Below are 69,533 nucleotides of genomic sequence, written 5' to 3' on the forward strand. Positions count from 1 at the left end.
CATAGTTCCAATACACTTATTTGTTAAACATTTTTAAGCTTCAAAAATTGATAAACTTATTAGAATTCTTATTATTTCCGTTCGTTAGACAAAATTGCTGATTTGTTAATTGAAATCAAAATCAAAACAACTGGTTTTCAGAGGTGGCGGATTTTTAAGTATTGACTTGGAACACCTGTATTGAATGCCTTTATCGTAGAGTAAATTTTAGTTAGTTTAAGTTATTTATAGAACCCCTAAAGAAACTAGTTTTTGATTTCCAAAGAAAACAAAGAGTTTATTTTAATATTTTCCAATCGACGCTTCACAAGTCCAAAAAAGAGGCCCGTCAGGTGACGTGCCCACTTTTCATTGTGGCTTCCTCACGTTGTCCAGTGTCCAGTTCTCTCCTCAGGATATATTTTAATGGTGGCGTCCACCGCTCTGGGCCGAAGCAGAGGCGGAGGCATTGGCAGTGGCAGAGGATGGTCCTCCTCCTTGGCTGCTGGCAACGGCACTGGCATTGGCGTTGGCCTCGGCTTTTCCACCACCGCCTCCGGGGTTGCCACCAAAGCCTCCTCTACCGCCTTGGCCGAAATTGCGAGGAGCTGCCTGGACGGCCACCAGGGCGAAGATCAGGAAAATGCACAGTGCCAGGAACTTCATCGTGGGAGCTTGTGATGTTCTCTGAGTGACTGCCTGCCTCTTTTATAGCAGCTTCCAGCGGCAACAGGTGGCCTAGACTCGTTTTTTGTATTTTTTTTTTTTTAATTTAGTTTATTGCTAATATACACAATCATATATATGGGGGGGTTCCGTTTAGCACACTAATTAGACATATATTAGAAACGCGTGACGTTTTGTATTATTTTGTGCCAGTATACTATAGAATTATCAATTGAAAACTGGTTAGTTTCAGAGAAAGTTGCACAACTTGATATATCTAAAGCATATTTCTGGGCTTAATGTTACCTTAAAGCCAGGTTTGTAGCTAGAAAAAAAAGCTCTGAAAATTGGCTTAAAGTAGTTTTAAGCTTTTAGTTTGCGTGATTTAGTGAATTATCTTAAACTGATAACAGATAATATCAGACTCTGTAACCAAGCAATTAGTTAGATTATTATAAAAAAAAATGTAATTAGTTTTGTGAAAAACTTATTTTTCGTTGTATCATTTACGTTTTTGTTGTTTTTTATTTCAAAAAACTAAGAGAACAAACAAATACAATTTTTTTATAATTTAGTAAAAGGTTGAACCAGAGAATAATGTTAATAAAACAAATAAATTAAAATGTATTTATTGGATATAACATATAAGTGTACCTTTCATATAGTGTCCAAAACATCAAAGTTTGCGTTTCTTAAATTGTTATTTTTTACGATGGATGGAAATTCGTAATAAACATAGATATTTTAATGGTATGATACTTGCACATATTTGAAATAAATCTACATAACGTATCCAACTAATATTATAATAATAATAAAGAGATAAATACAACATTTTCCCTATATATATTGATAACAATATTAAATACAATATTTTATTAATATTAGTAAATGAAAATCCTTTGCTATTTTCAATACATTTTTGAGCACGATATTCTTTTCGAATTTCGAATAAAACCCTTCTTCCAACCCATCTATTAAATTAATATAATATTAAAGACAATTGTTTTTATGAAAAAAGAGTTTTTATTAGAAGGCAGTTTGTTTTTTTTATTTTTAATACGCCGCAGGCTTGGACTTCAAACTGGATATCCTCGGATTTCGATTCAGGTACAGGATTACCTATGTTATTTACCGATGGCTGAAGCAACAGCATTGGCCTGAGCGTTGGCGGCTGCGTTGCCACCGTAGAGATTAGGTCCGTAGGCACCGCCACCACCATGAGGTCCATAGGCACCGCCACCACCATGAGGTCCATAGGCACCGCCACCACCATGAGGTCCATAGGCACCGCCACCACCATGAGGTCCGTAGGCACCGCCACCACCATGAGGTCCGTAGGCACCGCCACCGCCTTGACCGTAGGCATTGGCATTAGCAACGGCAGAAGCACTTGCACTACTTCCAGCTCCACCACCTCTGAAGCCTCTACCACCTCCAAAGCCGCCAGGATTCGCCTGGACAACCACCAGGGCGATGATCATGATTGAGCACTGTGCTAAGATCTTCATGATGAGTGTTTGTTGTGCCATCTGAGAGAAGGCAGGTGGCTTTTATATCCAGAATTTGCGACTTGTTTTCGCCTTTGTTTATGGGAGTTTCGATAATTTGGTTAATTGCCGTCTGGCAAAATGCAAATTGTATCATTAATTGCTCCCAATACAGGTAATTCTCAATTTCTCTCATGCTCAAAATGTCTTATTAAATAACATTATGAAATATAGAACTTGTTTTCACCAATCAGGTGGCTTAGCTTTTGAATAATTTTATTTTCTATGCTAATTTGCAAAACAAATATAATCATTACGTGAAACAAATCCTGCTTAACATATTTTCGTTTCTCTTTTTGTTATCTTATTGTGTGTTTTTTGGGATGTCCCTGGCTGACTTGTCATCGAATTATATAATTTATAAAGACGTTTGGCCAGCTAAAGAGTAGAAATGCATTTAATTAAAAAAAAGGAAGATAAACAAGACTACGTATTGGGAGAAATAGGAAATATTAGCATAGTTTTGGGAGATTTGTTATTATCTTACGGAGTGAAAAAAGCTTGTCTTTTGGATTTTTTTCTAACTTGGCTGAGTTTTTTGTTAATTTTGTTTGGGAAAGTATTTCAAAAGTTATATTTCATGTAAAAATTAACTAAATCCTAGGACTAAGACACTTTTAAATAAATTAATTTCTTTTTTTTTCGAATAATTAAGTTTTTAATTTTCAAATTGAGCTATGTCCCTGAAGGTTGTTTTATTTTTAATTTATAATTAAAAGCATTTTCCTATGTGCAACTTATTTTTTTATAAAACATTATTAATGATAATAATGGGTTTGTAAAGATATTTTTCTATATGAAATGCTCTATATGTATGGTTAATCATCATTAGCTCTAGTCAAAGTTCCGATATTTTTCCTGGCATTTCCCGCAAACTCTTTCGAAGATGACTAACCCTCTTAGCCATGTACAACCAGCTTTGGATCCATGGCCCAAAGCGAGTCAGCTGGCTAAATGGGTAAGGCAATAACCAGCCGAAAAATACAAAAATACAGAAAAAAACCCGATTTGCCAAAACCTTCAATCCACATTCATTCGATTCACATTCAACATGCAGTTTAGCGCCTGTGCCGCTCAAGTTCAAATGGAAATTAGTGGCTAGTGTTTGTTTTATGATCCGCCGAATGCTTTCAAATTCCAGCGAGAGTAAGGCGGAGCTCAACGTGATACTCATTGCTAAAGCCAACAGCCAGAGCCCAGTCCCTGCAAAATCGATCGATGAATGAATAATCTGCCAATGGACCAGCGAAACCAAACCGATCCGGTCCACGTGTCCATCCATCGTCTGGTTGTCTGCGTTCATGCCGGAACATAAAAGCCCAAAAATGTATGACGACAACTCTTGAGACGATTGCCGGTTTTTTAGTTTTCAGTTTTTCAGTTTTCAGTTTTTAGTGTATTTGTTTTGTATGATTTTTTTGAACGCAGGTGGGCAGTGATCGGGTCTTGTGGGTTGCTTTCTTGATTTCTTGGGTGCGCTGCTTTAATGATCTACAAAATGAATCATAATCAAGCAAAGATTGGGAAAAGAGTGGTGACTGCAGTGCAGGGCAGAATGCTCTTCAGGGAAGTGAGTTTCCAATAAAAAAAATATTAGAGAAAAAGGTAATTAAACTCCCAATAAGTGCCTTAAAATATTTTTGTATTTAGTTCCACTTCCGCTTATTAATTTCAGGGTATTTATACTTTGACGGTTAGGTTCCATTATTGTGTCATAATTTTGGATCAACAAATGCTCAAAAGACCTACTAAACGCTTTTGTGTAATCCAAAACCACAAAGCAAACATCATGGGTGGTTCATGTTTTATTTATAATTTATAAAATCGTTCGTCTCCAGCATTTCTTCTCTTCCCTTCATTTTGTGTACACAATTTTTTGCACAATAATATTACATATTTGTTTTTTGTTTCACTTCTCTCTCTTTCTCTCTTTTGCGGATTTTTCATGTATTTTTTGGTTTATCACAACAACACTGTGCTTGGTCCCGCCGATTGAAATTTAAATATATATAATTTTTTTCTTCGCTTAAAACTCGTTTAGAATTGAAAATTGCCTAAAATGAACGCGCGCGCTTCCATCGCTCAATGTCTCTTTTGTCACCGTCTCCGCATTATGGCAAGTTGTCCGACCTTGGCAAGGTCGTGTTCTCGATGGCCTTACCGGGCCTCAGCTCCAGATCAAGAGCGGTTCGTCCGCACCACCGAGGAGTAGCCGTAGAGCACCTCCACACCGTCCGAGTTGAAGATCCGCTCCACGCGGGGAGCACGCGTCAGAATGGGGCGAGGCGTTGTGGTTGTGGTTGTGGTTTCAGGAGCTCTGGTTGATGGAATTGTGGTCAATGGAGTGGTAGTAGTCGATGTCGTGGAAACCTCCGGAGCACTGGTCGTCGATGTTGTCGTCTCCGGAGCGCTGGTTGTCGAAGTTGTGGTCTCGGGAGTCCTTGAAGTCTCCGGAGCACTGGTCGTCGATGTTGTCGTCTCCGGAGCACTGGTTGTCGAAGTTGTGGTCTCGAGAGTCCTTGAAGTCTCCGGAGCACTGGTCGTCGAAGTCGTGGTCTCCGGAGCTCTGGTAGTCTCAGGAGCATTCGTAGTCGAGGTCGTGGTCTCCGGAGCACTGGACGTCGATGTTGTGGTCTCTGGAGCACTCGTAGTAGAAGTCGTGGTCTCCAGAGCACTTGTAGTTGATGTCGTGGTCTCTGGAGCACTGGACGTCGATGTCGTGGTCTCCGGAGCACTCTGAGTAGTTGTCGTGGTTTCCGGAGCACTCGTAGTAGATGTCGTGGTCTCTGGAATACCTATACTTAAGGTTGTGGTCTCTGGAACTGTTGTGGCTTCAGGAGCACTCGTTGTTGAGGTCGTGGTTGTCGATGTGCTCTCCAAGGCGGCATTCAGATATAGTTCCATTCTGGCAGTCAGTGGTTCCGGCTCTGTGGCTGTGGTGGCTGTGGTGGTTTCCCCTCTCTCAGTGATGGTTTCTGGATTTTTTTTATAAAATAGAAGAAATGTTATTGATTAAAGAGAGTTATTACCAAAGATTCTTACCTGTGCTCTCCATTAAGACAGGCATTGTGGTGGCTTCTTCCTTGGTTTCTGGCCACATTGTTGTTGTCTCTGGCTGTGTCTCCGTAACCAGGGGTTTTGCAGTGGTAGTAGTGAAGAACCGGAAGAGCGGTGACTGGGTGGTGACAGTCTCAGCTTTGGTGGGGTATGTAACCCGCTCACCCAATAAATTGCCCTCCGTTGTCATGATCATCACTGGAGTGGTCACATAGTCCTGCTTCTCGTCCTGAAATGTCAGTGCATCCATTGTGGTTGTTTCCATTCGATTCTCGGCCATTTCCATATCACCACCCTTATCCACATTGGCTGGCCAGCGTTTAAAGTAATTCTTTGGGGTTGCCATCTCCTGATACTGAGTGGTGCCCTGGGTGTTTTCGGTGGTAATATATTCCGGCTTCATGGTGGGGAACGAACTGAAACCTAATGGCATTGAGGTGCCAGCTCCAAACCTATGACTCTTTTTGGTGGTTCTTCTTCTTTCGGTAGTTGTTTCCTCAGTTTCCGCTTCTGTTTCCGATTCCGTGTCAATGGGATTACGTGCCCGCTCCTCCTGGGCCCGTTCCCTCTCCAGTTGCTGGATCACAGAATCGGGCAGCGGTTCCTCGGTCAGCTCTAAAGGACTCGCCTCGCTAAAGGTCTCACCCTCAGGACTGGTGGTCAGTATTAAGTCGGAATCGATGTCAACTGTGATGGTACCATCCGGCAGGCGCATGTAAGTAGTGTCCTCCACAGGCTCCTCAGTTGTGGAGATCTTTATTTTAACACTCCTCGCATCTATAGTCAAAGACATCATCATCATCATCACCAGCAGCAGCGGTGGTAAGGTTAGGGATCGTAGCATTTTCGGTGGATTTGCTGGTTTTTTCGGGTATTCGCGGAATGCGAGGCGGTTCAGTGGCTTGGTGGCAATGAATCAACTGAGTGTGTGTATGATTTCCACACGCCGAGAGCTACGTTCACTTTGGCTCACTATAAAACTTGCTCCTGTCTCGAAAAGCTTTTTTTTCAGACCAGCTTTGCTCTCTTTCTCTCTGAATATCTCTTTTTCTGCAGATAAAAAAAAAAATAAATGTTTTAATGTTATTTAATAGGAATTATTTAACTAGGAGTGTTTAAAGCGTACTTGAGTTTGAAGCGTATTATAGGTAGAACTTGCATATGTTTAATGCACTTTTATGGCCAAGTTTACACAATTCACAGTAAGCTATATATTTTTTTAGTATTTTAAATTTAAAGTCTGTAAATTGGTTAACACTTTATAATAAAAACTCTTAAGTAGCATAAGAAAGTCATTTAAAGAAAGATCACCAGAGTCTTTTCATATTTTATGTTTACTTCTTTTCAATTGTACACTTGAATATATATTTTAAGAATTTACTTTTCAGTTATTTAAAGCACTCTTAATAAGCCTTGTATTTTTTTGCAGTGATCTCTACCTTTACGGATATGTCACTGGGGATCACAACTGGTTCACACACACTCGAGGCTGCTGGCTTCCGCTCCACGTTTGTTGTGACTAGTTTTGTTTGCGGCGAGGAACTAAACCGTTTGCAGCTCCGGCTCAAGCTTTTAAGGCGTTTGAAATGGAAACTGTTCCCGGTCTGGTCTTCGACTTCCATGGCTCAGCTGCGCCGGCAGCTGCTCCTCGGTCTCGGTTTCGGGTTCGGATGAAGTACAGGTGCAGGCAGACGACGCGCACTTGGCCCAGAAACATCTTTTTAAATGGCACTTCCCCCTCTCCAGTTCAATTTCAATTTCACTTTCAACGCACTCACCTGTGCTCACCTCTGATATTGGTTTTTGCTTTTGGTTTCAGTTTGGCCCGGAGCACCAAACCGGCTTTCTGGTATGGCAATTAGTCGATTACAACTCGATGGCCTCTCATAATTCGCGGTTATTCAACGCTCTCGTGTCGAAGTCTGTTAAACATTAACTTAATTCGATCAGAATCACTTGGTCCATTGTCTTGGCCAGAGAGGGTGTCTGTTAACCGGCTGAGTGATTGCAGTAATTGAGTGGAAATGTTGCAGCTTTAAAATAAACTCCAGGTTTCTTGTGAATATAAACATGTAAACATGGTAGTTTTCCAGAAATTGATTCCGTAAGTGGAGAACCGTCACAGCAATGAGTTTGTTTTCGTCTAAAGAAATTCAAGCAAGGGAACTAGAAAGCTTTTGATATATTTCCAAGGAAAGTAATTGATTTTAAACAAAGTTTTTAGAGTAAAACCTGAAAATATATATGTATATTAATAAATATTATTAGTAAGATTCATGTTCGCCGTAAAGTTTAAACTAAGTTTAGTTCCAGTTCTAAGTCCAGTTTAATAATTTATTGCCCAGAGCAGCACTAATCCCCGGTTCTATTTCCGGTAGACTTTAAGGAATTTATGAAATATACTATAGTAAAGCTTTGATTGTTCTCATAAATAAATATAGCTTCGAGTTGATGACCTTAAACCATTTCTTTGTGACTGATGAAACTTGCTTATTTTTGTGAGTATTTGACATTTTCCAAAGAAACAAAGTTATGCCATAAGTTGAGTTGAGTCAGCTCTAGAGCTAACATTGGCAAACCAATTTCATTTGAAATTTTAATATATTTTCTCGAATTCCTCGAATCTTTCCGGTGGCAATGTCGCATAAATTCCCTAAAAACTGCTACAATTGTGTAAGAACTTTCATAATTAGTTCTTATCGAGCCAGAAAAGCGAGCACAAAACTCTCGTTTAGCGACAAAAACTTGAACAACAACATAAATATGGTTGACCATAAGGACAAGTTTTCTGTCAACTCAACAGAAAATGTCTTTGGGACGTTGTCGGGCATCTTGACATCACACCACCAATGAGAAGGCCATAACGACCATAACTACTACCACAACTGACAACTATGATGGGCCATAACAATGAACTGGCCTTTATTGAACCACAGTGGAACATGGTTAATACAGCTTCCCTTATTTATTTATTTATTTTCCCTAAAATGAAATGTAATAGAACTACAACCACGGTATGTCCATGTCCCAACTTTCTGCCTAGTTCAGCGTAAATATTTAGCTGTAAAATCATTAAACGAAACCATCTTGGCTCTGGCTATATGATTTATCTAATGATTGGTTTTTGTTGCTACTCCGTGTCCTGCTGGTCTCGCACACCTTCAGTCAACTTCAATAACATCATTAGAGGCTGCTACTCCTGGCACTCACTTAAATGGAGCTCCTGCCATCAAAATGCCGGACACAAAGCCTGCTGCCACTTGGCAGGCGGCCAACTTAAATATGACTTATAAAACGCTCTCGACAAAAAGTCTTTTTGGCAAGCAAATTAGTTTGTTAAACTGATGATGGAGGAGTGCTGGCTGGCTCTCGGCACTTGGCTGAAATATTTATGCAAAATTCGGAAGGCTGATGAATTGAGAATTCAATTTTGCTCGACGTTGGGGCTACTTCAAGTGTAAACAAAGTATTAATCATACGCCCTGTGGCCAGCGAAGGAGAAGTCATTAGCCGAGGCCGAGCAGGGAAATGACTTGAAATCATTATTATTAAAGTGCCTTCCCATGCTGTGCAGAATTTGATTCAAAGTTGGGCCTCAGAGAAATGTAATTTAAATGCCGAGTGAAATAAGCTCTCATCCACATTTGGGCTCCGTTGCTTTTAATGCTTTCGAAAATCATTAGGGCAAGATTTCGCATGCAAATTCGCTTCCTTATCAAATGTAATTTTGCCCATCGAAGGACTTGCCCTCGAGGACTTTGAAGTGTCGCCCTTGTGGCAGCAATTTGTCCAAAGGGCGTGGCACTTTATTGCTTAACGATTACGATTCGAAATGCTAATGTTTATTTCTAAATTACTTCAATTGAAAGTGGAGAGGGTGAGTTACTTCAAAATCAATCAATATGGGTTGGAACTTCCATTTGCCATTGTTTTAAGCTCATTACTTTGTAATCAATGGAGCGGTCCTTGAAGGCTTTATATTTCTGCAAAAGAGTCGGTAGAGTTTCAAATGGCTCTTCAGTTTGAAGGAACTCGAAACTCTGCAACTCTGTTTATTCTTCAATTCCAATTGCAGAACAAAACAATGGAAACGAGCTTCATAAAGGGGACTTTGTAAAGGCATTACAAAAATATATGTATCATTGTATAAATGGTAAAATAAAATACAATACAAATGAAAAGTTGTTCATTGTCTTTTTGTAAATTCAATTATACAATCAGAGAACGAATCGGAATACAAGAGATTGCAGAAATACGTATGAATTCATTTATTTATCTTTAATTAAAAGGCTTCACTTAATTGTTGGTCATTGTTGTGATAGTGGTTAATCCAATTAAGCACCGCAGTATCACATTTTTATATTGTGATGTTTAATAATTTTAAGCTTTAAATATCATCAGTCGAAGATGGCATTAAATTCACTTACTAGTTTGACAGGTTGTAGGAAACTTAAGTAATGGACTTAATGTCTTAGGACTAAATAATAGTTACTACTTTAAACAGAACCACAAACTATATCCCTGCATTTTCTAAGAATTGTCTTTAATTAAAGCCAAGTTTACTGGGGCATTAATAGACGAAAGAAGAGGCCAGTAACTAGAACAAGTTTATTAAATAAATTATGATGTGGCGATGCTCTCTGAGCTTGTGTGTCTGCATCTGTGACGCTAATGACAGCCACTGAATGAGCCCGACAATGCCATTATAAGCCAAAACTAAATCAACAACAACTGAGAGCCAAAAGCCAACTTGGCTAAGAGCTTAAAGGAGGAGGATGACCTACACCAGAAGGAGAGATAGAAAATGCAAGAGCCACTAATTGACTTTAATTATTTTGTTGTACTTAATGTCTTGTTTACACGAGGAAAAGAAAAACGGGCGGTGGGCAAAGGGGAAAGCCCAAAGAAGGCGGATAATGTGGGCGGGGCTTTAACAAATCACTTGTTCCAACTACACATAAAGGCAAATGAAGAAGAACAGAAAGCAGACGGGAAACTACATAGGAGCGAACATAGCAAAAAATGACAGCTAAGCGGAAGTCCTGGGAGTCGGGGGGTCCTGGGAGTCTGTCAAAGTTAGTTAAAAGCAATGTGTAAACATGTGGGCTTCCATCTAGCTTAGTTTAGTGGGGAAAATGTGCAAGAGTAGAGGTGTTTTCTACAGCTTTTCCTCGTCCAACTCCTCTCCTGGCAACGCATCCTCTGGCGAAACTTTAATTAAAGTTGAATTTGTGTCAGTTGCGCTACTGCATCTGTGGCTGCATGTTTTGTTATTTTGCTGTTTGTGCTTTTGTTATTTAATTTCTTTCTTTCTTTTTATTTTTATCACTCCCCCCTATCGACAGCTAGAATAAACAAAATGAAACAAGGACCACCTGGCGTATGCGTGATGTCACACTGTAGGAACATTGCCTAAAACTTCTTTAAAAAATATATGTAATATCTTAGCTATAATGTATATTTTCGCATTAAATTAGATCTACAAATACTGCCTCTTTAAGTCTCATTTATTCCTTTTGATTTTGTTTATTCGCAACGGAAGCAATTCGACATTAGTCCGTTGACAACAACTCAGCCACCGACAGGAACTGCATTTTTCATTTCCCTTCGGACTGCCGGCAACAGTCGTCTCATTCAGCCCAGAGGTAATATCACCTGAAAAGTGCGACTTTTATGCTGGCTTGCCTTAATCCCATTCTGCGGCTGTCACCCACTGTGTTTGTGTTTGCCTGTTTATTCAGCAACAGTGAGCGCGGTAAGTTTGCCTACAGTCACAGACGCTGCAATTTCTTCTGCTGCTCCTGGACGGTGGATGGTCGCGGGTCTTGGGTCCTGGATCTCGGGTCTCGGGACTTGGGACTCCCGGCTGCCAGACGCCAAACGACGACAAATGAAGGCAATTCATTGGGAAGGCGGCTTAAAGTTGTCGCTGCAAGTGCACAACTGCGGTCCGCAGGCGACATTTTCAGTCCCGGGTCCGGGTCTGGAAACAGAGAAAATAATCTCTTCAATAAAGAAAAAGAAATGTTATTTACAGTTTTAGTAAATGAATAAATGAATTTGTATAAGAATATGTATTTACAAGTACTTTAAAACCCCTTTATATAATTTGAATTTAAAGTGCTTATCAATATTTATATTATTTTTATTTCTTCTACATTTTTTTCAGTGTAACCTTGGTCTTGGCCCTGCGGCTGCGACTTCTGCTGTGGCCAGGATAAAGTTTCGCGCGCTGGCTGTTGCGTTTTAAGTCGCAATTAAGCGTTGGTGCTGTTTGCTGCCTGCAGCCGGCTTTTCTCCCAATATACATTCTCCCAGGACCCATTGCTTTTTGGTCATTTCTGAGGTTGAGTTCGCTGTGCTTTTTCTACTGGAAAATTTGTATTTGTTCTTTAATTAAATTCATATAAAACCGATGTAATCGATAAAAGTCATAGCATGAAAATGGGTGCCGAAAAATAAATAAGAAAAAATATGTTGCATACTTTCCACCGCTGGCGGTTCGACACAGAGTGTAGTATACATGTATGTGTAATATATGAAGAATACGCGAAGTTATCTTTTAATTTGAATAAAATAAATAAAATAACTTATTTAGAATTAAAAAAATATATCTTATTAAATAAAAAGAGGAACTCATTTCGGGAAGTCCAAGTCGATTTGAAAATTATTCATAACTCAGCCAAAAATGCATTAATTTCAATTCGGAAAGCTTGTTGTGTAAGTATTTCTTAGAATAACAAATCTACATTTTAAATTAACAATTTAAAATTTTGTCAGTTTTTGTCAACATTTTTTTTTAATACAATTTTTAAAATTTTGAAAAAAATCAATTTTACCCGAACATAGCTAGATCGATTCAGCTTTTGATGCTGATCAAGAATATATATGATTTATAGGGTCGGAAATGACTCCTTCACTTAGTTTAAAGCTTCTGACTGACAATTCTTTGAGTCGATATTTATCTATATTTTATATGACAATTTTGCCTACAAATAAAATTTTTAAAATCTCATAACTTGACCAAAAAGGTCCTAATTTCAATTCCGAAAGCTGTCCTATGCTAGTTTTTATTATAATATTAATTCTGCATACTCAAATTTAATTTAAAAGAAATCCAAATTTTTGTCAATTTTTGGCAGTTGTGATAATGTAACTTTTTTGGGAAAAAAAGTGAAAAAAAAAATTCAAAAAATTATTTTTAATCAGACATAGCTAGATCGACTCGTCTTTTCATACTGATCAAGAATATATATGATTTATAAGGCCGGAAACGATTCCTTCACCGAGTTTCAAGCTATTGAATGGCACTATCCCTTAACTCTCTCCTTGTTCCATCCATTCTTTAATTTTAGTAACAAAAAAACTCGTATTTTTTCCTTAAAATATCTCTTTTATTAAACATAAACGTACTTTTAAAATTACTCGTAAATTTGTACACATAAATTAAAGTGTTTTAGGGTAGCACAGAAAACGAATCAAATAATTCTGGTGGAAAACAAGAGCGGCTCTGTGTGTATTTGTGTGTGTGGAAGGATGGTACTTGGATGCATGGATATGGATTTGCGCCTGAGAGATTGCACCTGACCTGGAGGTCTCCCTGCCTCCTGGCGATGCTGCGATCGGTAAATTGTTTAAAAATGTCATCACAGTCATATGAAATTGGAACGAAAAGGGCTTGGTCAAAGTCACGTCTCCGTTGGAATCTCCGTGGTTGGGCTGCTGTAGCTGCTGCTGGTGGTGGTCAGGACCTCCTCGTCGTCGTCGTCATCCCTCGGTTCTCCTGTTGTTGTCGTTGGCGGTGGTGTGGCGGGTGGCAAGGTGCTCATGGAGACCAGTTCCATGCCCAATCCGTGTGGCAAGTGCACATTAGGCGGTAGTCGGCCCTCCCTCATCTGCTGCTGCATCATTTGCTGGCGAAGATGCTGATGCTGCAGCTGCATGGCCAAATAGCTGGCCAAGTTGGCTGTTAACTTGGTCCGATGATTCTCCATGCGTCGCACATTGCGCACCAAGCGATTGTACACCAGCGGCTTCACATCGATGGCCCAGAGGAAGTCCAAGTGATTGAAACGCTCCATGGGCACCAAGTACTTATCGATCACATTCGGCAGCTCCCGGGCCAACCGATCCACGCCAGTGGTGGATACAAGCAAATCATTCACGGAATAGTACAGAGCCACAGGAACCTTGACCCGGGACAGGTCATAGTCTGGCGGCGTCATCCTGTTGTACTCCAGCTGGTTCCGTAGGTATCCCCGGTCGAACTTCCGGAAGTGTCCCGATTTCATCAATTGGCCAAAGTGTTCCAGTTGCTTTATGGAGGCACCCGAGGGTGTGTGGCTAAGCATCACAGGCAGCATGGTCTGTAAGTAATTATATTTATAACTATCAAAAAGCTGAAAATCTTCTTATTTATTAAATAATTTCCTCTGTTATTAGTCTCCTGATTTTCCCCAGTGCATGGTCTGAAATTCTGCCTGTTACACCTGTTCCGGACACAATGTAACAACACAGAACCGTGTTCCCTGTGCCCCATACATGGCTATATCGAGCTAAATTACTGATAAAGGGCAAGGTAACGGTGTGGGTTCGAGGTCCAGGTCCATGTTGGGTCACAGAATCGCGCCTAATTTGCATGCATTGTCGCTTGTTGTCGGCCATCTCTGGCAGCCAGGCTCTGTCGGCCTCCCAGCATCCCAGCATCCCTGCCATCCAAGCATTTGTGCCGGTTAATTATGCCAATTTCAAACATCGCCGGCGAGGACAACACGAAGACAATCCCACGCCCACTCTTGGCCGGCCGTTGACATAATGGATAATGACACCCTTTTCAATGTCGGGGTTCAAAGGGGTCTCGGTGCCGCCTGCATGCGGTTCGAGTAATTTAAGCCGCCGCATTTTGTGGGCCATAATTTTGAATCTGCGGGTGTTTAGCTTGCGGCCGATTATCGGCCTAAAGTTTTGCCAGGGCATTGAGCTTATTTAATGCAAACATCGTGGCATTAAGATGTCGTGTGTGTGTGTGTCCAATAGAGGGAATTACCTGCAGGCTATCGATAATTGCCGTAACCACATTACTGCCACTACAATTGTGTGTAAATTTGCATTTTGGGCCACGAGTTAGTGCAAAACTAATGTGTTTCGAGTTTAGTTAAATTTTAAAACATTGCCCACACTTGATTGGATGTGACATGTCGAAGTGTAAACCCAATTGGCAACGAGTTGAGGTGGCTTAATTAAGTGCCAACTTAATGAAAACCATGGGAAGAACAGCCCGAGGACAGGGATTCCCCCAAAAAACCCAAATCGATGCCTCTCAGCGTGCCTGCAAGTCACGCGAAATCGTGGCCAAAACACAATGAAAATGCAATTCCAGGCCTTGTTTTCCCTTTTCCTATGCACACATACTATACAGAGGGAAAAATCTTTACAAAACACAATTGATTTGGATTAAATAAGGGAAATACCTACTAGGAAAGCCTACTAAAATTGAAGAGTGCTTTAATACTTACTATATACTCCATTTTGGGGAACATAAATTTAATTAACTCTTAATCCCCCAATAACTTTTCCCAGTGCACTTCTCTCTTACTTTGTTCAACTGTTCAGAATTGTAGCCGGCGACCAAAAACAGGATATTGGAGCAGACATCCTGCGTCATGGCGTTGTCGTGGCACACAACCTGACTGTGGTCCACTAGGAATTTGGTGTTGGGCATGAATTCCGTGATGCGCAGCATTCGTGTGGCCGCCTGCCATGAGAATGAGAACGGGGTTGAACACGAATTTGGAAATGGAAAATTCAAAATGTGAAATGTGAAATGGAAACTCACCGTGAGGAAATCGAGGAACAGCACAAGTGTTCGAAACAGGGGGCTCTTCATGTCGTGGATATAGGCAATGGGGGCCAAGGCGTGCATCGAGGTGATCTTTTGGGTGTAAGCCGGCTGCTCGGAGCACAGAACCCAGAAGATGGCCGTGCCCTGCGAGTGGCCAATATAATGCACCTGCTCGTAGCCGGTCTTGCTCAGGATATAGTCGATGTTTGCCGGCAGATCGTACTTGCCCATCTCGTGGAAGGTGAAGTCCCAAAACTCCTGGTAGTCACTGTTCAGGCTGGTGTGGTTCTTGGAGTAGCGATTGCCCCGTGAGTTGCCCATCCAAACGTCATAGCCGAGATCGGAGAGCATGTAGCCTGAAAGGGATGGTAGGATTTACAGAATTAAAGCCTCTTTTACATGTTATATAAATCTCTATTTGTTGTAAACTCTCCTGAGACTTACCCAATCCAGACTTGGGACCCATCAGCACCCACGTGGCCGAGGTATCCAGGATCCCATGCATCAGGAGCACCGGTTGGGCTCCCTTCTTGGGAATGCGATGCATTTCCAGGATATAGCCATCCTTCGTCACCACCGTGTGCGTCTCCGATGGATAGCCGTATTTGCGTATTAATTTGGGCTGAACGAGAGGGCAGGAAAAACCGGAAAGAAATCCAGGAGAGAAAGGTGTTAGAAGTGCAAATCATGGCAGTGTGAAATTGAGTTGCCTTGGTCGAGGTTTATTTCATCTTTCTTTTTTTTCCACCTGCTCTCACAGCTCTTCAATTTGCATAGTTTAGTTGGGTGTCAGAGCAGGTGGAAAAAAACACCCTGGGAATCCACTGGGGACGTCATCGTCAAGGAGTCACTCCATCTGGCCTTAACCACAGTCATTTGGAACTAATGAATTTTAATTTGTGGCATCAACAAGTTAATAAAGTTGCCAGTCGCCAAGCTGTTGCGGTCTACGAGCAAATTGCTCTGTGCCTGGCTGGGCTTTGAATAATGAAATTATTCTGGCGGTCGTAAGATATATATATTTATATATACATACATATATAAAGAATGTTATTATTGACACTGCTTAAAACTATTCTCAAGAATGATGATCATGGAGAGACGCTTTATTGGAACTACCTTTATAAGTACATCCCCATAGTTTAACCCAGTCACGTATCACGCATACGCACTGTATGACAGCATACTTTTCTTCCTGCTTATAGGTTTTAACCAAAATCCGTGATACTTTTGATAAGTTTTGTTATGTAATGGGGTAGTGGGTGCCCAAAAAAAATATACAAAAATACAAAAAAGAGAAAAACTCATAATACAATTGCAGAAGTTAAGTTATAAACACGCGATTACTTAAACTCACAAACAAAATAAAAACATAAGCCGCCAGAGACTCGACTCTCTATGAGCTGCTGGCTGGCATTTTAATTAACCTTGGCAGCGAATGGCCCAAAAAATACAAAAGAAACAAAAGTAAAAATAATATAAACACTGCAATTGGCCAACTGACTTTGCCGGCTGGTTGGACAACACGAGGAAGTGGTACGCAAAGTAAGGCAGTCAAGTCTCTTTTTCCTGCTCTCTTTTCGGCCGATTTTTGCCAAATGTTTGAGCATAAATTTGGTTTGTTTTTATTTACCCGAATGTATATATTTTTTTTTGGCAATTTCCTTGCCTGTTTAACTGTTGCATAATGTCTTTGTTCGAAGCTGAAAAAGAATAAATGAGCCAGCGAGCGAACGAGGTGCGAAGAAGCCGGCGCAGAAAGTGACTTGGCCAAGCCCCGAAAGGTTGCAACAGCTGCTGGAGGAGATGCCGATGCCGCTGGCGATGGCGATGCTACTCGGTGAAGTTTTTTGTTTTCCTTGGCTTGACACACATTTTTGCGAAACAACAGGCCGGGCCAATATTAGCACAGAGCTTGGCAGGAAGGCGTTGCAAAGACGTGCAAAATGCAACAAAGTGCGGGCCGGCAGATGGATTTTCCCGCCCGCCTCAACCATGTTGGCCAATCTTAAAAAAAGGTTTGGAAATTCACGTAAATGGGCAGCAATAAAAAAATTCAGCAATATTTATCTTCAGACAAGAAAAATATCTTTACCTAAAACAGCAAGAAAACAATCCACACAAATTGCACCAAAAATTTATCAAACTTCCTTCTTATAAATAAAATAATAAACTCTGGTTTATAATGCCTCTTTATTTAATTGAATATTTTAAGGTTTTATCCGATTCCAGCGGCAATCATGTGGAAAACCTAAATAAACTCATTTATTGTGTAAACTAATAATAAGACAAAAAGCACACGCTGGACCAACGAATATTGCACAAATATTTGAATTGTTTGTTTTAACGCCAATTTAAATACAAAGACCAGGCACAGGCGCAGTGAATAAATCAAATAAATTGCCGGCTGCAAACAATGCGCGCAAATGTTGGAAAATCTATAATTAAATAAATGAGGGGAGTGTGGGGAGGGGAGGAGAGGCGGCGGCAAGCCAGCAGCGACCGGTAGAAAAAGTAAATGTACAACTGTTGTGAGTTTTCGACCTGGGCCAATGCGAAAAATGGATTGTCTGTCTTATTTTTATTATTATTCATTTTTGCTGTTTCTATATTCATATATTTTTACGGTTTCGCTAAGTGAACTTATGCGTTCGCTTATGGCCGAAAAAAAGAAGCCGCCAAAACTTTATTAGCACCTATAAAGTAGTCTTGGGGCGCGATTATCATATCGCTCATCATGACCCACTAATTTTTCGTGTTTGCCTGCCTCCGGTTTGTGTCCACGCTAATTAGCAATGTTGCGTGTACAGTGGGTACTTACTGCAAGGAACATTTTTTAATCAATATTTTATGAGCATTTTTTATGACTTTTTTTTTTAACAAATCAAAGATTTAAATAACTTATAACTTAACCAAAAAGGCACAAATTTTAAATCGGAAAGCTGTCTTAGGTGAGTTTTTATGGGGTTAATAAATCTGCATACTCAATTAAAAATTAAAAAAGAAAAATTAAATGTTTTTGTAAATTTTTTTGACAATTTAAACGATGTAATCCCTTATAAAAATTGAAAAAAATTTTAAAAATTTATTTTTCCACCAAACATATGTAGATCGATTCTGCTTTTTATCCTGATCAAGAATATATATGATTTATAGGGTCGTAAATGCCTCCTTCACTTTGTTTTAAGCTCCTGACTGAAACTATTATACCCTGCAAGTGTCGTAATTTGGACCTTGTTAATTTCTAAGGAGTTTCTTCAATATCCAATGTGTTATACCTATTAATTTTATTCTCCTCTATATCATTCTTTTTAAAATTATCGAAATTTATGAAGTTTTACAATATGAATTAGCGTAAGAAATAGCCACTGTACATCCAGTGTTGCATGGTACATGGACTTCCATGTTTTCGTTTGCTTTTGTGAATTCAATGCAAATTTTTGGTGTCAACGCTTGGAGGGTCTGCTGTTGCTTTCGGCGCGCCTTTATTTGAAACATTTGCATAAAACACTTTTGATGCTCGAACTTGAGGTGAGCTTGTCAGCGGATTTACCTTTTTGGAGGAGCCCAAGTCCAAGTCCGAGTCGGATGGATGGGGCTCGGTGTCGATATATATTCAAGTGGGAGACCATCGCTCATTTTGTAACTGACCTTGATATTGACTTGGCTTTTATCACTCTTCTCTCTCATTATAATGATTGCCGTTCGAAGCGTCTCGATGTCAGCGCATCATCGACCCCAACTGGTTTTTCTTCATCTATTCATCCATCCTCCCCTCTCATTTGATGTCAGGTCTTCTTCGGATGCATTTTCTGGGCCGCCGACTGACATCGTTTTAATGGCATTAAAATCTTAGAGGTTAATCACATTTGAACTCTTTGGAATCAAGAGGAGCAGAGACTAGAGATAATTATGCATCGATTAGGGTTTCTAGAATTTGATTACCGTTCGATTAAAAATAATATTTAAAACGATAATTAACTTGGTGATTGATTTACATATTCTACATATTCTTTAAGAATTGCTTACAGGAACTTGTGAAAATTTATAATCCATTGAGAGGTTCCTGAACTTGGACACATTTTCCTCAAGTTTAGTTACAACACCTCGACATAATCACTCCCAACGACATCCATTTGCCAGTCTTTGGCAGCTCCGGCAATGCGGAAATCTTTAAATTCAAATTAAGGCAAAAACCCGAAACCTTTTCTTTTTGTATGCAAAAAACAATAGGGGGAAAATGGAGCGTTGAGCCAAGAGTTGCAACTATGTTATTTCCTGATTATCGGGGATAACTGCGGGCCTTCCTCGTTGACATTTTGGGTGGGAGGGAGGTCGATGGAGGATGGGGATGGCCCAGAGCCAACTCCGACTGCTAACCCATATTTCAAAGTCAGTCAAGCACTGGACGTGGACTGGAGGGACCCAGGCTAATTGCACGTTGATTATTGTGTTGCGTTGACAATTTCAATTTGTTATTGTGCTCGCCACCGTTAAAGGTGTCTCCCCCCAGAGAGAAATAGTGTATATATCTGTGTATCTATCAGGCCTTACCATTATGCAATTTGGCAACGTGCAGAAATTACGGAGAGGCGTTTTGGTGTTTTATTCCGAGCAGACACGCGCTGTAGTAAGCCCAGCCGTGACTTTGCATAAGATCCACTTTGAGCAGTTGACAAAAGACAGGGTGTACCTGTGTGTGCACCCTTTATTAGTTTCTGGGGTCTGCGCAATATAGCGAATCACGTAAATCGCATAAATACGTTACGTTACATCGCCAATGTGTACTCGTACACATGTTAATAACTCTTTTGCCACCGGCTCTTAACCTGGCTCTATTGGCTCTTCTCATTTTCACCGCAAACTGTTTGTTGACTTCTCCCGAAATATTGGGTAATCTTTAGCTTTATTTGGTTACTGATCTTACTAGATGGGCTTTGTGAAACTACTTTTCAACCTTTAAGGTAACATGCAAATTTTCTGGCCTTCAGGGAAACCCAGGGAAAACCCCTGGAACGTGCTTAAGCCTAATGAAAATGTTGATCTAATTGATGGAAACGTAACAACTAAGCTTTGTAAATGGGCGCAAGGTCATTGTCCAACGAAATGTGGCTATGAATTCTAAAAAAGCACTCGCTTTCGACCATAAAATGCTTATTTCGTATCCGATACATATTCCATCGAAGGCTAACCCTTTTGTTTTGCTGTAAAAGCACTAAACAAATAAATAAATTCAAAAACCTGTATGGATTTCTCGGAGGCGTTAATGATTGCACTCTTGACCGTTCTTTAACTGAGATAAGGCTAAGAGACTCCAACACCTCAAGTGTTATTTAACACCAGCGGCAATGCAATGCAATGCTCATAAATCTTTTAATTAGCCTCAGCTTAAGAAATTAATCCAGCCGTTACGTACGCGCGAGTTAACTCATTCGACGAAGTTAGACATGATTAACGCCATAAAAAGGCAACGAAATTTTCACGAGTTACGACCACACTTACACTCTCCACTCTCCACTCTCCACTCTCTCCACTTGCTTACCAAAACACACTTCCAATTGCAATTCCAACTGCAGTTGAACACGACAGGTGACCATTACCCCTCCGCAGGTAACTCAAATCAAAGCTCTAAATGGTTCTTGGTCAATGAACTCTCAGAACGAAAATTTACACTTTTCACTAGACGATGGGACTTTCTTTTCGAGTCTTCTATTGAATAGTGTAAATTCATTTGACACACAAGCAAAAGAATCCGACAAAAATAAATAGCAGAACTACAAATGATTGTTCGTTAAGAAAACCGTAACTATAACAAAGCGAAAAACCCAAACAGAAATCAAGTAAAAACTGTTAGATAAACCTCTGTGAATGCCCAAAAGGGGGGGAAGTCAAGCGGAAATATTTGACCGACTTGGGGGACACGATGATACATGAAAATTAATGGGGAAAACGTTATGAACTCAATCAAAATCCCCCCTGAGCTATCCTTGATCTCATTTCTCTTTCCATCCCAAACTCACCGTTATAAGTGAGGCATCTTCAAGGACATCCGACTTGAGGTTACGTCCTCCGCCTGCCAGGTTGGCATTGCTCGACAACAGCACCGAGTTGAGAAGATTCTTGAACGTCAGCGAGGTGTAGCTGAAGGGCGAGAGCAGGGTGAAGGCACCTGCCCGGCCGAACACCTGCATGGCCAGCAGACAGTGCAGCAGCAAGGTCATCAGCAGACGACCCCGGTCCTCCACGGTGGGCCGCATGGGAACGAGTCAGATCGAAGCACTCACTGGGACACACACACACTCACTTGGCACACTCGCCACACTCACTCACTCACTCCCCCCGCTCACTCACTGACTCACGCTCAGTCGGACACACAAAATGGGGCAAATTGGCAAATGCACTGGCGGCTGTTGGCCTGCACTTGGGCGTAACGGTTACGTCGTCACTATCTCGGCGCTCTTTCTCTATCTCTCTCTTAGCTTTCGTCACACTCGTGGCACGTTACGTATCGGATCGGATCCAATTCGAAGGCAAAACGGGGGTATCCTTTCGGCTATTTCCCACGGCAAGTGACACACTCCAATCCGTAGAGGTAAGACGCGGCGATCAAACTGAGTTGGCAACCGTCTGGCTTGAGCTTCGTTACTCGACTGACCGAGTCTCGGTTGCAAGAAAGCTCAACAAGGCCCGATCGGTGGCTTAAAGCCAACTTGTTGGACTGCGGATCGCATGCTTGTTGGATGGGAAATAGCTGAAGCTCCCAAAGTGCTGATTTAAGGCAGATAATATAGCTGGCTTCTCTCTAAATATAAAACAATCGCTTAGCTTCTTGTGTTTATAGTTTGGTAATTAAATTACACGGGGGAAAAATTAAATTAAATATTAAAAAAGTAAATGTAAATAAGTTAATATTATATAAAGAAAATATTTGATCGTCAATAAATTTTACAACTAAAACTTTTGTAACTTTATTTTTAATTACTATTCAAAGATAATAAGAAAAAATACTACGAATTATTTTTTAAAGTGATATAAAGGTTGTAGTATTTTTGATAAATGGGTTATATTTGAACCAAATTTATTACCTTAACTTTAGTTTTTATTATTTTAACTTAACTTAATTTATAAAATATATCTTTGTTATAATATAAACCTCTAATCTTTTCTCCCCTTGTAAATATTTACCGACCTTGCTCAACTTGCCCAGATTAGTCAGCTGATTGAGCCAACATGTTCGACGCCCCCAAATGCAACCACAGACCCGCTCCCCCTTTTGGCGCGTGCCGAGCAAGTTTTTTGCCTAAGTCTTTCGTTTCGTTTCGTTTCGCTTTCCTTCGACAAGATGGGGCTTGTCTGTGGGTTCGATCCGTTTAGCCCGTTAGACGGCGGAGCACTTGGCACGTCCACGTCCCGAACGTCCCAATACTGCGCCTCGGTTCGGTTGCGTGCTCCGGTGGCGCGACGCCAAGGTAATTGCAATTGAAGCAGCCCCCCCTCCCGGCCTGTCGAAATATTTGGCCCGGCATCGGGTTACGTCTGCATTTCGGCCAAATTAAAATGCAAGTAACAAACACATACACACACACACATAAAATTTGCTTTGTGCCGCGCCTCCTCCTCCTCCTCCTCCTTGCTCATTGCGCGATTTGTTGTGATTGCCCGTCATTTGTTTTGTTTATATCTCATTTCAGGCTATCTGCATCTTGGGATTATTCCATTGCCTGTTTGCTGGTGTTGTCACTGCGTCTGGGCCTTGTCTCTGGCTTTATTTCTTTTGTATTTTTTTTCTTTCTGTTCCCACCGCAGCAGCAGCTTTGGCAGCTATCTCTTCCCGTTTATCTTTGGGGTTTATCTTGGTTTTCTTGCCGCACTGGTTGCCCTTGGCCGGGCCAATTTGTCGGCTCCCCAATGACAAACAATGTGCACAGACATTAATCATAAATTCAATAACCATTTTTACATGCATTCTTACCACATCCACAGTGAGCAAAAAAAAAAACTGGAGGGGAAAAAATTAAACACTTGAAGGAAGTTTCGCAGAGGCGAAACGCTGAGCAAAATGACCTTGCAACAAGCCTAAATAATAATATTTACTGAGCCACTGCTTATTTATGGATATTGGGAATTTTTTATTATATAGGTTTTTAAATAAAGTGTTTACCGATAAAAAAAGGTAAAGTTTTATCAAGAAATTGCAAGAGGAAGTAAGAAAGGGAACTTAAATTTGTAACTATGTTAAAAATTGTTATATATTATATATCATTTAGTTTATTTTTAAAAATTTTTATGAGCAATATCTTACAGAAACATCTCTTTAATTCTCTTTCTGAATCTACAATTAATTTAAACAATTACGAATCGATTTGCAATAGATTAACGATTAAAAATAATCACATAGCATATGATCATATGATCTGCATTTCCAAGGCGATAACAATCGATTAACGATTAAAAATGATCACATAGCATATGATCTGCATTTGCAAAGCGATAACAATTGGGTCGCAATGCCATTAAAAGTGCCACAAAGTTGGACTGGGAGGAATGTCATGAACACGTGCCACATGCAATCACCTGAGGGGCAGGGTCATCCACTTCTTTCGCCGACTTTAGTAATTGTGTTTTGTTTTTTTTTTAGTTGTTGTGCTTCTGTTTTTTCGTTATTATCTCGTTCGGATTGTTACGACTGCAATTATCTGTAGTTTTTATTTTTGGCTTTGCCTCCGCTGAGATTCTTGCAACATTTCGTACGTTTTTGGGGCTGGGGGAAAATTGCCAATACCAAGAGTAAGGCAGAACGTGGCAATGTCAGCGATCAGTGGCAGCATTAACCCATTTAAATCTTGTCTTTACATTTATTTAAAGTTAGGATAAATAAGATTTAAAGTTATTCTTCGGTATACAAGTACGGTTAACTTAATCAAGCGTCTGTTTTATTATTTATTTTATATATTTTTCACATATATTTAATTATGTTTTCGTTCCTATACTGGTTTTATAAAATATGTCCTTTCCTTTTTTTTTTACCTATATTATATATATGTATATTTACTTTTCTTAATTGCTTAAAAAAACACCTCTTATTTTGTAATGGGTTAATGCCGCCAATCTCAAGGTCACGAGTAATGTTTTAGTTTTGGTATTTTTTGTTTGTTGCTGCCGCTGCATCGAAATTGTTGTAATTTTTGTATTTTGCTTTTTTCGGTTTATCCCGCTTCGGTGTAGCGTGACACTGAAAATCACTGTTGAAAGAGAGTCATAAGTTTTTAAGTGCCGGGGACAAGGGGTTAACTTCCAGTCCCAATCCCAAACCCAATCCCAAACCCAATCCCATCACCAGATATGGTCCCCAGCTTCTCCTTGCCTTGTGGCCTTGATGAGAGGGTTTTTTGCGGCTTCTGTTCGGTGTTTGCTTTACGCCTGACACACTTTCCGGCCGTCCATCTCATTTGCATATCATCTTACGACGGCTTAAAAGACATGTTTGTATTTTTGGTATAAGTATGTGGGTATCAGGCAAAAGTGCTTAATTGCCGGGCACCAGGATTGGGTTTAACGAGTCGGGAGACTCTTAATTGTTGTGCTAACACTTTAATGACCCCTTAACCCCAGTCCTCTTCTTGTTTCTACACTTGATTAGTGCTGATTCTAGAAGCTGGTAAGAAACCTTTCAAGGCTTTCAATTTAAATTTAAAGCCTTAGAACAACTAAAGCTAAGACATTAAAATTTACTATAAACATGAATATTTTAAAGAGAATTAAAGGCCAAATACTAAAAGGTTAAACTGTGATGTTAAGTTGGGAAGCCAAACTTAAGTAACATACTTATAAAGTTTAGCAATTGTTTTTCAATTGTATTTTTAGGTTCGAATACTTTTAAATAAATGAACACATTTAAAGTTTAATAACTTTGTGAAATTTTGGGTTGATAATTTATTATTTACCTTAATTTATTCTATTTCATGAAAGCTATTAGAAACAGAGCTTTGTTACTTTGTTAATTAAAGTCATACAGGGATTTAAGAGTTTACAACCTTTGAGAATCTTAAGCTAAATCTTCAACTTTGAGTAACTTGAAATACTCTTTCTCTTTTTTTTAGATTTATATAAAAAAACAAAAGCTAATTCTGAACACGACCTTTATTTAATTAAATCAAAATTAATGAAGGTACACATTGTTTTCGCCAAAATCAGAGAACATTGAGGTTAAAGAAAACCACCAGACAGTTAGCCAGCCTGCCCCTTGAGGCATTCCCGTGAAAGGTGGCGCTTTTGGAACCGCATCTTAATTGTGGCGCCTGGATATCGCCCACGCCCACGCTCTCTCGCCCATGCCAACAGCATCCAGCAAACATCGGCTTTTGGCCAACAACTGTAATTAGGCCAACGGCGGCGGAGGCGGCGGCAACAAGTCGCAATTGGTGGGGCGTTTTTCTCCCATTTTGGAGTCTGCGTAACTTGGTAGTTTCGCGGATTTTATTAGCGGCTTCAGTAGTAGCTTCTCTTCAACGGTTATGTAAAGTGATTCCTAACGCTCAGAAAAAAGACTTGGCGGCATGCTCCTGGGGCTATTACTGTCATCAATATTTGGTAACGAATTCCAATCGCATGGCATTCCAATTTCAGGTTGATTGCACCCAAAGACAGATGCTGTGGCGGTAGCTTCTCTCCATGGCCTGTTATTATATAACCTTCCAGCCGAGCCTCCATCCCCCCGCCCCCCGTGGTGCTCAACAAACGTCCGAACTGCACAAAAATTTTCCAAACCAAGAAAAGTCTGCTAATGGCGACATCGAAAGTAGTTTTGTGTGTACTCTATAAAAAGGGGAAAGCTGCAAGAAAATCACAGAAAGTTGGCATCATTCATATTATAAAATATAATATAAAATAGTTTTTAGGTTACCAAATTTGTGGGAAATTATGAACTATGCTGCATCGGGAATTTCATGAAGCATACGCAAAATCTCCGGCAGTAATTCCTGAAGTTCAGGATCATCGACCAAATAGGGTTCAAGGAATTCCCTCAATGGATCCAATTCGGCAGTTCTCCTGGATCTCTTAGGCCGTCGTCTCCGCACCATTTTGCCTCACTTTTGTTTTAGGGAAAATCTTTTAAATTTTTGGTTCTGTGTATATGATTTAGTTTGAATTTCGGCTTTAATTAATTTTGTTTTGAAGTGTATAATGTCTTCCTGGCAGCCAAAAAGAAAGCCTACTTGGTTTATAGCAAGTAAAAAGTAAAAAGAGCATTTACACTTTTCCTATACTAAAATTGTCGGACTTTTCCAGCTTCGCTGCCGAGAGAGACATGAAACATGAGGCACGCGGCATGAGGCACGCGGCATGAGAGACAGTGGAGCCCCGACGGCGTTGCTTGTTTGCTTTTCCAACTCTGTAACAACAACAACAGGTGGACATCGACCGAATGCCTTTGCCAGATTTGTCATTCGCAAAATGTTGGTAAATGTGTCATGGTACCAGGCAGCAAGCAGCCAACAGGCTCTCTGTTCCTGTTTACATTTCTTGCAATATTTTTGAGCGAAATGCCAAAGCAAAAATCAGCAGGTTTTTCTCGGTTGCTGCCACACATTCGATTGACACATATCTCATCATAAACTAAAAAACATTAATAAATAAAAAAAAGAAAGACAAATAAATGAGGGAAAATCTCGGGGGATTTTTTTACCAAAGCTGATGTCTGATGTCGCAAAGTGTGGATTCTAATCAACGTCTTCTTCAATTTGTTGCCACTTGTTGCACATGACGAGGCACAAATAAAGGCGCGAAATTGAGTGACTTGGTAAATTTTTGATAAATAATTCAAAAGTTTCTTTAAATCAAAAGAAAATTTAGATTAAGAGCATTGATAAGAAGAACACAAGATGGGTAAAAGGTATGAAATTAAAATTTCTTAAAAGCATTATCATTTCTCTTATTATTTCTCATTTTATGCTGGTAATTTTTATGACTGTATATAATTGTTTTAGTAAAAGTAATTTATTTATTAAGACTTGCAGTTCCTAATTTATAATTATATGTTTCTATTTAGCTTTCTTTTAAAAGCAAGTTCTTTTTCAATCCGGTTTTCCTATTGTACTTCTTTTTCTTTTCTTTGTTTTTGCTTTTTGTTGTGACACACAATGTACGCAAAACACGTAACAATTAAAAACATTAAAAAGCTGTTTATATAATTCCGCAGAGACAGCTAAACAATAAGCACTTCACACGCTTTGAACCTTTTGCGCTGATCCCCAAAAAACACACCCTTTGAGAAATGTGAATCTAGTTTTGACATAACATCGACCGACCCGTAATAAGTGCTATAAAGACAGTAAGCGGCAGAAAAAAAGGCTATGACTGTGGCATATAAAAAGTTTATTAGGTTGTGACAAGTAAACGATCACATAACTAATAGCAAAATATCTGAAATGGGCAGATCGTAATATGGTCATAGCTCCGCATATTATTTTAAACAATCTGTAAAGCTTGTTTGAAATAAAGTTGTCTAAGAGAAATTTCAGAGTTTTCTTATTAATTTTTAAAGGGAAATTCTTACATTTTAATTGGGTCTTTAATATAATAAGCTTCTATAGTTTCAAAAGTATTTTCTAACCTTTTTTCAAAGCTCAGATTTATCTAAAACAGATTCAAGAGCGAAGATAAGAGCTAAGCTAATCTCAATCCCAATGAATACTTTAAAGATATAAATGATAACTGAATTTCCACTTATCCAGACTTGGACACTTTATTTAATATGCAAATAAGTTAAACTACCTCGGCATTTTGTCCAAGTGAGCATTTTGCTGAAATTATGTTAATTGCACAGATGCTGGCTGCATTTGTATCTCTACCTGTGTGTGTATCCGTATCTTTGCGCTGCACTGTATCTGGGGGCCATACGAATGCAAATTAGTCGCCAGAGTCGAGAGTTTTGCCCTGGAGAATGTGTTTTGGTTTCGGTTTTGGTTTTGGTTTTGGCCTCGCCACGCATAAATTTCCTTATGCCTGAGAGGTTGAGGCTGCCCCCAAGGGGGGAGGAGTGCGAGTGGCAGGAAATGGCGAATGTTTATGCTGAAATATGTTGAAAGGATATTTTATTGAGTGAGAGCGAAGGCTGGCTCAGTTTGCCCAGCCACAAAGTTGCATAATTAATTTGTTTACACAGTTGTACACGAACTCAACGCAATTTTCCGAGGATCTGGAGTGCAGCTAATATAAATATGTGCAAAAACATGTGTGTATATGCTGCACTTTTAAAAGCTATATTCGAGGACTATTAAAGGGAAATCAACACACATAGAAAATAGCATTAAAAGTTTATTAAATTAATCAAATTTGGCTTTGAAATTCGAATAGAAAATATATCATTAATAAAATATATAATTACACATTATTTTTTAACGATTTTTTTCCGTTTTAATTTGTCTATATATCCTTAACTTTCCATAGTAATTTTAATTTGTAGAAAACACTTTAATATGCGTTATTTTCCTGCTGCAGTTCATCTGCTTAATGGCTGTCATCAAGGCAGATAAATGCAAACCCAACACCCATTCGGACAATGCCAATATCATTAACTATATCATCGATAAAAATGTCAATTTCCCGCCCATATTTATTTGTATATTTTCCTACCCCTACTCATATTGCAGAATTTTCGCAGTGAAAAGCGTTTAAAATGCGACAGCAACAATACCAGAAATGGCGTCAAATGTTTTACAGTCAGATAAGAAGTTTAATTTATGCGAAAACATGTTTGAAGCTTCTGCTGTCTGCTGAAACCGGCAAAACCGGCGACCAGGCCAGGTCCAATGGGTAGGAGATATCCGTAACCGTAGCCCTGTGCCAGGATGTGTGTGGCCACCACATGGTATTGACCTTGTCCCGGAAAACCCAAACAAAGTAACAAAGCTGAGCGACAAAAAAAGAATTGGCCATAAATATTCTTCTTCCTCCCAAGTTGTCTCTTTGCCCCTTTTGGTTGGTTTTTTAGCTGCTATTATTTATTTATTTAACGCCATGTTTTGTCTAGACTCCCGCCGACTGGCAGTGGCGCTCTCACTTCGATATAACTCCTTTTTACGGCCACCATTATCGTCTGCAGTGGCATCAGTGGCATCAGATTTTATGCCACTTTCGTCTGGCCACCAGAGGAGAGCGTGCTGATGCATAAGCAGGCGAGCAATTAAAAGCAAAGATTCCAGACAGAGGCGGCGAGAGAATCGCATCATTAATTAAGCCCGGAAGTGCTGATAGTTCCTCCTCCCAACCGGAAATGTAGATTTTTTGATATGGCTGCACTGCAGCTTGTTGCAGCAACATGTTGCTGGTAGACATTTTTTATTTACCCCTGAAAGTATGCTTCATACTGCAAGCATTAGCATGCAAGGTTTTATAAAATATTTTTAAGTGGTTAATAAGTATTTTTAATAGCTACAAGGGTTAAAAAAAACGTAGCTACATTTTATTTTATATTGAATTAGGTATGCTCCATATTTTTAGAATAATATTTAAAGAGTATTTGATGGCATTTATTTTTATTTAAGTTAAAATATTTGAATTCTTTCAATATATATTTATCGATTTTTATGTGACCATTTTGTTGACAAATTAATGTTTAAAAATGTCATAACTAAGTAAAAAAATCCTTAATAAGCTAAATGCTAAAAGCTTTCCCATGCTACGCTATGAAATCTGGATACTCATTTCAAATTCTTAAAAAATCAACATTTTTGCCAAATTTTAAAATTATTATTTATTTTTCGAAAACTTTTAAAAAATTTCAAGAATTTATTTTTATATCAAACATGGATAGATCGTCCTGGCTGTTAATTTAGATCATGAATGTATATAATTTAAAAGGTAGGAAACGATTCCTTCCCTTGAAATCACAGACAGAATTGAATAGCTAAAATTATAATACACAAGGCAGTTAAATTATAGAAGCGTGCTGTAGTATTAATTGTTAGGTTAACCTTTTTGGATTTTAGCGAGATATTTTATTTACTACTATTATAAAACATAAAAAAGCTATATAGATCAAAAATAAATTGCAATTAACACGCAGCACTGCAACGCGGACCGGCTTCTTCGATCCGGACTGGGGTGGTTAAATCGAACTGCTCTCTGCTACTTCCATACTAACATCACTCAATGTTGTTCCTCTCGATCATCCTTGATCCTGATCACTTCTGTGGCAGGCGCACCAGGTTGCGTTGGTGCATGCGCCCGTTCTCGTGCTGCCTCACAGACTTCAGGTGGTTCAGCGTCACGTTGCATGCCTCACAGTAGTAGGCGGCACTGGGATCGCCCCAAGGGCGGTACTGGATGGCGCTGGAAACCTGCGGACGCAACGGTGCCAGGGTGCCATTGTTGTTGATCTCGAACATGTGGCTGCCATCGACGGGTATCGGGCCCAGGCCAAAGATGCCACGTGCTCGTGCTATGTGGGCACGCTTCCGGTGGCGAATGCCAGAGATGTGCATGGCCATCTGAGACTCGGACGTGATGCTCACGTCGCACAGCTCGCACATCAGCAACTTGGTGTCCTTGCGCATCCAGTGGCTCTGCATGGTGTAAATGCCGTGATCCTCGCTCATCTGACGCTCCATCTGGCGGTGGCGACGACCGAAAAAGTGCTGCTCGGCATGGATAATCGAGGTGAGTCGAAGGTCGCACAGGTCACAGTAGAGATCCGAGGGGCGGTCCTTATGCAAGAAACGAAGCACTTGCTCCGGCAGTGCTAGGATATCTCCCAGGGCCGGGTTTGTGGACAGATTCTTGTCAAAACGCAAGCGGCCCAGAAAGGTGCTGACCCGTCGCTCATGGGCCCGCGATGTATAATGGTCAACTGAGTTGCGGACAGTCCGCATGGCCGTATGGCACAGAGTGCAGTAATTCCAGCGGAAGAACGTCGGCGGCTCCCGGTAGCTGTGGGGCTGCGGCAGTGCCTCCGCCGGCACAACAGCATCTAGAAACAGATTTCCTTTTTAGAATTACTCTTTGTGGACCTGGGATTCACCATTCATCTCTCACCTGTGACACGCGGCAGGGGCTCCGTTGTCATTTGATTTATCAATCGCTCCATATGCTGCTCGCCTCGGGCCGGCACCTGCTTCGACCAGTCGTTGAAGTGCTCCTGGAAGCGCAGACGCATCACTTTGTCCTGATCGGTGTAGGCCATATACTGGTCAGCCGGCTTATAGCCGTTCTTGTGGATACCGTTGAGTTGAGGTGGGAAGCTCTTTGGGGCCTTGAAACCGTTGAGGCCATTAAGTCTCATGGGAGGGTGGGCCGGCGGCTGCTGCTGCTTCTGGTGGTGCATCTGCTGGTGGGGCTGCTGCTGCTGGTGGAGCTGCTGCTGCTGCTGCTGGTGGAGATGCTGCTGCTGCTGCTGCTGCTGCTGTTGTTGCTGCTGCTGCTGTTGCTGCTGCTGCCTGGGAGGATGCTGCACTGGCTGGTTCTCCAGCCGGTAACCATTAAGAGGACGCTGGAGCAGCTGATTTGGCACATACTCCCCATTGCTATCCAGACACAGTTCGGGGATTCTAGCCCACTCGCTCCGAGTTATTGCGGCCTCGGTTCTAGGCCCATTAGTTGGACGCTCCTCGCTGGAGTCCACGTACTCGTTGTTCTCGTCCAGGAAGAGCTGTTGTGGAAAGCGTCGGGTCGGCGGTGGCACATCCTGGTAACGCCGCGGTGACAATGAGATTGGGGATGAAGCTGGAGTATAATATGAAGCTGAAGCTGACGCTGAAACTGAAGCTGAAGCTGAATCTGAAGCAGAAGCTGTGACAGCTTCCGGATCATCCGGCAGCCAGATGTTTTCGTAGGACAGCGGACTCTGCCGCTCCTCAAATAGAGTGGCCTCAAAGTGCTCCTGAATGGAGTCAGCGACCTTGCCGGCCATGGGTGGGGCACTGCAGGTGGTTATGATGGTCGGGTTGACCGAGAAATCCAATGGGTCGACCACATGCACAAAGGATTGGCTCATCACCAAGGGTTTTGTTGACACCGGCATTGCATCCCGGCCGGAGGGCCCGTGCATGGGACAGGGTGGTATTTCCGGCAACTTTGGGACCAGCGAGTCCGTTGATTCTGGAAGCATTAGCACCTGCAACTCAGGATCGGAGCTGCTGTCCGACGACGACGGCGGCTTTGGCTCCTGCGGCCAGAGGCTCCAGGACGGCATATTAACCTGATAGCGGTAGACGGTGGGCTCGTCTGTGCATCGCAGCTCCACCAGGATGGGCACATGACCGGACGGAGTGCGAGAGGGTGGCTGTGGCAGAGTGGAGGTCATCCGCAAAATGCTCCGGGCGCACTGCAGCGCGATCTGTTCGTGCACCACCGGTACACAGGGCTGCGGGTTCATAGTATGCTTTTGGTACCACATATCACCTGGACTCTTGGTTCGAATTGGTTGGTTTCTCCGGCTGGCTGGGGGATTTCAGTTTGTGGACTCGGCTGGACTTTGGAGCGGTTGTCTTGGCTGGCGCATCTGGTCCGTCGTCGATGGTCACTTTGACTTGGTCTTCACTCGGGGGCACTTGCTACTTGGGTTTTCGTTCGCTTTTCTATAGAAAATTGAGAACTCGGGTGCTGTCAGATGGGTTTTTTCAACTACACTTGGGGCCTCGCGAAATTCCTCGACCGCTTCTTAGTTGTTTGTGCTTCTATTTTAATACGAAATGTTGGCGAAACATTTGAATTTGTTGGGATTGGTGTTGAAAATGTGTGAAAGGTTTATCCACCAGTCGAAAACTACATAACAGAACACAATTGCTGCCGGACGACCTTTTTTCGATGATTGAAATGTCAGAGCTAACCAAGTTTTCATAAATCGAAGATAAGCAGGGTTGCATTTTCCCCCCTCAGTAATGTTGCAAGAAAAAGTGTTGGAGAAGTCTGAGTTTAAGTTTTACAAACCCGTGACACGTTTATATAATATTTCAATTAAATTTATTAATTTATATTCCAAGTAATTCATTAATTCACTGACATTTAACTTTAAAAAAGGGCAAAAACTCATCCAGAACACAGCTCTCTGGCTTCGATTTGTTGCCAAGCCATCTGGCTCCGTACTTAACCATCATTTTCATTCAATTTCAGGCCCAAATCCTTCAAGGACACGACCCGTCTTGATGCGTGGGATCCGTTGAATTCGAATCAGGGAGCAGAATGCCAGCGCTTCCCAAGGGTCCTCTTGACGCACACGAAAATTCCGAGAAACGAGAAGCGAACTGGCAGGGCTTTAAAGAGTCCCCCTGCGAAACCAGAAACAAAGAGGCAAGAAGCAGGGGCAGGGACTCGAATATATGTACATCCATATGTGACTGCCTGGGGACATTAAAATAATGTTTAGCGCGTGATTTGGCTGGAGTATCCTTGGCATCAATTGTCAGCGCTTAGCCGGAGGCCAAGTTTATCGAAGAAGCGGAGCGAGGCCGCACCTGTGGGAAGTTTTTTTTTTTTAGAGCAGGTTGACAACGAGCCCCGCCGCTGCCAACATCAATAACACTAATGGGAAAAGGATAAAGATAAGCATTAAATAACACACGTACGACGGGCCTGCGATGGGGGATACGGAATCCGTTCTCCGTCCAGAAGGGCCTACCATGCAAGGTGGAGCAGTGATGGCAAATATATATAAATGTATACTATTTAAAGGAAATAGTATTGAAAATTGGGGTTTTTTATGAAAACAGATATTATAGTGTTAAGATACTGAGGCCTTAAAATTAAAGTTAGATGGACAGGCATTAACATAAGCTCACCAAATATGCAGACATTTCTAATTTAAAAGAAAAAAATAATGGTGAATCACAGCTCTGAACTTGAGATTTAATAAAGCAAAGAACTTTTAATTATATAAATTATAACAGATCTATAATTCTAAAGGTGGAGTGTGAGACATACTTAACTATCACTTGTTTATTGATAGAAATAAAAGTCCAGCAGTTATTGATTTTAAATTAAGACAAAGACTATAATTGCAGTAAACAAACATAAAGGCAAAAACTGGGAAATACTTTATCCATTTTCCGACTTGACTTGAAAAAAGGTGAAATGTCACCTCCATCGAGGAGGCTATGGTGGGTGGCATGTGCCTCGCGGGCTGCGTACGTGGAGCTGTTAAGCGACACGTTCCACCTTTCCCTGTTTCCCTTTTACCACCCCTCCACACCCACGTTTTGTTTGCTCTGCGCATTTTTCACATTTCGCGTTTCCGCTTCCGCTTGTTCGCCATTGTCATTGTGCTCCGTTCAGGCTAAAGAAAGAAATGTGTCACACACGTGAGCAATTTAAGGCCTTGGTCCTGGCTTCCCTTCGCCTCATTTCGATTGCAAACTTAATTTGGAAACTTGGCCTCGCGGCGTGTAAATATGCGTTCAGGATGTGAAATTTATGGAAGCGCTTTGGGGGTCCAGGGATATGCAAATTTTCGTTGGCGCAGCTCGTGAGCATTGATTTCTCTTTTCTCTCCCTCGGTCGGTTGAGTAATGGTGATGGTGACACTAAATTGCAGATCCCCAGAGGGACCTTCATTATCAGTGGGTGAACCAGCTGCCTAGAGCTTCCCTCCCATTTTTCTTGCCCACCGAAAGTATTAAGATGGGGACATATTTATATATATTCCTTTATTTATTCGGTTAATATTCTTAGTGATAAAACAAAGAATCTATTGATTTGTGTTAAGATGTTTTTCTAGATGGTTGAGAACGCTGTCGTAGACCAGCGTGCGAACATCTCTTGAGATCGTAAAGTCAAAATGAGCAAAGCTCTCGGACGCGACCTTTCTGCTCTCGACGAGGTTCGGCAGCATTTGCTCTAGATGGGCAACATCAGAGTCAACTCCCAGCCAATCGCCACTGCTGTGATGAATCACAACCTTGGAAATCGCCTGTGACAGGTTGTAGCTGGGCGGATCGTTATTTTTGTACCGGATGTGATTCAGGATGTGGCCGTGGTCGAAAGGCTGGAAGGTAGGTTTACCATTCATCTGAGCGTAGTGGTAAATCTGCTTGGCGGAGGCGCCCTGTGAGGCGTGAGCAGCCACAATGGGGGTAAGGGTCTGCAAAAGGAGTCAGTCAAGTGGGATTTTCAAACTGTACAGAGTCTGGAGGAGACCTACCTCATTGAAGGACTTCCAGTTGAAGCCACAGAGCACAAAATCAAAGGTGGCACAGATGTGACTGGCCAGCTCCGAGGTAGAGCAAATATGTTCGCGGAATTGCTTTACGAGTCTCGACCTCGACGAGATCTCATAGCCGCCTAACAGGTTCACAAGCATCTGTAAAGAAGAAGATATGACAGAGTTTAGTACTTTTCCCCCCATTTCTCAGACTCACAGAACCCTCACCGAAAACTTGCCCTTCAACATTCCCAAGAACTTGAGCACCGGACTACGATTATCCTTCATAAACACCGTTGGCGCAAGGGACTGCATGAGATTCACCTTGGAGGCGTACTCGGGCCTCTCACTGCACATCACAAAGAAGGCGGTGGAGCCCTGGGAGTGCCCGATATATTGGATTTTCGACTGATGAGTGGTCTGCAGGATCAAGTCGATTGCCGGCGGCAAGTCCAGCTTGCCCACCTCGTGGAAGGAGAAATCCCAGTAGTCCCGCTGGTTCAGTTTCTTCTTGTGCTCCCGGGAGTAGATGTTACCCCTCGTGTTGAGCATCCAAACGTCATAGCCCTTCCGGTACAGAAGGTAGGCCAGGCTATTCGATGGACCCAATTGCACCCAAGAAACCGAGCTAGACATCAATCCATGGACGAGGAGCACGGGCGGAGCTCCCGGCCGTGGTATGCGGTGCATGCAGAGCTTGAAGCCGTCTTCAGTGTAAAAGTAGTGGGTCTGTGATGGATACCCGTACTTCTCTATCAAACCGAACTATCGGGATTGGACAAATATAGAGATTATATATTTTGGAGACTCCATTAAAAAAATAAAATACAGGGAGAGACCTTTACTTACAGTTTGGAGCCTTGAATCGTCTTTAATATCCGACACCGTGAAGAAGAGCGGAGGACTTTCTATTATGTACTGTGTAATTTTCTGGACTGTGGAGTTTATCGTGGTGATTATAGTAGATTGATTTTGAAACTGTGACTGGGACGGAGAGTCATTGGAATGGGCTAAGCTGTTTAAGGTTTGATTCTGTACTTGAAACTGTGTTTGAGAGACTTTTGATTCGGTTGAGATTTGTCCAGTCTGATTTTGTGTTTGAAACTGTGACCCTGACTGAGAATAAATGTTATTTGTTTGGTCTAAGCTGTTCACAATTAGATTTTGTAATTGAGACTGCGAATGAGATCCTTGTGATCCGGTTAAACTTTGTCCAGTTTGATTTTGTAATTGAGACTGTGACTGAGAGCCCTGTGATTCGGTTGAGCTTTGTCCATTTTGATTTTGTATTTGAAACTGTGAACCTGACTGCGAATTAATGCTATTTAATTGGTCTAATCTGTTAACAATTTGATTTTGTAGTTGAGACTGTGACTGAGATCCTGTTGATTCGGTTAGGCTTTGGCCATTTTGGTTTTGTAATTGAGACAGTGACCCTGACTGAGAATAAATATCATTTAATTGATTTTGTGATTGAGGCTGTGCCTGAGAGCCTTTTGGATGGGTTAAGATTTGTCCATTTTGATTTTGTGATTGAGACAGTGACCCTGACTGAGAATAAATATCATTTAATTGATTTTGTGATTGAGACTGTGACTGAGAGCCTTTTGAATCGGTTAAGCTTTGGACATTTTGGTTTTGTAATTGAATCTGTGACCCTGACTGAGAATAAATATCATTTAATTGATTTTGTGATTGAGGCTGTGCCTGAGAGCCTTTTGGATGGGTTAAGATTTGTCCATTTTGATTTTGTGATTGAGACAGTGACCCTGACTGAGAATAAATATCATTTAATTGATTTTGTGATTGAGACTGTGACTGAGAGCCTTTTGAATCGGTTAGGCTTTGGCCATTTTGGTTTTGTAATTGAGACAGTGACCCTGACTGAGAATAAATATCATTTAATTGATTTTGTGATTGAGACTGTGACTGAGAGCCTTTTGAATCGGTTAAGCTTTGGACATTTTGGTTTTGTAATTGAATCTGTGACCCTGACTGAGAATAAATATCATTTAATTGATTTTGTGATTGTGACTGAGAGCCTTTTGGATGGGTTAAGATTTGTCCATTCTGATTTTGTGATTGAGACAGTGACCCTGACTGAGAATAAATATCATTTAATTGATTTTGTGATTGAGACTGTGACTGAGAGCCTTTTGAATCGGTTGGGCTTTGGACATTTTGGGTTTGTAATTGAATCTGTGACCCTGACTGAGAATAAATATCATTTAATTGATTTTGTGATTGAGACTGTGACTGAGAGCCTCTTGAATCGGTTGGGCTTTGGCCATTTTGATTTTGTAATTGAAACTGTGACCCTGACTGAGAATAAATATCATTTAATTGATTTTGTGATTGAGACTGTGACTGAGAGCCTCTTGAATCGGTTGGGCTTTGGCCATTTTGATTTTGTGATTGAAACTGTGACCCTGACTGAGAATAAATATCATTTAATTGATTTTGAGATTGAGACTGTAACTGAGAGCCTTTTGAATCGGTTGGGCTTTGGCCATTTTGGTTTTGTAATTGAGACTGTGACCCTGACTGAGAATAAATATTATTTAATTGATTTCGTGATTGAGGCTGTGCCTGAGAGTTATTTGGATGGGTTAAGCTTTGTCCATTTTGATTTTGTGATTGAAACTGTGACCCTGACTGAGAATAAATATCATTTAATTGATTTTGTGATTGAGACTGTGACTGAGAGCCTTTTGAATCGGTTGGGCTTTGGCCATTTTGATTTTGTAATTGAAACTGTGACCCTGACTGAGAATAAATATCATTTAATTGATTTTGTGATTGAGACTGTGACTGAGAGCCTTTTGGATGGGTTAAGCTTTGTCCATTTTGATTTTGTGATTGAGATAGTGACCCTGACTGAGAATAAATGTTATTTAATTGGTCTAATCTGTTAACAATCTGATTTTGGGATTGGGACTCTGACTGAGAGCCTTGTGATTGGTCCGAGCTGTTCACTAGAAGGTTTTGTAATTGAGACTGTGATTGAGAGCCTTTTGCATCGGTTGGGCTTTGGCCATTTTGATTTTGTAATTGAAACTGTGACCCTGACTGAGAATAAATATCATTTAATTGATTTTGTGATTGAGACTGTGACTGAGAGCCTTTTGGATGGGTTAAGCTTTGTCCATTTTGATTTTGTGATTGAGATAGTGACCCTGACTGAGAATAAATGTTATTTAACTGGTCTAATCTGTTAACAATCTGATTTTGGGATTGGGACTCTGACTGAGAGCCTTGTGATTGGTCCAAGCTGTTCACTAGAAGGTTTTGTAATTGAGACTGTGATTGAGAGCCTTTTGAATCGGTTGGGCTTTGGCCATTTTGGTTTTGTGATTGAAACTGTGACCCTGACTGAGAATAAATATCGTTTAATTGATTTTGTGATTGAGACTGTGACTGAGAGCCTTTTGGATGGGTTAAGCTTTGTCCATTTTGATTTTGTGATTGAGACAGTGACCCTGACTGAGAATAAATGTTATTTAATTGGTCTAATCTGTTAACAATCTGATTTTGGGATTGGGACTCCGACTGAGAGCCTTGAGATTGGTCCAAGCTGTTCACTAGAAGATTTTGTAATTGAGACTGTGACAGAGAGCCTTTTGAACCGGTTGGGCTTTGGCCATTTTGATTTTGTAATTGAAACTGTGACCCTGACGGTGAATAAATGTTATTTAATTGGTCTAATTTGTTTAGAATCTGATTTTGGGATTGGGACTCCGACTGAGAGCCTTGTGATATGTCCAAGCTGTGCACTAGAAGATTTTGTAATTGAGACTGTGACAGAGAGCCTTTTGAATCGGTTGGGCTTTGGCCATTTTGGTTTTGTGATTGAAACTGTGACCCTGACTGAGAATAAATATCATTTAATTGATTTTGTGATTGAGACTGTGACTGAGAGCCTTTTGGATGGGTTAAGCTTTGTCCATTTTGATTTTGTGATTGAGACAGTGACCCTAACTGAGAATAAATGTTATTTAATTGGTCTAATCTGTTAACAATCTGATTTTGGGATTGGGACTCCGACTGTGAGCCTTGTGATTGGTCCAAGCTGTTCACTAGAAGATTTTGTAATTGAGACTGTGACAGAGAGCCTTTTGAACCGGTTGGGCTTTGGCCATTTTGATTTTGTAATTGAAACTGTGACCCTGACGGTGAATAAATGTTATTTAATTGGTCTAATCTGTTTAGAATCTGATTTTGGGATTGGGACTCCGACTGAGAGCCTTGTGATATGTCCAAGCTGTTCACTAGAAGATTTTGTAATTGAGACTGTGACTGAGAGCCTTTTAAATCGGTTGGGCTTTGGCCATTTCGGTTTTGTGATTGAAACTGTGACCCTGACTGAGAATAAATATCATTTAATTGATTTTGTGATTGAGACTGTGACTGAGAGCCTTTTGAATCGGTTGGGCTTTGGCCATTTTGGTTTTGTGATTGAAACTGTGACCCTGACTGAGAATAAATATCATTTAATTGATTTTGTGATTGAGACTGTGACTGAGAGCCTTTTGGATGGTTTAAGTTTTGTCCATTTTGATTTTGTGATTGTGACAGTGACCCTGACTGAGAATAAATGTTATTTAATTGGTCTAATCTGTTAACAATCTGATTTTGGGATTGGGACTCCGACTGAGAGCCTTGTGATTGGTCCAAGCTGTTCACTAGAAGATTTTGTAATTGAGACTGTGACAGAGAGTCTTTTGAATCGGTGGGGTTTTGGCCATTTTGATTTTGTAATTGAAACTGTGATCCTGACCGAGAATAAATATCATTTAATTGATTTTGTGATTGAGACTGTGACTGGAAGCCTTTTGAATCGGTTGGGCTTTGGCCATTTTGATTTTGTAATTGAAACTGTGATCCTGACTGAGAATAAATATCATTTAATTGATTTTGTAATTGAGACTGTGACTGAGATCCTCTTGGTTCTGTTAAGCTTTGACCTTTTTGATTTTGTAATTGAAACTGTGATCCTGACCGAGAATAAATATTAGTTAATTGATTTTGTGATTGAGACTGTGACTGAGAGCCTTTTGAATCGGTTAAGCTTTGATCACCTTGATTTTGTATTTGAGTCTGTGACCCTGACTGAGAATAAATATTTCTTGATTGGTCTAAGGTATTCAAAATCTGATTTTGTGATTGGGACTCCGATTGAGAGCCTTGTGATTGGTCGAAATTGTTCACTGGTAGATTTTGTAATTGAGACTGTGACTGAGAACCTTGTGTTTCGGCTGCGCTTTGCAAAGTCTGTGAGGCAGACTGAAGACCAAGTATTTGGGCAATTTCACTTCTTAATTGCGTCTCTAACTGTGAGACTGTGTAAAGTGTTTGCATAAGGCGGTGTTCACCAACATGATGTGACATCGTCCTTGCCTGTATTTTAGGTGGTTGTGCTGAGCCATTAAGGTTTTGACTTTGATTCTGGGAAACTAAGATCAGGTACAATTGTGATGGGGTTGGCGGAACACGGATAATCCATACTGAAGACTTCGGATGAGATTGGACCACATTTTGTAACTGATTAGAGATATCGGTGGAAAGGCTGCCACGTAACAACGCATCCGTAGCAGTTGCAATTCCAAGGCCCTGATGTTAAATCATATTGTTTTATCCATGCTTGGTTTTCGATGCAATAATGTACCTGAGAATCATCCACTTTCATCGATTGTCCACGGAATAAACCAAGGCTTTGACTGTCTGCTAGAGCTCCGACAGCAAGGAGCATAAATAACGTTGAACATGAAAAGATTATCATTCTGATACTCAACTCACTTTCGGGGCGAATCATCACAGCCTCTTTTATAGGTTCGATACTAACTTACCGTGAAATTATTAAGATCACGCTTGAAATGGAAATGCCTAGGCGGGGATAATGCTATCAATATTTGAATGTTGCGTCATAAGCGTAAAGATTTACAAAAAGATTACGCCAACACCAAACAGCCTTGAGAACTGCTATTTTTGCTTCAACTACATAAGTTTCTCTGTAAATTTAGAGATCTTACTATGCTTAAGTAAATAAGGATATTTTAAAAAATGAACCAATTTCAACTTTATAACTTTTTCTAGGATACTAGGATATATCAGGTATCTACATTTGAAGACTATGCAGGACGCATTCATAGCTAAAAATGTTATATAAAATATGTGATATTCAATTTTCTTATTTTTAAAATATATATTGCTGAACTAGATAAGTATAATATATATAATCCCACTCAGCCAAAGCTTAGAGAAAAATCAAACTCACAAGATGTATTGACCACCCATCGACACCCACATTTATAGACATAGTTTCATTAATCAATGTCCTTTATTGGACATGTATTTATTAAAGCAATCAATTACAAGTACTGTAACTGCGATGGCAATTTTGTCTTGGGCTGCAAGAATTGCGATTGCGATTGTCCCTGTGACATCCTCGAATCCGAACTCAACTGCCTCTGCATCTGTGACTGGTCAGAGATCGAATTCAACAGCCTCTGCTGCTGTGACTGTTCAGAGTTCGAATTCAACTGCCTCTGCTGCTGTGACTGTTCAGAGTTCGAATTCAACTGCCTCTGGTGCTGTGACTGTTCAGAGTTCGAATTCAACTGCCTCTGGTGCTGTGACTGTTCAGAGTTCGAATTCAACTGCCTCTGCTGCTGTGACTGTCCAGAGTTCGAATTCAACTGCGACTGCGCCTGTGCCTGTGCCTGTGCCTCCAACCGTGACAGTAACTGCGACTGCGCCTGTGACTGTGACAGAGATCCCTGGGGTGCGATTGGCATTGGCTGATTCGATATTTCCGGCGGCGGTAACGATGCTGGCTGTGTCGATCCTGGCTGCGGTTGGGCCTCCAATGTCTGTAAATATATGATAATGATATATATAATGATATTTGATAGTGATAAATAGATCACGTTATTGATTAGTGATTGCTTACAAGTGCACTTGGTGTTGGGGGGTCTTCCAGTCTATGGGCTTGTTCGGCTCTCAACTTGATTAAGTTTACCAACAACCGGGACTGGATCCTTTCGGACAATATCCTCAGCTGAGATTGCGACTTAATTAAATTGTCAATGTTCAAAACCAACTGCCTCTGGTCTTCTTGCTGTTGCTGCGACTTCTGTAGTTCCTTTCGCAGCAGCAAATGAGTACGTAATAGATAAAGTACCAAATTAATGCGCGAAGTAGAAAGATGGTCTTGATTCGGAGCTGGAGTTGGGCTAGGTTTTCGATTAGTGCAAGGACGAATGACGATTTCATCCTGAGATGGAGCTTGAATTGGACTGGGATCGGCCGGAGCTACCGGAGCTGGCGGAGCTGGAGGAGCTGGAGGAGCTGGCGGAGCTGCAGGCTGTTCGTCGGATTCATCCACTTCATTCGACTGCTCCGGGGCTGGCTCGGGATTATCCTGGCTGTCATCGGCTTTCAGCTGGCTCCGAAAGTAACTCAATAAATCATCTTCGCTGACCTAAGAAAACAAAACTCCAAGGATCAATTAAGTACAGCAGTTACAAGGATCACTTGTGTACCTCAGCTGCGACGGCACCAATCGCCAGGACCGTGAGAAGAGCAGAGCAGATCAGAATTTTCATCTTGGCTAAAAGATTACTTTGAGGGTAACAGGTCTACTAAGACTCTTTATATATACCACTGACTAATATACCGAGAAATTTAAAAGAATATGCCTAAATAAGAGTGCCGTAGATAATCCTACTGGTATGTATTTATTACATGATTAAAGCAATAATTGCCAAGGGTTAAGATCAAACAACCTTGAAATGATTTCTAAATGTCTTGAAAGTTCATAAGTAAGTACAAAAACAAAGGGTCCCAAGGGATTTTCCTTTTTACAAAAAGACTTTTATTTCAAGTTTAGGATCAAGAACGGAATGTTATGAAAGGAACTCTCTGCCGCTGTACCAAGGATTTGAAACAGGAAGAGATACTTTAAATTTTGGCATTCCTTTTTGAAAGGAAACTCTAATCAAATGCCAAATTCAATTATAATAGTTTTTAATTTTCCTGGGTCTACAAATCTATGTAAAAATCAATTGAATATATCTCGGTGGATTTCCTTATATGTTCAAGGACACCAAAATCAGACGAGATCCATGTAAACTTTAGCTGTACCTCCTTAGAATTAAATTAATAAACCGAATATAGGACCGTAGGGAACAGTGTAAAAGCAAGAAAATCCTCATGGAATCTCGTAAAATTATCGAACATTTTTTACTAACATAAATTTTTCTTAGTTATGTTAAGTCTCTAGCAGCCTAAGAGCGAAACTTTAAGGAAACAATCAGAAACCCAGAGACAAAAATGTATTAGTTAAAGTTAATCCTTTTTCAATGTTCAAGGAACATTATTTCATAATGTAAAAAGATAATTACAGCTCAATTTATTAATAATTATTTAGCAAAAGCATATCAGAATCTGTTTGATTATTTATATTTATTCTTGTAATTATATTGGAATAACTTCATTATAATAAATTAAAACACAGACATTTTGGCAAATATATTGTATCAATTCCATCTTATTAATCGGTTTAAAAATAATTCTAAACTTTAATTGTTTTGGCACTGCCCCATGACCTGATCGTAGACAAGGGAACGGATGTCATTTGAGATTGTAAAGTCATAGTGAGAGAAGCCCTCGGACGCCACCTGGGTGTTCCCAATGCAGTTGGGCAATAGGTTCTGCAGCCTGGTGGCATCTGCAAAGGATCCTATCCAGTCACCGCTGCCGGAGTACAGCTGGACCTTGCTGTTCACCTGCGAAAGGTTATACTGGGGCGGGTAAGCGGCCTTGTATCGGAGAAGATTCAGGACTTTGCCGTAGTCATAACGCTGGAACGTCTGCTGACCTTGCTGCTGGGCGTAATGGAGGATCTGCTTGGCGGAGGCACCCTGCGAGGAGTGGCCCTCTATTATAGGGGAAAGGGTCTGCAAAAGATGGGATTGCATGGAATCATTCACTTCTGATATTTAAGAAAATCTTACCTGATTGAAGCCCTGCCAGTTAAAGCCACACAATATAAAGTCGAAGATGGCACAGATGCGACTGGTCACTACTGACAACGAGCAGATGTGTTTACTGAATTTTTTGATGAGTGACGTCGTCAGCGAGATCTGATGGCCTCCCAGAAGTTCGATCAGCAACTGCGGCATAGAATAACACTCCAAATTTGTTCTCCATTTTTCTCATTCCCTCATCCTCTAGCCACTTACCGCAAACCCACCATTGAAGACACTCAGAAACTTGAGCACAGGACTACGGTTGTGCTCCAGATAGACCGTTGGGGACAGCGACTGCATGAGGCTAATCTTGTTGGCGTACTGCGGCTTTTCGCTGCTCATCACAAAGAACGCCGTGGAGCCCTGCGAGTGTCCAATGTACTGGATCTGCTGCTGATTCGTTTTCTGGATGATCGCATCCACGGCAGCCGGCAGATCGTGGGTTCCGATCTCGTGATACGAGAAGTCCCAGTACTCTGAGTCGGGGATTCGGCCCCTTACGTGATCGCGTGAGTAAATGTTTCCCCTGGTATTCAGCATCCAGACGTCGAAGCCCTTTAGGTAGAGAAGGTAGGCCAGGCCGAGGCTCGGCCCGAGCTGTACCCAGCATGCCGAGCTGGACATCAGTCCGTGGACGAGGAGGACAGGCTTGGCTCCTGGCCGTGGCATGCGATGCAAAGAGAGTTTGTAGCCGTCGGCTGTCTGGATGATATGGTTCTCTGACGGAAAGCCATACTTGGCGATCAATTCCAACTACCAGTGATGTTTGTTCAAAGATCTGAATATTATACCTCAACATTAATTATCCAAAGTAATCAACTCACCGTGTTCAGCTTGGCGTCAGTTTGAATGTCATTTTCGGTAAAATATGATTGCAGTTTACATTGACCACACTGCTGAGAGCTCCTCGAACCCGATGCGATCGGCATAATTTTTGAATATGAAGCCATTGAGAAGGGTATTGGCCTGGGCATGGGTACTGAATCCAAGTAGGGAATGTAGTAATTGCTCCAAGCACTGGGCACAGCAGTGCCGAGCACAAGGAACACAAGCCGTAATTGAATAATAGTCATTCTATGACAAATATGGAACTTAGAATATAACTACCTCCTTTTATAGGTTTCTACTCCAACTGACCGCATAATTAGCAATATTTTGAATTTGCTAAGCTCATTATATAAGGAAGAATATGCGGAACAGTTTTTGAAACGCTTTTTCTCATATTATACATAAGGTTCTCGGAAAGAAAAACCCTAAAATATGATGGTATCTAACACTAAAAGAAGACCCTTAATTAAGTTAAGAGGAATTTTAATATTCAGAATCATGATTTAAGTTTTATAATAGTATAATAAATATATAATAAAATAGGTAGAAGCCACTTAAAGACCAACGGCAGAAACTTGAAGTCTTGCCAATCTAATTGTGAGAGTGCACGGAGCTCAACCCTTATTATCCTTGGCCCTTGCCTCCTTCGTGTTCCTTGTTCTGTTCTCGCCTGTTTGCGCAAATTTGATTATCAAAATAAGCAGGCAGAGTGCAGCCGCAGGAGCAGAGACAAGACCAGGACTCCGCGCGCAAAAAAAAAGGAACAAGGATAATGCCATGTCGCCGCATTAGCGCCTCTCTCTCTGGTGTCATTGTGGCGTGAAACAAGCTGGAAATTGTGCTCCACGGCCACTGGTAGTGCCTCCTCATTGGCACTCCTTTCGCTGATTAAAGCTCCACCGGATGCCGCTCCTTTGGCTGCCAACTGCGGTGATTTGCCATTCTTTCAAGCATATCATTAGGATGCAGTGCGGCGGCCCTGCACAAATGGGATATTAAGCCCCCCGTTGACAGGACTTGACACATATTAAATTTCGCCCCATCTCACTGACAGTCGGCATCGGAATCGGGCGCCTAATGAAGGTTAAGCAACTTTTAATGTCCCGGACCCCGGCCATTTTGCAGACCATTAAATGTTTCGCCTGGCAATATGCCATATGTTTCCAGGCATGGACATAAACCCCGGCAAAAACTTTTCTTAGCATTTCAGCGCCAAAAGCCATAAAGACGCCGCTGTGTGTGTGATGACACAACGATGACAGTAATCGTAATCCCAGTCATGGTAATGATGACACCGGAGTCCTACATATATGAGCATATGTTGCTGTGGGATTCCGTGTGGGATAACGAGCAATTTCACCCTTTTTTTTTTTTTGGTTCTCTCTGTCGCGAGTGCTTCTTTCAATTAGTAATTGAACGGTGCAAATCGAATCGATATTATTGCTTTTTATTTGATTAGTATTTATGGCATTCCATTCCCTAGTGACCGTCAAAGTTCTGCTCTGGTGACACGCCTTCCGGCTTCCCAGTCAATCTCGATTGGTGTGACTTTCGACTATCTGTCTCTCTGGGTTCCCTCTGTAGGAGACCGAAGACCCTTTCCCAGTCGAGCAGAACGCAATAAAGTCTTGAGTGTATAAAGACTTTAATGTTTGACCTTTTACTGCACTTCAGAGAAAAACTGCAAGAAAAAGTTACTTAGGTTTAAAAGAAAAACTAGAGAAAAGGAAAGCTAAATGTTGTATACCATTGGTGTATAAAAACCTTTGTAACTAAGCCAAAAATTCATTAATTTTATTCATGACATGTCTAGTTCAACTCGGCTGTTTATCCTGATCAAGAATGTATAGGATTTATAGGTTCGGAAATGTCTTCTTCACTTAGTTGTAAGCTTCTGAAACTATAAAACTCAGCTGGGAGTATAATAAAAGCAATGGTTTCACAATTAAAATGTTTGTAATATTTAAAATTCATTTAGCATGCTTAATTTTTTCCAGTGCCTTGTTTTCTGTATGGTTATGTGAGCATTTACATGTTCACACACAAGCAGACATCACTGACACTCCACTCCCTCTGTAATTTCATGCTCCATTGGCCGAGCAAATCGCCACACAATCAAAGGGAATTGCTTCCAGCCTTCGGACCTTTGGTCAAAACGCTTTAAGCTACGCGAATGCAAGCGGAATGGACCCCCAGAATGTGTCCCACATTATCAGAATTTCGAAATACTTGAAATATATTCAAATTCTTTTGGCACAATTTATGCACTTTTGGAACTTTGGTGGCGGGCATTTTTGGGCCGAGAACGCGACACTCCTCGATTGGCGTTTGTCCAGGGTCTTTGTTGCGTTATTTATGCAGCTGCCTCGTGCCACACTATCTCCAGCTGTCGGTGTCGTTGTTGCAGTCATGGCCACTTGTTTCCGCACGCCATCCAACCATCGACCCATCCACCATTTTCTTCTGGGGCAGCATAACGTTCCCTCCAATTTTATTTATTTTTCTGCGTTATTTCTTTTTTCTTTCGCTATTTTCTGTACATTTTTTTGCTGTCGGGGCCCCAAACACGAGAAGTCCATTTCGAAATTTATGTACACACAAATTGAAAGCGCAGGGAGGAGGGACTCGAACTGGAACTGGGACTGGGACTGAAAGAAAGCAGAGTGTTTTGGCAGGACAAAAAATAAAAAAATGAGAAGGAAAAAAGTTGCCTGCATTGCTCGAATTGCAGTTTTGGTAAAACGAACTTGGGGCCAGCAAAAAAACAAAACGATATGCCTTTAAGTGACACTTGCCAGAGGGATTCCGTGGATGAGGAGGAGCAGGAGTTTCTCCAACAAAACGCTTTGTCCAAAACAGTCGGTGAAAACGCTTTGAATTCGCGCTGGTCTCTAAAGTCCTAAAAGGACAGCAAAAAGAGCAGGACAATTGGAAAGCGATCAGCTGAAACCCATAGGGTCGGGCAAAGCTTACAAGAAATGGATTATCTTTAAGCTCTAGGGGGAAAAATAAGGGGGTCATGGGAAAATATTAGTACCAAAAAGGGAGCTCCTTGAGCAGTTTTCTTTAAGTATAAAATTAAAGTGGCTAAAGGAGACCTTAAAAATATGTATAAGGTAATCTTTATGGATTTATTTTGAATGTTTTAATAATAAATATTATTAGCCAATGAATGGAACTAATTAAAACCGAGTTTCAAGTCCATTTTACCTTTCCAAACATTTATTATTCATACCATTTACTCTACTAACTAGTTTTAAGCCCTTCTTTAAGCTCCAATTCAGGCTTAAACTTCCGCTAAACTCATTTGTTAGACCCACTAAACAATAAACAACGTTTGCAGTTTATTGCCCTCTGAACTTCGTGGGGGCAACGCGAAAAGTTCACCTCGTTTATAAGGCGGCATTGGCATTTAACTCGCTGTTGCAGTTGCAGTTGCCGGTTGCGATTGCTCTTGGCATAAATTAGATGCGGCTGTGAAATAGGTTGCAGTTCTCCGACTCCTGAATTGTAGTCCTAGGTTCCAGGTTCCAGGTTCACTGGATCTCATCGGAGGCGCCCGCAGGCGTGTCTTTGTTTCGGCGGCAGTGTCATCATGGGTTAACCTGGGCCGCGTTTAACCCTGAGCAAAGCCAACGAAGCTGCGACCCGTTTCCTGTCAGTCCTTCTGACTGACTGAGTGACTGCATTTGCATTTCAATACCCAGCTCAAGAGCTCTTTATTTTAAAGAAAGACAGAAAGAAATTTTAGAATATTTTCTAAGCTATTTAATGTTTATAAAATAAATGAAATCACTACTAGAAATCACAGTTTGTTTGCAGCTTGCAGTTTCTAATTAAATTATAGGATCAAATCGGAAATACATCATAACTAAACTTAGAATATTCGCATTCTTTGAAAGGATATTTTTGTTGACAAATCAATTCTTAAAAAACTCATAACTAAGCCAAAAAGGCCTTAATTTAAATTCTGGAAGCTGTCCTATGCTAGTTTTTATTCCAATATTAAAACTGCATATCAGTTTAAGTTCTTAAAAAATCAACGTTTTTGCACATTTGACGATCCTCCCCCTTATCATTTTTAAAAAAATTGAATAAAATTTCGAAAAATTTAATTTTTACCCGCACATGTCTAGTTCAACTCGGCTGTTTATCTTTATCAAGAATAAATATGATATATAAGGTCAGAAATGCATCCTTTACTTAGTTTAAAGCTTCTGAATGAAACTATAATACTCTGCAATAGTAAATAAGATATTTTTGTATTTTAAAAAAATATATTATTTATTAAATATCATGATGTAGTAAATATTATTCTGACAAAGCAATGTTTAAAACATTTACTTATATAATATGAAGCCTAAAGGCATTATATATATAATAATTTAATTTTTATTAACCATAGAATATACCCAAGTTTACCATATCCTAGTTCTCAGTGCCATGACCCCCATACACTCCCTTTTCTAAACTCAATTATCGCTGAATGCGCGACTGGCAACTTTGTCTTGTGTATGCTAATTCCATTACAATGCAGTCCGGTCCGGTACCATACCATATACCCCAATCCCAACCTCAAAACCCAACTCGATACCCAATGAATTATGATGGACGTTGTCATGAATGGGCCACACACACTCTCTGGCACACACTTAATACACTCTGTGGTCTGTGGCGTATGGGAGAGTGTGTGTGTGTTGGCCATGTTTATCTCTCTGGCCAACGTATACTTAGCGCATTTATCAGGGAAAAGGGAAAAGGGTAAATGGATGATGAGATGGTTAGTGGCTAGGTGGCTGGACTGCTCAATGAACGTTTGGCGGGCAAACACGCTATCGGTAGATTGCTGGCTAGGCGTTTTTGCCCTGACACGCCCCGCCGCGAACCACGAACTTGTGAAAATGGCCAAGGAAAAGGGGGCGTGGCAGGAGAAATGAAGTGCTTAGCGCCTGGCTACTCACAATAACGCCAAAGGAGCACTGAACGAAATTAGGAAAAGAGGATTAAGGATATAAAATTGATAAGCTAAGTTTGATAAATTTATTAGAATATTTTAGACAAGTTTTCTTTGAGATAGAATCTTCATTGGATAATGTTTATTTCTTCAACATTTAGTACCTGTTGAAACTATCTATCAACTCCTTTCCTTGATAGCTAATGCCTCTTAGCAAATTCCAGTGCAAAACTCACTATGGGTTGGGGCCCAAAACCCTTTTGGCAGCACCGCTTCATTATAAACATTTCTCAATTGATTATCGTTAGTTCCGCGTGTGTGAGTGTGATAATGCCATAATTATGCCCCTGCCTTGGCGTGCTCAACGTAACAGCTTCGTGTTATAGTTGCGGCTTTCGCCTCGCCGATTATATTTGCACGCATGTCCTGCCGTTCTCCGCCTTTCCATGTGGATTTTACGCCGTGTTTTCACTCCGGACTCTGCTTTTTTGCATGCGCCACTCTCACAGTTAAGTAAGTAATCCCCATAAACTGCTCTTGATATATTTCATTATCGTAATGAAAAGGACTGCAACGCATATTACATTTATATTTTTTCCTGCTTTCAGCGATATTGATAATGAAATGAGCAAAGTGTGGAAGCTTTATGGATATTATTTTCCTTGAATGGTCAGGCAATGGGTTAAGGCTCCTTAACTCTCGCAGTAACTTGAGATATTTGATAGGAGGCTTAGGTGATTCTGACAGCGAGATATTGCCACTATTTAAGGGAAGTGAATAGTTAAATCCCTTTCCTTAAATACGTTAAGTAATTTGCCTCAGACATTAAGACATCAATTTATGTTCCCATCCTCATTAAAAATATTCCACCACGAATCAAAGTCAAATCAAATGTCCTTTCAATTTAATTCTTTCCCCTCTCTCTGAAACTCTGTGTGCAATTAGTCGGTAAAACAAGTTTTCATTAAATGGGCTTAATTCAATTAATTTACGGCTTCAGTTTACGAATCATATTAAATTAAATAACGATGCATCTTTTACATGGCTCAAAAGTGACACTAGCCGGCAGGGAATATTTTCAATTGTTGTTAATTCCCACGTAAGAGGGAATTCCGGACGAGTCCTGTTGGCCAGTGACCGAAAGTCTTCTCGATTTCCATAAATTAATCAATTCCGCGGCCATCGCTGCTGTCAGGCTGTAATCCTTTAGCACTCGTTCATTTTATTGATGGCCAGGCCAGGATTCCCCAGCTCTCCCGATACGACCGGAGTCGGAGATCAGGCCTCTGACAATACGCAAATAATGTCGTAATTAATGGAAAGAGCATCATATTTTTATCGACAGAAATTAACAAGCCCATCATCACGGGCAAGGGGAATGGGATTGCAATTGGGATTGGGAAAGGGAATGGGCCATAATTTATGGCTAGGCTGGTTGCTCGTTCGCTTGGTTAAATCAACTATTTAAATGGCATTAAATATTAAAATTAATTAACCTTTATTATTATACCCCACAAAAAATTTAAATTTAAATATTGAATACCGAAAGAGAGGCCTTTCTGTTTCTGATTCACAGTTGCTGACCCTGAACTTGTCGCACTGCAGAAATAAATTCCGGAGGCTGGTCCCGGATCCATGTACTGTGGCACGTGCACAAAAGTAATTACAAAAGGCAGACAGGTCGGGGGCGGGATTCCCCCTTTTTAACGGCTGGACTTGAGTGCGGCTCTGACAGCTAAAAAACGAATTGTAATTGGCTCCGAATCAAGTCTGCCCGCCATCACCATCGGCCAGAGGGCACGACCCCCTTGGCCCAGGACTTGACTGACTCCAAAAAGGGAAGTTGCTCCTTTGACTGGCCAAAATGAATGGAGTTCCTGGCGCTGGGCCAAAAACTTTTCCAAGTCGTAAAGTTCCAACGGCTGACCTTCTCTCTATTTCACTTAGGCTCCACGCACTTTTATTTTATTTTCTTTTTTTCACCCTGCGAGCCTTAATGAGCCAAAAGGCTAGTCTAGAAGCCAAACTCCTTTTGGCCAAGACAAAGATTTCACATGAAATTTTATGCGCGCGTGATTAAAAGTCACGTGCGTGACATAGGGGGGGGGGGGGGTTCGAGGGGGCTTTCTGGCCCCCCTGAGCAACTGCTGCAACTAATGTGAGTCCACGACTGAGGCAAACAATGCTGATCATAATCTCCAGGCAGGCTGCTGCTAACGAGCTTCGTGCCGAGCTACACTTCAATGAGATTGCTCCACTTTTTTGGGGGGGAACAACTTTAGGAAAGGTGAACCAAATAAACACAACTTTAACCACTTTTCCCCAGTGTAGTTAGTTAGTGGCTCTGGGCATTTAAGGCCACAAGCTGAGGCTGTGTGCTCCCATTGTCTCAGCTGAGAGCTGCTGCTGCCACCAAGGGCTCAGCGGGCCAATTGATTGGTCTCGTTTTCATTGTTGGCCAAGAGGCCTGGGACCCCTGCTAACTGCCAACTGCAAGTTGCAACACACTTTAGGCCTGTTGATTGTCCTCTGATTGGCAGTTGGCAGCATAATCACGCCACAGCACTGATCAGAGGGGCTAATTGTCGTGGCACGCGTAGGAACTTGAAGGAACCGCCTCCTATTAAGGGGAGACTGGGAAATTGTGCAATTCGCCAGACAGCTTAAGTTTTAGGCTAGAAAAAGTAGGTCAAAAGGGCCACGTTTTGGGACTTGGACTCTTGTAACAGAGTTGATGTAAGTGTCAATTAAATTTAGTTATATATTTTATCTCAATTAGTCTACATTAGCTTTTTTCTAAATTCCTAATTTTTTATGGTATAATACTATTGCAGAGAATTGTAATTTCAGTCAAAAGCTAGCAGCAAAGTAAAGGAGTCATTTCCGACATTATATTTACATCATTTAAAGCATATATAGACTTGATCAGTATTAAGAGGGGAGCTATATTTTAGAGAAAACAAATTGAATTTTTAAAAATTTCAAATCGAGTATTTGTTAACCTGGTAACAAAGAACACAGTAAAGCTTTCCGATTTAAAATTAATGCATCTTTGGCCAAGCTATGAATTTTTTAAATTTTGATTTGTTGTAAAAAATTGTCGGTTAAAGATATGGGCAAAGATATCTGCTCCAAGAATGGCATTATAATTTCAGTCATTTTACGTTTCTTAAATCTTAAACGGAGTATGCAGATTTCTTAACCTGGTAACAAAGAACACAGTAAAGCTTTCCGATTTAAAATTAATGCATCTTTGGCCAAGCTATGAATTTTTTAAATTTTGATTTGTTGTAAAAAATTGTCGGTTAAAGATATGGGCAAAGATATCTGCTCCAAGAATGGCATTATAATTTCAGTCATTTTACGTTTCTTAAATCTTAAACGGAGTATGCAGATTTGTTAACCTGGTAACAAAGAACACAGTAAAGCTTTCCGATTTAAAATTAATTCATTTTTGGCCAAGCTATGAATTTTTTAAATTTTGATTTGTTGTAAAAAATTGTCGGTTAAAGATATGGGCAAAGATATCTGCTCCAAGAATGGCATTATAATTTCAGTCATTTTACGTTTCTTAAATCTTAAACGGAGTATGCAGATTTCTTAACCTGGTAACAAAGAACACAGTAAAGCTTTCCGATTTAAAATTAATAGATTTTTGACTAAGCTAGGAATTTTTTAAATTTTGATTTGTTGTAAAAAATTATCCTTTAAAGATATGGACAAAGAGAATGGTATTACACTTTCAGTCAGAAGCTTGTAACTTGTGAAGGAGTCATTTCCGACCCCATAAAGCATATATATTCTTGCTCAGTATTAAAAGGGGAATTGATCTAGTTATATTTTAGAGGAAAAATTTTTTTTTTAATTTTTGTCGATTTTTGCAAAAAAAGGAAAGGGGTTACATCATTAAAATTGTTAAAAATTGGCAAAAAATTGAATTTTTAAAAATTTAAAATGGAGTATGCAGATTTGTTAACCTGGTAACAAAGAACACAGTAAAGCTTTCCGATTTAAAATTAATGCATTTTTGGCCAAGCTATGAATTTTTTAAATTTTGATTTGTTGTAAAAAATTGTCGGTTAAAGATATGGGCAAAGATATCTGCTCCAAGAATGGCATTATAATTTCAGTCATTTTACGTTTCTTAAATCTTAAACGGAGTATGCAGATTTCTTAACCTGGTAACAAAGAACACAGTAAAGCTTTCCGATTTAAAATTAATGCATTTTTGGCCAAGCTATGAATTTTTTAAATTTTGATTTCTTGTAAAAATTGTCGGTTAAAGATATGAGCAAAGATATCTGCTCCAAGAATGGCAATATAATTTCAGTCATTTTACGTTTCTTAAATCTTAAACGAAGTATGCAGATTTGTTAACCTGGTAACAAAGAACACAGTAAAGCTTTCCGATTTAAAATTAATGCATTTTTGGCCAAGCTATGAATTTTTTAAATTTTGATTTGTTGTAAAAAATTATCATTTAAAGATATGGACAAAGAGAATGGTATTACACTTTCAGTCAGAAGCTTGTAACTTGTGAAGGAGTCATTTCCGACCCCATAAAGCATATATATTCTTGATCAGTATTAAAAGGGGAATTGATCTAGTTATATTTTAGAGAAAAATTTTTTTTTTAATTTTTGGCGATTTTTGCAAAAAAAGGAAAGGGGTTACATCATTAAAATTGTTAAAAATTGGCAAAAATTTCAATTCTTAAAAATTTAAAATGGAGTATGCAGATTTGTTTCTTAAATCTTAAACGGAGTATGCAGATTTCTTAACCTGGTAACAAAGAACACAGTAAAGCTTTCCGATTTAAAATTAATGCATTTTTGGCCAAGCTATGAATTTTTTAAATTTTGATTTGTTGTAAAAAATTGTCGGTTAAAGATATGGGCAAAGATATCTGCTCCAAGAATGGCATTATAATTTCAGTCATTTTACGTTTCTTAAATCTTAAACGGAGTATGCAGATTTTTTAACCTGGTAACGAAGAACACAGTAAAGCTTTCCGATTTAAAATTAATGCATTTTTGGCCAAGCTATGAATTTTTTAAATTTTGATTTCTTGTAAAAAATTGTCGGTTAAAGATATGGGCAAAGATATCTGCTCCAAGAATGGCATTATAATTTCAGTCATTTTACGTTTCTTAAATCTTAAACGAAGTATGCAGATTTGTTAACCTGGTAACAAAGAACACAGTAAAGCTTTCCGATTTAAAATTAATGCATTTTTGGCCAAGCTATGAATTTTTTAAATTTTGATTTGTTGTAAAAAATTATCATTTAAAGATATGGACAAAGAGAATGGTATTACACTTTCAGTCAGAAGCTTGTAACTTGTGAAGGAGTCATTTCCGACCCCATAAAGCATATATATTCTTGATCAGTATTAAAAGGGGAATTGATCTAGTTATATTTTAGAGAAAATTTTTTTTTTTAATTTTTGGCGATTTTTGCAAAAAAAGGAAAGGGGTTACATCATTAAAATTGTTAAATATTGGCAAAAATTTCAATTCTTAAAAATTTAAAATGGAGTATGCAGATTTGTTTATTAAATCTTAAACGGAGTATGCAGATTTGTTAACCTGGTAACAAAGAACACAGTAAAGCTTTCCGATTTAAAATTAATGCATTTTTGGCCAAGCTATGAATTTTTTAAATTTTGATTTGTTGTAAAAAATTGTCGGTTAAAGATATGGGCAAAGATATCTGCTCCAAGAATGGCATTATAATTTCAGTCATTTTACGTTTCTTAAATCTTAAACGGAGTATGCAGATTTGTTAACCTGGCAACAAAGAACACAGTAAAGCTTTCCGATTTAAAATTAATGGATTTTTGACCAAGCTAGGAATTTTTTAAATTTTGATTTGTTGTAAAAAATTGTCGGTTAAAGATATGGGCAAAGATATCTGCTCCAAGAATGGCATTATAATTTCAGTCATTTTACGTTTCTTAAATCTTAAACGGAGTATGCAGATTTTTAAACCTGGTAACAAAGAACACAGTAAAGCTTTCCGATTTAAAATTAATGCATTTTTGGCCAAGCTATGAATTTTTTAAATTTTGATTTGTTGTAAAAAATTGTCGGTTAAAGATATGGGCAAAGATATCTGCTCCAAGAATGGCATTATAATTTCAGTCATTTTACGTTTCTTAAATCTTAAACGGAGTATGCAGATTTGTTAACCTGGCAACAAAGAACACAGTAAAGCTTTCCGATTTAAAATTAATGGATTTTTGACCAAGCTAGGAATTTTTTAAATTTTGATTTGTTGTAAAAAATTGTCGGTTAAAGATATGGGCAAAGATATCTGCTCCAAGAATGGCATTATAATTTCAGTCATTTTACGTTTCTTAAATCTTAAACGGAGTATGCAGATTTTTAAACCTGGTAACGAAGAACACAGTAAAGCTTTCCGATTTAAAATTAATGCATTTTTGGCCAAGCTATGAATTTTTTAAATTTTGATTTGTTGTAAAAAATTGTCGGTTAAAGATATGGGCAAAGATATCTGCTCCAAGAATGGCATTATAATTTCAGTCATTTTACGTTTCTTAAATCTTAAACGGAGTATGCAGATTTTTTAACCTGGTAACGAAGAACACAGTAAAGCTTTCCGATTTAAAATTAATGCATTTTTGGCCAAGCTATGAATTTTTTAAATTTTGATTTGTTGTAAAAAATTGTCGGTTAAAGATATGGACAAAGAGAATGGTATTACACTTTCAGTCAGAAGCTTGTAACTAGTGAAGGAGTCATTTCCGACCCCATAAAGCATATATATTCTTGATCAGTATTAAAAGGGGAATTGATCTAGTTATATTTTAGAGAAAAATTTTTTTTTTAATTTTTGGCGATTTTTGCAAAAAAAGGAAAGGGGTTACATCATTAAAATTGTTAAAAATTGGCAAAAAATTCAATTCTTAAAAATTTAAAATGGAGTATGCAGATTTGTTTCTTAAGTCTTAAACGGAGTATGCAGATTTCTTAACCTGGTAACAAAGAACACAGTAAAGCTTTCCGATTTAAAATTAATGCATTTTTGGCCAAGCTATGAATTTTTTAAATTTTGATTTGTTGTAAAAAATTATCATTTAAAGATATGGACAAAGAGAATGGTATTACACTTTCAGTCAGAAGCTTGTAACTTGTGAAGGAGTCATTTCCGACCCCATAAAGCATATATATTCTTGATCAGTATTAAAAGGGGAATTGATCTAGTTATATTTTAGAGAAAATTTTTTTTTTTAATTTTTGGCGATTTTTGCAAAAAAAGGAAAGGGGTTACATCATTAAAATTGTTAAAAATTGGCAAAAAATTCAATTCTTAAAAATTTAAAATGGAGTATGCAGATTTGTTTCTTAAGTCTTAAACGGAGTATGCAGATTTCTTAACCTGGTAACAAAGAACACAGTAAAGCTTTCCGATTTAAAATTAATGCATTTTTGGCCAAGCTATGAATTTTTTAAATTTTGATTTGTTGTAAAAAATTATCATTTAAAGATATGGACAAAGAGAATGGTATTACACTTTCAGTCAGAAGCTTGTAACTTGTGAAGGAGTCATTTCCGACCCCATAAAGCATATATATTCTTGATCAGTATTAAAAGGGGAATTGATCTAGTTATATTTTAGAGAAAAATTTTTTTTTAATTTTTGGCGATTTTTGCAAAAAAAGGAAAGGGGTTACATCATTAAAATTGTTAAAAATTGGCAAAAATTTCAATTCTTAAAAATTTAAAATGGAGTATGCAGATTTGTTTCTTAAATCTTAAACGGAGTATGCAGATTTGTTAACCTGGTAACAAAGAACACAGTAAAGCTTTCCGATTTAAAATTAATGGATTTTTGACCAAGCTAGGAATTTTTTAAATTTTGATTTGTTGTAAAAAATTGTCGGTTAAAGATATGGGCAAAGATATCTGCTCCAAGAATGGCATTATAATTTCAGTCATTTTACGTTTCTTAAATCTTAAACGGAGTATGCAGATTTGTTAACCTGGTAACAAAGAACACAGTAAAGCTTTCCGATTTAAAATTAATGCATTTTTGGCCAAGCTATGAATTTTTTAAATTTTGATTTGTTGTAAAAAATTGTCGGTTAAAGATATGGGCAAAGATATCTGCTCCAAGAATGGCATTATAATTTCAGTCATTTTACGTTTCTTAAATCTTAAACGGAGTATGCAGATTTTTTAACCTGGTAACGAAGAACACAGTAAAGCTTTCCGATTTAAAATTAATGCATTTTTGGCCAAGCTATGAATTTTTTAAATTTTGATTTGTTGTAAAAAATTGTCGGTTAAAGATATGGACAAAGAGAATGGTATTACACTTTCAGTCAGAAGCTTGTAACTTGTGAAGGAGTCATTTCCGACCCCATAAAGCATATATATTCTTGATCAGTATTAAAAGGGGAATTGATCTAGTTATATTTTAGAGAAAAATTTTTTTTTTAATTTTTGGCGATTTTTGCAAAAAAAGGAAAGGGGTTACATCATTAAAATTGTTAAAAATTGGCAAAAAATTCAATTCTTAAAAATTTAAAATGGAGTATGCAGATTTGTTTCTTAAGTCTTAAACGGAGTATGCAGATTTCTTAACCTGGTAACAAAGAACACAGTAAAGCTTTCCGATTTAAAATTAATGCATTTTTGGCCAAGCTATGAATTTTTTAAATTTTGATTTGTTGTAAAAAATTATCATTTAAAGATATGGACAAAGAGAATGGTATTACACTTTCAGTCAGAAGCTTGTAACTTGTGAAGGAGTCATTTCCGACCCCATAAAGCATATATATTCTTGATCAGTATTAAAAGGGGAATTGATCTAGTTATATTTTAGAGAAAAATTTTTTTTTTAATTTTTGGCGATTTTTGCAAAAAAAGGAAAGGGGTTACATCATTAAAATTGTTAAAAATTGGCAAAAAATTCAATTCTTAAAAATTTAAAATGGAGTATGCAGATTTGTTTCTTAAGTCTTAAACGGAGTATGCAGATTTCTTAACCTGGTAACAAAGAACACAGTAAAGCTTTCCGATTTAAAATTAATGCATTTTTGGCCAAGCTATGAATTTTTTAAATTTTGATTTGTTGTAAAAAATTATCATTTAAAGATATGGACAAAGAGAATGGTATTACACTTTCAGTCAGAAGCTTGTAACTTGTGAAGGAGTCATTTCCGACCCCATAAAGCATATATATTCTTGATCAGTATTAAAAGGGGAATTGATCTAGTTATATTTTAGAGAAAATTTTTTTTTTTAATTTTTGGCGATTTTTGCAAAAAAAGGAAAGGGGTTACATCATTAAAATTGTTAAAAATTGGCAAAAATTTCAATTCTTAAAAATTTAAAATGGAGTATGCAGATTTGTTTCTTAAATCTTAAACGGAGTATGCAGATTTCTTAACCTGGTAACAAAGAACACAGTAAAGCTTTCCGATTTAAAATTAATGCATTTTTGGCCAAGCTATGAATTTTTTAAATTTTGATTTGTTGTAAAAAATTGTCGGTTAAAGATATGGGCAAAGATATCTGCTCCAAGAATGGCATTATAATTTCAGTCATTTTACGTTTCTTAAATCTTAAACGGAGTATGCAGATTTGTTAACCTGGTAACAAAGAACACAGTAAAGCTTTCCGATTTAAAATTAATGGATTTTTGACCAAGCTAGGAATTTTTTAAATTTTGATTTGTTGTAAAAAATTGTCGGTTAAAGATATGGGCAAAGATATCTGCTCCAAGAATGGCATTATAATTTCAGTCATTTTACGTTTCTTAAATCTTAAACGGAGTATGCAGATTTGTTAACCTGGTAACAAAGAACACAGTAAAGCTTTCCGATTTAAAATTAATGCATTTTTGGCCAAGCTATGAATTTTTTAAATTTTGATTTGTTGTAAAAAATTGTCGGTTAAAGATATGGGCAAAGATATCTGCTCCAAGAATGGCATTATAATTTCAGTCATTTTACGTTTCTTAAATCTTAAACGGAGTATGCAGATTTGTTAACCTGGTAACAAAGAACACAGTAAAGCTTTCCGATTTAAAATTAATGGATTTTTGACCAAGCTAGGAATTTTTTAAATTTTGATTTGTTGTAAAAAATTGTCGGTTAAAGATATGGGCAAAGATATCTGCTCCAAGAATGGCATTATAATTTCAGTCATTTTACGTTTCTTAAATCTTAAACGGAGTATGCAGATTTGTTAACCTGGTAACGAAGAACACAGTAAAGCTTTCCGATTTAAAATTAATGCATTTTTGGCCAAGCTATGAATTTTTTAAATTTTGATTTGTTGTAAAAAATTGTCGGTTAAAGATATGGACAAAGAGAATGGTATTACACTTTCAGTCAGAAGCTTGTAACTTGTGAAGGAGTCATTTCCGACCCCATAAAGCATATATATTCTTGATCAGTATTAAAAGGGGAATTGATCTAGTTATATTTTAGAGAAAAATTTTTTTTTTAATTTTTGGCGATTTTTGCAAAAAAAGGAAAGGGGTTACATCATTAAAATTGTTAAAAATTGGCAAAAAATTCAAGTCTTAAAAATTTAAAATGGAGTATGCAGATTTGTTTCTTAAGTCTTAAACGGAGTATGCAGATTTCTTAACCTGGTAACAAAGAACACAGTAAAGCTTTCCGATTTAAAATTAATGCATTTTTGGCCAAGCTATGAATTTTTTAAATTTTGATTTGTTGTAAAAAATTATCATTTAAAGATATGGACAAAGAGAATGGTATTACACTTTCAGTCAGAAGCTTGTAACTTGTGAAGGAGTCATTTCCGACCCCATAAAGCATATATATTCTTGATCAGTATTAAAAGGGGAATTGATCTAGTTATATTTTAGAGAAAAATTTTTTTTTTAATTTTTGGCGATTTTTGCAAAAAAAGGAAAGGGGTTACATCATTAAAATTGTTAAAAATTGGCAAAAAATTCAATTCTTAAAAATTTAAAATGGAGTATGCAGATTTGTTTCTTAAGTCTTAAACGGAGTATGCAGATTTCTTAACCTGGTAACAAAGAACACAGTAAAGCTTTCCGATTTAAAATTAATGCATTTTTGGCCAAGCTATGAATTTTTTAAATTTTGATTTGTTGTAAAAAATTGTCGGTTAAAGATATGGGCAAAGATATCTGCTCCAAGAATGGCATTATAATTTCAGTCATTTTACGTTTCTTAAATCTTAAACGGAGTATGCAGATTTGTTAACCTGGTAACAAAGAACACAGTAAAGCTTTCCGATTTAAAATTAATGGATTTTTGACCAAGCTAGGAATTTTTTAAATTTTGATTTGTTGTAAAAAATTGTCGGTTAAAGATATGGGCAAAGATATCTGCTCCAAGAATGGCATTATAATTTCAGTCATTTTACGTTTCTTAAATCTTAAACGGAGTATGCAGATTTGTTAACCTGGTAACAAAGAACACAGTAAAGCTTTCCGATTTAAAATTAATGGATTTTTGGCCAAGCTATGAATTTTTTAAATTTTGATTTGTTGTAAAAAATTGTCGGTTAAAGATATGGGCAAAGATATCTGCTCCAAGAATGGCATTATAATTTCAGTCATTTTACGTTTCTTAAATCTTAAACGGAGTATGCAGATTTGTTAACCTAGTAACAAAGAACACAGTAAAGCTTTCCGATTTAAAATTAATGCATTTTTGGCCAAGCTATGAATTTTTTAAATTTTGATTTGTTGTAAAAAATTATCATTTAAAGATATGGACAAAGAGAATGGTATTACACTTTCAGTCAGAAGCTTGTAACTTGTGAAGGAGTCATTTCCGACCCCATAAAGCATATATATTCTTGCTCAGTATTAAAAGGGGAATTGATCTAGTTATATTTTAGAGAAAAATTTTTTTTTTAATTTTTGGCGATTTTTGCAAAAAAAGGAAAGGGGTTACATCATTAAAATTGTTAAAAATTGGCAAAAAATTCAATTCTTAAAAATTTAAAATGGAGTATGCAGATTTGTTTCTTAAGTCTTAAACGGAGTATGCAGATTTCTTAACCTGGTAACAAAGAACACAGTAAAGCTTTCCGATTTAAAATTAATGCATTTTTGGCCAAGCTATGAATTTTTTAAATTTTGATTTGTTGTAAAAAATTATCATTTAAAGATATGGACAAAGAGAATGGTATTACACTTTCAGTCAGAAGCTTGTAACTTGTGAAGGAGTCATTTCCGACCCCATAAAGCATATATATTCTTGATCAGTATTAAAAGGGGAATTGATCTAGTTATATTTTAGAGAAAAATTTTTTTTTTAATTTTTGGCGATTTTTGCAAAAAAAGGAAAGGGGTTACATCATTAAAATTGTTAAAAATTGGCAAAAAATTCAATTCTTAAAAATTTAAAATGGAGTATGCAGATTTGTTTCTTAAGTCTTAAACGGAGTATGCAGATTTCTTAACCTGGTAACAAAGAACACAGTAAAGCTTTCCGATTTAAAATTAATGCATTTTTGGCCAAGCTATGAATTTTTTAAATTTTGATTTGTTGTAAAAAATTGTCGGTTAAAGATATGGGCAAAGATATCTGCTCCAAGAATGGCATTATAATTTCAGTCATTTTACGTTTCTTAAATCTTAAACGGAGTATGCAGATTTGTTAACCTGGTAACAAAGAACACAGTAAAGCTTTCCGATTTAAAATTAATGGATTTTTGACCAAGCTAGGAATTTTTTAAATTTTGATTTGTTGTAAAAAATTGTCGGTTAAAGATATGGGCAAAGATATCTGCTCCAAGAATGGCATTATAATTTCAGTCATTTTACGTTTCTTAAATTTTAAACGGAGTATGCAGATTTGTTAACCTGGTAACAAAGAACACAGTAAAGCTTTCCGATTTAAAATTAATGGATTTTTGGCCAAGCTTTGAATTTTTTAAATTTTGATTTGTTGTAAAAAATTGTCGGTTAAAGATATGGGCAAAGATATCTGCTCCAAGAATGGCATTATAATTTCAGTCATTTTACGTTTCTTAAATCTTAAACGGAGTATGCAGATTTGTTAACCTAGTAACAAAGAACACAGTAAAGCTTTCCGATTTAAAATTAATGCATTTTTGGCCAAGCTATGAATTTTTTAAATTTTGATTTGTTGTAAAAAATTATCATTTAAAGATATGGACAAAGAGAATGGTATTACACTTTCAGTCAGAAGCTTGTAACTTGTGAAGGAGTCATTTCCGACCCCATAAAGCATATATATTCTTGATCAGTATTAAAAGTGGAATTGATCTAGTTATATTTTAGAGAAAAATTTTTTTTTTAATTTTTGGCGATTTTTGCAAAAAAAGGAAAGGGGTTACATCATTAAAATTGTTAAAAATTGGCAAAAAATTCAATTCTTAAAAATTTAAAATGGAGTATGCAGATTTGTTTCTTAAGTCTTAAACGGAGTATGCAGATTTCTTAACCTGGTAACAAAGAACACAGTAAAGCTTTCCGATTTAAAATTAATGCATTTTTGGCCAAGCTATGAATTTTTTAAATTTTGATTTGTTGTAAAAAATTGTCGGTTAAAGATATGGGCAAAGATATCTGCTCCAAGAATGGCATTATAATTTCAGTCATTTTACGTTTCTTAAATCTTAAACGGAGTATGCAGATTTTTTAACCTGGTAACGAAGAACACAGTAAAGCTTTCCGATTTAAAATTAATGCATTTTTGGCCAAGCTATGAATTTTTTAAATTTTGATTTGTTGTAAAAAATTGTCGGTTAAAGATATGGGCAAAGAGAATGGTATTACACTTTCAGTCAGAAGCTTGTAACTTGTGAAGGAGTCATTTCCGACCCCATAAAGCATATATATTCTTGATCAGTATTAAAAGGGGAATTGATCTAGTTATATTTTAGAGAAAAAATTTTTTTTTTAATTTTTGTCGATTTTTGCAAAAAAAGGAAAGGGGTTACATCATTAAAATTGTTAAAAATTGGCAAAAAATTCAATTCTTAAAAATTTAAAATGGAGTATGCAGATTTGTTTCTTAAATCTTAAACGGAGTATGCAGATTTCTTAACCTGGTAACAAAGAACACAGTAAAGCTTTCCGATTTAAAATTAATTCATTTTTGGCCAAGCTATGAATTTTTTAAATTTTGATTTGTTGTAAAAAATTGTCGGTTAAAGATATGGGCAAAGATATCTGCTCCAAGAATGGCATTATAATTTCAGTCATTTTACGTTTCTTAAATCTTAAACGGAGTATGCAGATTTCTTAACCTGGTAACAAAGAACACAGTAAAGCTTTCCGATTTAAAATTAATGCATTTTTGGCCAAGCTATGAATTTTTTAAATTTTGATTTGTTGTAAAAAATTGTCGGTTAAAGATATGGGCAAAGATATCTGCTCCAAGAATGGCATTATAATTTCAGTCATTTTACGTTTCTTAAATCTTAAACGGAGTATGCAGATTTGTTAACCTGGTAACAAAGAACACAGTAAAGCTTTCCGATTTAAAATTAATGCATTTTTGGCCAAGCTATGAATTTTTTAAATTTTGATTTGTTGTAAAAAATTATCATTTAAAGATATGGACAAAGAGAATGGTATTACACTTTCAGTCAGAAGCTTGTAACTTGTGAAGGAGTCATTGCCGACCCCATAAAGCATATATATTCTTGATCAGTATTAAATGGGGAATTGATCTAGTTATATTTTAGAGAAAAAATTTTTTCTTAATTTTTGGCGATTTTTGCAAAAAAAGGAAAGGGGTTACATCATTAAAATTGTTAAAAATTGGCAAAAAATTGAATTTTAAAAAATTTAAAATGGAGTATGCAGATTTGTTAACCTGGTAACAAAGAACACAGTAAAGCTTTCCGATTTAAAATTAATGGATTTTTGACCAAGCTAGGAATTTTTTAAATTTTGATTTGTTGTAAAAAATTATCATTTAAAGATATGGACAAAGAGAATGGTATTACACTTTCAGTCAGAAGCTTGTAACTTGTGAAGGAGTCATTTCCGACCCCATAAAGCATATATATTCTTGATCAGTATTAAATGGGGAATTGATCTAGTTATATTTTAGAGAAAAATTTTTTTTTTAATTTTTGTCGATTTTTGCAAAAAAAGGAAAGGGGTTACATCATTAAAATTGTTGAAAATTGGCAAAAAATTGAATTTTTTAAAATTTAAAATGGAGTATACAGCTTTGTTAACCTGGTAACAAAGAGCACAGTAAAGCTTTCCGATTTAAAATTAATGCATTTTTGGCCAAGCTAGGAATTTTTTAAATTTTGATTTGTTGTAAAAAATTGTCGTTTAAAGATATGGGCAGAGAAATCCGCTCCAAGAATGGCATTATAATTTCAGTCATTTTACGTTTCTTAAATCTTAAACGGAGTATGCAGATTTGTTAACCTGGTAACAAAGAACACAGTAAAGCTTTCCGATTTAAAATTAATGCATTTTTGGCCAAGCTATGAATTTTTTAAATTTTGATTTGTTGTAAAAAATTGTCGGTTAAAGATATGGGCAAAGATATCTGCTCCAAGAATGGCATTATAATTTCAGTCATTTTACGTTTCTTAAATCTTAAACGGAGTATGCAGATTTGTTAACCTGGTAACAAAGAACACAGTAAAGCTTTCCGATTTAAAATTAATGCATTTTTGGCCAAGCTATGAATTTTTTAAATTTTGATTTGTTGTAAAAAATTATCATTTAAAGATATGGACAAAGAGAATGGTATTACACTTTCAGTCAGAAGCTTGTAACTTGTGAAGGAGTCATTTCCGACCCCATAAAGCACATATATTCTTGATCAGTATTAAATGGGGAATTGATCTAGTTATATTTTAGAGAAAAATTTTTTTTTTAATTTTTGTCGATTTTTGCAAAAAAAGGAAAGGGGTTACATCATTAAAATTGTTGAAAATTGGCAAAAAATTGAATTTTTAAAAATTTAAAATGGAGTATGCAGCTTTGTTAACCTGGTAACAAAGAGCACAGTAAAGCTTTCCGATTTAAAATTAATGCATTTTTGGCCAAGCTAGGAATTTTTTAAATTTTGATTTGTTGTAAAAAATTGTCGTTTAAAGATATGGGCAAAGAAATCCGCTCCAAGAATGGCATTATAATTTCAGTCATTTTACGTTTCTTAAATCTTAAACGGAGTATGCAGATTTGTTAACCTGGTAACGAAGAACACAGTAAAGCTTTCCGATTTAAAATTAATGCATTTTTGGCCAAGCTGAATTTTTTAAATTTTGATTTGTTGTAAAAAATTGTCGGTTAAAGATATGGGCAAAGATATCTGCTCCAAGAATGGCATTATAATTTCAGTCATTTTACGTTTCTTAAATCTTAAACGGAGTATGCAGATTTGTTAACCTGGTAACAAAGAACACAGTAAAGCTTTCCGATTTAAAATTAATGCATTTTTGGCCAAGCTATGAATTTTTTAAATTTTGATTTGTTGTAAAAAATTATCATTTAAAAATTGTTGAAAATTGGCAAAAAATTGAATTTTTAAAAATTTAAAATGGAGTATGCAGCTTTGTTAACCTGGTAACAAAGAACACAGTAAAGCTTTCCGATTTAAAATTAATGCATTTTTGGCCAAGCTATGAATTTTTTAAATTTTGATTTGTTGTAAAAAATTGTCGGTTAAAGATATGGGCAAAGATATCTGCTCCAAGAATGGCATTATAATTTCAGTCATTTTACGTTTCTTAAATTAATGCATTTTTGGCCAAGCTATGAATTTTTTAAATTTTGATTTGTTGTAAAAAATTGTCGGTTAAAGATATGGGCAAAGATATCTGCTCCAAGAATGGCATTATAATTTCAGTCATTTTACGTTTCTTAAATCTTAAACGGAGTATGCAGATTTGTTAACCTGGTAACAAAGAACACAGTAAAGCTTTCCGATTTAAAATTAATGCATTTTTGGCCAAGCTATGAATTTTTTAAATTTTGATTTGTTGTAAAAAATTATCATTTAAAGATATGGACAAAGAGAATGGTATTACACTTTCAGTCAGAAGCTTGTAACTTGTGAAGGAGTCATTTCCGACCCCATAAAGCATATATATTCTTGATCAGTATTAAATGGGGAATTGATCTAGTTATATTTTAGAGAAAAATTTTTTTCTTAATTTTTGGCGATTTTTGCAAAAAAAGGAAAGGGGTTACATCATTAAAATTGTTAAAAATTGGCAAAAAATTGAATTTTAAAAAATTTAAAATGGAGTATGCAGATTTGTTAACCTGGTAACAAAGAACACAGTAAAGCTTTCCGATTTAAAATTAATGGATTTTTGACCAAGCTAGGAATTTTTTAAATTTTGATTTGTTGTAAAAAATTATCATTTAAAGATATGGACAAAGAGAATGGTATTACACTTTCAGTCAGAAGCTTGTAACTTGTGAAGGAGTCATTTCCGACCCCATAAAGCATATATATTCTTGATCAGTATTAAATGGGGAATTGATCTAGTTATATTTTAGAGAAAAATTTTTTTTTTAATTTTTGTCGATTTTTGCAAAAAAAGGAAAGGGGTTACATCATTAAAATTGTTGAAAATTGGCAAAAAATTGAATTTTTAAAAATTTAAAATGGAGTATGCAGCTTTGTTAACCTGGTAACAAAGAGCACAGTAAAGCTTTCCGATTTAAAATTAATGCATTTTTGGCCAAGCTAGGAATTTTTTAAATTTTGATTTGTTGTAAAAAATTGTCGTTTAAAGATATGGGCAGAGAAATCCGCTCCAAGAATGGCATTATAATTTCAGTCATTTTACGTTTCTTAAATCTTAAACGGAGTATGCAGATTTGTTAACCTGGTAACAAAGAACACAGTAAAGCTTTCCGATTTAAAATTAATGCATTTTTGGCCAAGCTAGGAATTTTTTAAATTTTGATTTGTTGTAAAAAATTGTCGTTTAAAGATATGGGCAAAGAAATCCGCTCCAAGAATGGCATTATAATTTCAGTCATTTTACGTTTCTTAAATCTTAAACGGAGTATGCAGATTTCTTAACCTGGTAACAAAGAACACAGTAAAGCTTTCCGATTTAAAATTAATGCATTTTTGGCCAAGCTAGGAATTTTTTAAATTTTGATTTGTTGTAAAAAATTGTCGTTTAAAGATATGGGCAAAGAAATCCGCTCCAAGAATGGCATTATAATTTCAGTCATTTTACGTTTCTTAAATCTTAAACGGAGTATGCAGATTTGTTAACCTGGTAACAAAGAACACAGTAAAGCTTTCCGATTTAAAATTAATGCATTTTTGGCCAAGCTATGAATTTTTTAAATTTTGATTTGTTGTAAAAAATTGTCGTTTAAAGATATGGGCAAAGAAATCCGCTCCAAGAATGGCATTATAATTTCAGTCATTTTACGTTTCTTAAATCTTAAACGGAGTATGCAGATTTGTTAACCTGGTAACAAAGAACACAGTAAAGCTTTCCGATTTAAAATTAATGCATTTTTGGCCAAGCTATGAATTTTTTAAATTTTGATTTGTTGTAAAAAATTATCATTTAAAGATATGGACAAAGAGAATGGTATTACACTTTCAGTCAGAAGCTTGTAACTTGTGAAGGAGTCATTTCCGACCCCATAAAGCATATATATTCTTGATCAGTATTAAATGGGGAATTGATCTAGTTATATTTTAGAGAAAAAATTTTTTTTTAATTTTTGTCGATTTTTGCAAAAAAAGGAAAGGGGTTACATCATTAAAATTGTTAAAAATTGGCAAAAAATTGAATTTTTAAAAATTTAAAATGGAGTATGCAGCTTTGTTAACCTGGTAACAAAGAGCACAGTAAAGCTTTCCGATTTAAAATTAATGCATTTTTGGCCAAGCTATGAATTTTTTAAATTTTGATTTGTTGTAAAAAATTGTCGGTTAAAGATATGGGCAAAGATATCTGCTCCAAGAATGGCATTATAATTTCAGTCATTTTACGTTTCTTAAATCTTAAACGGAGTATGCAGATTTGTTAACCTGGTAACAAAGAACACAGTAAAGCTTTCCGATTTAAAATTAATGGATTTTTGACCAAGCTAGGAATTTTTTAAATTTTGATTTGTTGTAAAAAATTGTCGGTTAAAGATATGGGCAAAGATATCTGCTCCAAGAATGGCATTATAATTTCAGTCATTTTACGTTTCTTAAATCTTAAACGGAGTATGCAGATTTTTTAACCTGGTAACGAAGAACACAGTAAAGCTTTCCGATTTAAAATTAATGCATTTTTGGCCAAGCTGAATTTTTTAAATTTTGATTTGTTGTAAAAAATTGTCGGTTAAAGATATGGGCAAAGATATCTGCTCCAAGAATGGCATTATAATTTCAGTCATTTTCCGATTTAAAATTAATGCATTTTTGGCCAAGCTATGAATTTTTTAAATTTTAATTTGTTGTAAAAAATTGTCATTTAAAGATATGGGCAAAGAGAATGGTATTACACTTTCAGTCAGAAGCTTGTAACTTGTGAAGGAG

At 38.0% G+C, this 69,533-nt stretch overlaps 7 protein-coding genes and 2 long non-coding RNA genes across 10 annotated transcripts; all 9 read right to left on the reverse strand.

The window, feature by feature from the left end:
- Positions 1-249: 249 nt before the first annotated feature.
- LOC110183468 (uncharacterized) lies at positions 250-724 on the reverse strand. Its single transcript, XR_015271207.1, has one exon. It is a non-coding gene; the product is annotated as an uncharacterized LOC110183468 (long non-coding RNA).
- A 927-nt stretch (positions 725-1,651) lies between these two features.
- On the reverse strand, positions 1,652-2,177 carry LOC110183435 (uncharacterized). The gene has a single exon (XM_020951716.2). It carries the CDS (start codon positions 2,175-2,177, stop codon positions 1,773-1,775), a length of 405 nt encoding a protein of 134 aa, XP_020807375.2. The 3' UTR covers positions 1,652-1,772.
- Positions 2,178-3,951: 1,774 nt separating this feature from the next.
- On the reverse strand, positions 3,952-7,708 carry LOC110183449 (uncharacterized). 2 transcript variants are annotated; one of them, XM_020951729.2, is made up of 3 exons: positions 6,692-7,708; positions 5,238-6,302; positions 3,952-5,170 (listed from the first exon to the last, which is right to left on the reverse strand). In XM_020951729.2, exons 2-3 carry the CDS (start codon positions 6,094-6,096, stop codon positions 4,374-4,376), a joined length of 1,656 nt encoding a protein of 551 aa, XP_020807388.2. In that variant the 5' UTR covers positions 6,097-6,302; positions 6,692-7,708; the 3' UTR covers positions 3,952-4,373. The 2 variants fall into 2 exon arrangements, with proteins under 2 accessions (XP_020807388.2, XP_086686912.1); XM_086830786.1 differs by lacking the exon at positions 6,692-7,708 and adding an exon at positions 6,379-6,499.
- Positions 7,709-12,624: 4,916 nt separating this feature from the next.
- Positions 12,625-21,749, reverse strand: LOC110183434 (lipase 3). The gene is made up of 5 exons (XM_020951715.2): positions 21,114-21,749; positions 15,538-15,715; positions 15,088-15,449; positions 14,848-15,006; positions 12,625-13,618 (listed from the first exon to the last, which is right to left on the reverse strand). Exons 1-5 carry the CDS (start codon positions 21,348-21,350, stop codon positions 12,941-12,943), a joined length of 1,614 nt encoding a protein of 537 aa, XP_020807374.2. The 5' UTR covers positions 21,351-21,749; the 3' UTR covers positions 12,625-12,940.
- Positions 21,750-25,215: 3,466 nt separating this feature from the next.
- On the reverse strand, positions 25,216-26,695 carry LOC110183469 (uncharacterized). Its single transcript, XR_002319609.2, has 2 exons — positions 25,997-26,695; positions 25,216-25,925 (listed from the first exon to the last, which is right to left on the reverse strand). It is a non-coding gene; the product is annotated as an uncharacterized LOC110183469 (long non-coding RNA).
- Positions 26,696-30,069: 3,374 nt separating this feature from the next.
- dbf (doublefault) lies at positions 30,070-32,932 on the reverse strand. Its single transcript, XM_086830788.1, has 2 exons — positions 31,129-32,932; positions 30,070-31,063 (listed from the first exon to the last, which is right to left on the reverse strand). The coding sequence occupies exons 1-2, from the start codon at positions 32,486-32,488 to the stop codon at positions 30,279-30,281; spliced, it is 2,145 nt and encodes a 714-aa protein (XP_086686914.1). The 5' UTR covers positions 32,489-32,932; the 3' UTR covers positions 30,070-30,278.
- Positions 32,933-34,716: 1,784 nt separating this feature from the next.
- LOC110183425 (uncharacterized) lies at positions 34,717-41,043 on the reverse strand. Its single transcript, XM_086830787.1, has 5 exons — positions 40,893-41,043; positions 36,077-40,837; positions 35,456-35,992; positions 35,228-35,386; positions 34,717-35,167 (listed from the first exon to the last, which is right to left on the reverse strand). The coding sequence occupies exons 1-5, from the start codon at positions 41,037-41,039 to the stop codon at positions 34,775-34,777; spliced, it is 5,997 nt and encodes a 1,998-aa protein (XP_086686913.1). The 5' UTR covers positions 41,040-41,043; the 3' UTR covers positions 34,717-34,774.
- A 502-nt stretch (positions 41,044-41,545) lies between these two features.
- LOC110183426 (uncharacterized) lies at positions 41,546-42,907 on the reverse strand. Its single transcript, XM_020951708.2, has 3 exons — positions 42,769-42,907; positions 42,177-42,707; positions 41,546-42,096 (listed from the first exon to the last, which is right to left on the reverse strand). Exons 1-3 carry the CDS (start codon positions 42,829-42,831, stop codon positions 41,596-41,598), a joined length of 1,095 nt encoding a protein of 364 aa, XP_020807367.2. The 5' UTR covers positions 42,832-42,907; the 3' UTR covers positions 41,546-41,595.
- An 824-nt stretch (positions 42,908-43,731) lies between these two features.
- On the reverse strand, positions 43,732-45,352 carry LOC110183475 (lipase 3). Its single transcript, XM_020951755.2, has 4 exons — positions 45,081-45,352; positions 44,470-45,009; positions 44,242-44,400; positions 43,732-44,184 (listed from the first exon to the last, which is right to left on the reverse strand). Exons 1-4 carry the CDS (start codon positions 45,327-45,329, stop codon positions 43,807-43,809), a joined length of 1,326 nt encoding a protein of 441 aa, XP_020807414.1. The 5' UTR covers positions 45,330-45,352; the 3' UTR covers positions 43,732-43,806.
- Between the last annotated feature and the right edge of the window lie 24,181 nt (positions 45,353-69,533).

This window comes from Drosophila serrata, unplaced genomic scaffold (assembly GCF_035046125.1).
Source record: "Drosophila serrata isolate PLE 108 unplaced genomic scaffold, ASM3504612v1 contig_240, whole genome shotgun sequence".
Lineage (NCBI taxonomy): Eukaryota > Metazoa > Arthropoda > Insecta > Diptera > Drosophilidae > Drosophila > Drosophila serrata.

What these genes read in the sequence shown, in the direction of transcription:
- LOC110183435 (XM_020951716.2), bottom strand. Translation starts at nt 2,177, where the DNA reads ATGGCACAACAAACACTCATCATGAAGATCTTAGCACAGTGCTCAATC.
- LOC110183449 (XM_020951729.2), bottom strand. Translation starts at nt 6,096, where the DNA reads ATGCTACGATCCCTAACCTTACCACCGCTGCTGCTGGTGATGATGATG. An exon ending in TGTCTTAATGGAGAGCACAG is followed by an intron (nt 5,171 to 5,237) that starts GTAAGAATCTTT and finishes AAAAAAATCCAG; the next exon opens with AAACCATCACTGAGAGAGGG.
- LOC110183434 (XM_020951715.2), bottom strand. Translation starts at nt 21,350, where the DNA reads ATGCGGCCCACCGTGGAGGACCGGGGTCGTCTGCTGATGACCTTGCTG. An exon ending in AAGATGCCTCACTTATAACG is followed by an intron (nt 15,716 to 21,113) that starts GTGAGTTTGGGA and finishes CCTCTCGTTCAG; the next exon opens with CCCAAATTAATACGCAAATA. An exon ending in GGGTCCCAAGTCTGGATTGG is followed by an intron (nt 15,450 to 15,537) that starts GTAAGTCTCAGG and finishes CATCCCTTTCAG; the next exon opens with GCTACATGCTCTCCGATCTC.
- dbf (XM_086830788.1), bottom strand. Translation starts at nt 32,488, where the DNA reads ATGTGGTACCAAAAGCATACTATGAACCCGCAGCCCTGTGTACCGGTG. An exon ending in GCCCCTGCCGCGTGTCACAG is followed by an intron (nt 31,064 to 31,128) that starts GTGAGAGATGAA and finishes ATCTGTTTCTAG; the next exon opens with ATGCTGTTGTGCCGGCGGAG.
- LOC110183425 (XM_086830787.1), bottom strand. Translation starts at nt 41,039, where the DNA reads ATGATTCGCCCCGAAAGTGAGTTGAGTATCAGAATGATAATCTTTTCA. An exon ending in TGAAAGTGGATGATTCTCAG is followed by an intron (nt 40,838 to 40,892) that starts GTACATTATTGC and finishes ATTTAACATCAG; the next exon opens with GGCCTTGGAATTGCAACTGC. An exon ending in TGTTGAAGGGCAAGTTTTCG is followed by an intron (nt 35,387 to 35,455) that starts GTGAGGGTTCTG and finishes TCTTCTTTACAG; the next exon opens with ATGCTTGTGAACCTGTTAGG.
- LOC110183426 (XM_020951708.2), bottom strand. Translation starts at nt 42,831, where the DNA reads ATGAAAATTCTGATCTGCTCTGCTCTTCTCACGGTCCTGGCGATTGGT. An exon ending in TTGGTGCCGTCGCAGCTGAG is followed by an intron (nt 42,708 to 42,768) that starts GTACACAAGTGA and finishes TTGTTTTCTTAG; the next exon opens with GTCAGCGAAGATGATTTATT. An exon ending in CCCCAACACCAAGTGCACTT is followed by an intron (nt 42,097 to 42,176) that starts GTAAGCAATCAC and finishes ATATATTTACAG; the next exon opens with ACATTGGAGGCCCAACCGCA.
- LOC110183475 (XM_020951755.2), bottom strand. Translation starts at nt 45,329, where the DNA reads ATGACTATTATTCAATTACGGCTTGTGTTCCTTGTGCTCGGCACTGCT. An exon ending in CTGACGCCAAGCTGAACACG is followed by an intron (nt 45,010 to 45,080) that starts GTGAGTTGATTA and finishes CATCACTGGTAG; the next exon opens with TTGGAATTGATCGCCAAGTA. An exon ending in TCTTCAATGGTGGGTTTGCG is followed by an intron (nt 44,401 to 44,469) that starts GTAAGTGGCTAG and finishes TCTATGCCGCAG; the next exon opens with TTGCTGATCGAACTTCTGGG.